We start from the raw sequence: 72,089 nt of genomic DNA on the forward strand, positions 1-72,089 counted from the left end.
GTGGCCTGGTTACATCCGTGCTTCGTTTCCGATCCACAGGTGGTGAGTTGGAATGCTCGTAATTTCATGTATGTTGATTTTTGTTTTCTTTCTTGTTGTGATAAGTGGGAATGGTTTATGTTAGTGTTATATGTAATAAGTGCTTCCGCCCGGACAATACCGCTCTAAGTTGCACTGGAAATCGCGCTTCGTTTGCATTTTTTCTTGAAAAGGCTGCTCCCGGTGACTAACCGTTTCACCCCTTTCCTAGAGGACCAACAGTTGCACCCTTTGTAGTTGATCCCGAAAAGGACTAATGGTTGTGGCAAAATCAGTTCGTCACCAAAGTGACAAACTTCTCGCCCCCATTAAGTCCTTTTTGGCTTAGAGTGTACCGCAGGTGTATTCGTTTTCCACTTCCAATGTAGCACTGCCTTTCGCTGATTGCTGTTTCTATCTCAGACTGCTGAATATTGCATTGTTTTCTTTTATATTATGTTTCAGGCCTCGTTCTTCTTACCTTCACTAGACCCTCAACAGTGTTCTGCAAGTCGTCCCTTGAGTTGCTGAGTGTGGCACTGTCACCCTCCAAAAGAAGATTACTAAGGTGCCATACTTAAACTTTTCCGCCCAACTCTTCCCAAACCTATACCCCGAATGCCTTCTGTGAAAACGCGGTGAAAAGTAGTGACGAGATGGTACCTCTTTGCTGATACCCTTCTTGATTGGGATTTTTCAACTTTGCCGATGAAGGACTATTGCCAACATGAAGCCCCTATAGTAATTTTCCACCACCAACATACACAACTATTCTTCCCTCTGGATGCACACTGCCTGCTTGAGTGCGGTTGTTTCGGGTGAATTAAGTACTTCATCGCAATCTTTACATGAACGTTCGCTCTGTTTTGCACATTTCTGTATACTTGATTGATGGTTTGAATATGATCTATTCTCGAGTATTCGAATGAAACCCTGGTCTCTTTCTTGACTGACGTCTAAGGTTGCCTGATTCTATAAAAAAAGTAAGTAAATAACTTTTAAGGAATGGAGTGCCAGTTGACCCGTCCGAAATTTTGCAAGCGCATGATGGTCCTGTTCTTATGTGTCAATAGTTTTGCGCTGTTCTGAACTTCTAGTCCGCTCGAGGCCTGAAGGCAATGCGCGTAAGGGCGGAAAGCCTTTCCTTCGCACTCTCCCCACCGCGCTTGAGCAGATCGGCCGTTACATTATCCACACCTTCCGCTCTTCCATTTTGCATTGCTTCCAATGCTTTCTTTACTTATCGAAAGAATATTCAAATGCTGAACGCCATTTTCTTTGTAATAGTACCGTTATGTTTACGGATGCTGTACAAATCTTTGCACAATTCTTCGGCCACCTTACCCATCTTAGCCTCCGTACAGGTAACGACACCTTGAGCTCTATGTTAACTAGCGTGCGCAGCTCATTTTTGACCATGCCTATTCTTTTTAAGGCCTTTTACGTGAACTTCCGTGGCACTAGATAACCTAGTGATTATACAACCTACCTTTTACCATCAGTACATAATTATAACGGTTTTTACTCTCTACTCACTGACTAGTAAAGGAGATAGTAAGACTGCGAAAGGTATATCAATGTAAAAATCGTGCAAATGAAGCCGTCCCCATTCGAAAAAGACAACATAAAATTTCTGATGGTCTCTCGTCTTGTCGTAAATTTGACATGTAGTCTGACATTCTATATTCTGACATTAGGTATTCTAACGTTTTGTATTTTGACGTTCTGTAGTCCGTGTTTCTGTAGCCTGTTGTTCTGTAGTCTGTTGTTCTGTAATCTGACGGTCTGCCTTGTGCTGGTCTGCACTCTGACGTTCCGTATTCATATGTTCTGTTGTTGAATCTCCTATGATGCATTCGCAAGCTATTTTCACTCTGTTCTCCCCTAATATCAAAATATTTAGACGCGTGGATTGTTACTAGAGGCAACTATGACGAAATATTTCTAATGGCGGGTTGGACATCACAGTTATTTGAAGGCATACGGAGCTGCCAGCTCAGCACAGCAAATTGAGTGAGCATGCAAAGCACATGCAGAACAACAACACCTGTAGGTAGCCGCCGTTTATTTAGGTCCATGCCTCGACACTGGGGACGAGGTGCATGAACAGGAACACCTGCACGGAGAAAAAAGAATATGCAAATGTGAATGAAACATAAATGGAAAAGTTTTTGTACCATAAACGTGTCTTCATTGCGTCTAAAATGAAAAAAAATCGAAATAACACTAAGAAAGACACACTAAATTTAAAAATAGAACTAAATGAAACTTCTTTGACTTATGGGGTCAAATATAACAATGCGATACGCTGGCTTTGAGGGACGACGTAATGGGGAGATCCAGAATCATTTAGGCGACGTGATGTTCTGTAACAGCCAAGTGTTTAGGAGAATCCTCCGAGGTGGAGTAGATTGTAATAAGGATGTAATTACATAGCTTTTCTGAGTAGCCTAACGGCTGCGCTTGGGTGGATGCCAATAAGTAATTACTCTCTTTTGATGTTCTGTAATGTGCGCTGACAGCGCACAGCACTTGGGTGATTTTCAATTTCGCCTTCATCGAAATCAGCGCCACCACAGACGGGATGGGGTCCTCGATTTTTTTCATTAGAAGCTGAACGCCGAAGCCCTCAGGCACCGCAGCTTGTACTAAATGGAAATGTTTTCACAAAAGCCGCACTACAAAAAAAACGACGGAAAACTCATAAATTGTCGTTAATTAGCCTCTTGGAGAAGTCGAAGTACAAAAAACGGAAAACTCATAAATTGTCGTTAATTAGCCTGTTCGAGAAACTAACCATTCATGTACACCGATTTTTAGTCTATCAGTCACGTAAAAGCAGCATTTAGGTAATTCCTAAAAAATTTATAGATGCTTCGAATTCTGGCACTCCTGGGGCGTCCTGGGCACTTATGCTTCGCCGCATGCATGGTCATGTCCAGGTTGGCTTCACGACATTTTATGCCGACATATTTTAATGATATGTGATTTTGCAGCACAATATGAGATGCATATATTTACGATACACACTCAGGACCCATCCAACTAACGGCGTAAAGGTTAAAGAATGTGGCCCACGTCTGTCTGCTTCTGCTGAAAAGGATTTCAAAAATTGTGTCAGTAGTTCTTTTCTTTCCGCTTCAGCCTATTCCACGGGCAGCTGAGAGAGATCTAGCATATACTGTCTAGTTATGCATGAAAATAAAAATTTTACATAACAACAAACAGTGGCGCACACAATTACTACAATGCACTCAACACGGAAGTTGCTGAAAAATTAACTTTAGCCTTGAAGGTCCAGTACTCCTACGCTGTGTATAACTCGGAATCAGCTTGTGGCGCTTCAACATATCTGCTTCTCTGCAGCTCCGCTTCTGCAGAAGATTCGAGAAAAAGTCCATACAAATATAATCATTCGTGTTTTACCAGAAGATTCTTTATACGAGGTTACATGCCTCATTGGAAAACTGCGAAAACGATTTTTATGGTACCAGACTTAAAATTTTCCCCAGGAAAACCACCACCAGGCAGGATTGCGACACTGTAAGCACTGACCACATTATTGCATGCGGCAGTACCCTTGAATAGAATTGGGCGAAAATGTTTAGCCGTCTGCCGTGTACACCTGTTTCCACTTGGGGAACACGTTTTTCTTGTCTAGCTGTTCGTTGAATATTTGCAGAAGGCTATGAAAATACTAACAATGCTTTCTTATCTAGGATATTAACCCTGTTCTAATATGCTAAGGGTAATAAACACCAAAACTGTTAATGCCCACCAGCCGACATGCGGAGTCTGCTAGTCAGCCACCAATGTTGACGGAGTGGTTCTGCACGCTCTCTCCGCTCTTCCGCTGCGCTTTCTGCACAGCCCAATTTCCTTAAATATACACAAGCTATAAATTACAAGATCATATAAGCTGTACAGCGTAGAGAGAGGAAGCATGTTGAAGCAGTTCGGCCAAGTATACCACAAAAACCTGCCTAGGACCACCTCCAAGCTAAAGTAGCCAAGTTATTCGCCGGTTATATTTTATTTGATGTTAACAAAGCGTTTTAACTCATCTTTTAAAGGAAGCTTCAGAGCGGTATGGTCTGTATTTCCAATTACAGAGCTGGCTCCACAAACTGTGAAAAGAGAATATAATAATGGTATCTTTGCTAGATTACTCAATAAAACCCGTTAACACATTCACACAATGTTTCGCAAATCATATACGAATAGCATTCTCACATTTCAACCACGAAGAAAGCGTATCTCACAGTGTTAGTGGCTGAAAAAGTAGCCAGAATAAAGGTATGAATATAAAAAGTGCAACTAATTACGAACGAAGGTCAAGGTACCAGAATACAGAGCATTATACAATCACCACAATTATCTTTATCTTGCAACATCACTCCAAAGCTAAGGAGCCAGAATAACCCACTTCATTTAGCTTCAATGAACAGCAACCTTTCAATAGCGCCTAGGTTGGCCATTTCATTTCAGGAATTCCCGTAAGCTCACTGGGTAGCCAAGCTTCAAAGTCATTGCACTTGTTTCACGAGCTTCCTCATGAACTCTCCTAAGATGAAATGACATTTTTTATGAGATACAACTTTTACCTACTGAGCTTTGCCAATGGGTAAATTGCACATGTACTGCTCATATATGAGTGGTGTTACGGCATTATCTTAGAAATCTTCTATCCAGGCAATGAGTACAACAATAACAATGGACTTTGCTGCAAATTGTATTGATCCAAGGTACGTACGCCCAGGTGCATTGCCATCTGGACCGAATATGTCTAGGCTGCGTGGAGTTTCATGATGAAACTTTTCCAGGAACTGTCAGGAGCACTGACTGAAGATTAAACTGCAGACCAACCACATTTTTTTAGCGAAATGTTCGGGGCGTTTCAGTGAAGTGTTACAAAATTCCTAAATAAAGGGGAATCGTTTTTACTTAATTTTGCACGCTATCAAGTACAGGTGGTTGACCACGGTGTCATAATAACAGGGTGACGCTCTAGTAATAACCCTCTCAAAAATAAAAAAATAGAAGTGAAAGACAATCTAGGCTAGCACTGAATGCCGCGCTTAAAGTGGATTAGAAGTAAATTCATTCAGAAGCTAAAACAAGAATTAACCAAGAAGGGAATTTAGAAATACACCACCCTTAGGTACAGAGCAAAACTATCCTCTGCACGCTTGTAAAAGAAAAAAAAAATAAGCTGGAAGAAGTAGAGGTGCAGATATCGTCGCGAACATTCAGACAAAAAGAGAATGAATAGCATGATGAAGAAGAGCTGACGTGAGAAACAGAAAGAGAAAAAGTAAAGGCGATGGCGAGAACAAAACGCAAAGGAGACATGAACGATTATAAAGCAATGAATATTGAGAAAATATAAAGAGAACATGAAACGAGAATATTGAGCTAAAATTATGCCTGTGTGCTGACATGTTCGCAGAATGAGCAATAAAAAATGCAAGGGACAGAAAAAGACTGCACCATCCGAAAAAATAAAGGATAACAGGATAACACAGAAAGAACAGGAAGGAAATAGGAAAGAAAAAAGTTGAATAAAACAAGAAAAAAATAATGAGAAAGCACAGATAGGGGAACAAGAGAAATAAAATTGAGGACAGCAGAAATAAGGCCGTATTTAGTTTTTACGTCCATAGCAAAGGATGAAACTTCTGAATAAAAATAATAAATCAGATATGGCGTCAACACACAGTTATACAGCTTTGTCGCATAAAATAATATCAAAAAGCCCATTGAAGAGAAAGCCTAGACAGGGGCGAAAGTAAAATGTGGAGACACAGCACAGAAAAAAAAAGCAAAAAAGGGGGCTAAAATAATGTCAGACAGAAAAAGGACGAAGGAAATAAGAATGCTAACGATTACCGATCTCCCTTGCCAGACATTTGTCGCTTCTTTCTGCACGGCGCAATATGGATTCTATACCGCAGGTGGGGCGCTAATGTGTGCGTGCACGCCTAAGAGGCATGTACGCACACATTAGCGACGCGTCGCCCCCCTCAGGTCAAAGTCGTCTACCAAATCCTACTAGTGGATTTAACGCTCTTCAAGGCACATTATGCTGCTTTACATGCGAAAGATACGACACAACATTGATGCGATACGCTACAGGGGCATTCATGTAAACGCGGCTTCTGTTGCGGTGGCTTAGTGGTTTAGCGTTCGGCTGCTGATGTCATAGCTGCGGGATCGAATCCCGAAATAGACGGCCGCATTTCGATGGAGGGGAAATTTCAGACGCCTGTGAGCTGTGCCATGTCAGCGCATAACGTACCGCAGGTCGATTAATTAAATTAGAAGCCTGCCACTTCGACATCCCCAGCGCACCGCTCATTTGTATAGCTGCGGAACGTTATAGCCCACATATTGGAAGCACTTCTTGTGGGACACATTACGCGCGTTAAAATTTAGTTTCTTTTGCTCGGTAGACCGTCACTCTAACGCTGCAGACAAGTGTGTTCATGACTCAATGCACAGACATGAGCACGCTTGACTACAGCGCTGGAGCGATCTTCGACGGAACAAACAAAGGGAAATACTATACCGCATCTGCTTTGTTTTGAACTTAGCGCTTCTGCCTTCGCCGTTCACACAGCTATGTGGCGGCGCCGGAGTGAAACCATTGCAAGTGCAAACGACTACTCGTTTTAAAGCACCGCACCTTTAGCCGCAGACAACACAGATCGAACGCTCGAGCGTCCTGTCACCTCTCGTGGTAGGAAGCAAAACTCTACCTTTCAAGGGTGTCGCGAGGCTAATATTATTTATTTAAAACCTACGCACTTAAGCCCAAATAGCTGCTACAGGCAGGAAACAGGAACACACACTCGACGCACCTTCTTCCATCCATCGGGCTCGCTTTCGCTTTGGCTCTCCCCATCCTGTGCTCCTTCCTCCAGACAGCCACTTCATTGTTTTTCTGCGCTTAAAAGCGAGCGTTACAAATCATCTGTCCCTTCTCATTCCACATGAATGCGCTTAGCAGCAACGGCAACTTACCGGTCAAATGGATGATGCGGGCATTGCAGATAACCGTGGTGCTTGTTGTCGCCGTCCCAGAACACTTCATTGCTCTGTCCAGATCTTCGATGTCCATTGGGTAGTTCAGCGCAGCGTCTTCGCGGACGATGTATACAGCCTGCGCTCACTTGCGTACTGAATAAGCGGAAACATGTCCGTGCCACAGCACTAAAGCCTGGGATACATGCGACGTTTTTTTTTCGGCGATGTTCGCGCGGCAGAAAACGTCGTGGCGGCGCGACGCCCGGCCTGGGATACATGGAGCGAATTAGCGGCAGCCCGCCGCCGCGTATCTCTCAGCGCGAAAGCATTGTGATCATCAAGAGGCAAATACCATTGAGCAAGGGGCTCTTTGAGAGCAGCGACGCTGACTCCTCTGTTAGAATAACGAAATTGTTCATTTACACACCACTGCACAGATTGCAGCACGCGTGCATAGATATCTACAAGGTTTTGCGGTCTCGAATTCATGCGGTCGCGTACCTTTCGATGCCCGCTGAGCCGTGGCTACCATCGGCTGCTGTTTTCTGCGTGCCGTTGGCTTCAGGGATGAAAGGCAGGCATATCGATCCAAGATTCGGTCGTGTTCTCCAAAACAAAAAATTGAGATTTCATGTCTGATGAAGCGTTTATTTTCACGGTAACAACATTTCCGTGCAATAAACACTACTTTGCTCGTCGGCCATGGCGGCCATGGCGGCCATGTTGGCGGTGGCGGCTGCGGCGGAGGCAGCCAAACCGTAAGAGCGGGATTTCTGCGCTGCTATTGGCTTGCTTCGGCTGCCGGTTCCGGCCTCGCCGGACGCCGCGCATCAATACCTGGCGGGGCCAGATCGGCTGCGGCGGGCGTTTTCTCGCGACACCGGGCATCTAGGGCGCTCCGTCGAGCTAAAATCGCCAAATTGCTTGCGTAAAAACGCTCCTTGTATCCCGGCCTTAACACACCACTATACCGACAAGCAAAACAAAGGTGCGCTACCGTTGACCCCGAGTCCAGCAGCTCGTCCGCCCGGCTGTCTCGGCATCCATCTTGCCAAACGGCTTTTCCGCGCAGAGAGAGAGAAAGAGGAATAGTGAAGAGGGCAAAAGCAGGCTTGGTGTAAGTACAGAAGAGCCCATAGTAGTTACGAGCGGCACCTACATACACGGCCATCGCTGGTGAGCAGAGACACACTGAAGAGCGGTGACCATAATGCGACAGTACCCGATTTGCGCACCGCGATGTGTGGGATGTAACGCAGAGACACTTTTGTTCCTTCTTTTTAGCAGTAGCTTTCGAGACCGGCTGAATTTTCGGAGGCCATTTTTACTTCTTAGGTAAGCTCCTGTCTGCCCTCTTCCCTCTCCGGTCCCCTCCCCCTTCACGTCCACCGGAACCCCTCTAAAAAAAATATTAAAAAAGTATCCCTGCCAATCCCAGCAACTTCCCTTTCCCTTGTCCTCCCGAGGCTTTCAGGCCCCATTTCCCGCTCCCGCATCGATTGTCACCCTTTACTTTACCTTACCTCTCAAGCGGCCGCCGGCGGGAAAATACTTTTAACGTCATCTTTCTTGTATGTGAAGTCCTCCATTCGGACACCCTGGTAGCCTCTTCCAAGCTCTGTCTCTGCATCGCGTCTGCTGAAGGAATGAATCCTTTGTGCACGTGCCGCCATGGCTGCTGCTTTTGAGCCAGCCAACAGTTGTCGCGGGTTGTGTCGGCTGGTTTGTTATTACATTTACCCCCGTGTCATCTCGTTGAAGCGTTTCGCGCGTGTGGCCTCTTTCAGTGTTTTCCTCTCTTTTTTTCTTTGCCATCTCGGCCAGCTTGTGTGCTTACATTTCGCGATTAGCGGAATAAGCATTTAGGATTTAGTCAGCACCCTGGGAGTGTCGTCTGAGTACTGTCGTGTTTAAGTGCGCTGCCCTTTGTCAGTTAGGTGCACCGCCAACTACGTTCCCTCGTTTGCTTTAGAGTGCCCCGAAAATGATTGTTCCCATTGCGCTTGTATTTATTTTTGTGTGCGGCAAGCCCCCCCCCCCCCGCCTCCCCCCCCCCCCCCCTTCTATCTCTCAACATCTACGTGCGCTGCGCACGGAGAAAATCGCCCGTTTTCCCTTTGAGGCGCCTTTATAAGTAGAAATCGTGACCGCAGAGCGGGATGTCGGGATGAGCGTTGACAGTGCTTCCACATTGCACTCTCCATACGCTTGTGTTGGTCTGAACTAGGGATATGAACCCTCTGAACAGTACTGCCGCATGACTTCTGTATACAGAAGCTTCATGCGCGCTTTGTAGAATGTTTCGCTCAGACTGCACTGCAGAGGTTGGAAAAACCTTTGAGCAGTGGGCATCTTTGAGTGTTTAGGATGATTCGAAGACAATTTAAACAAGTTTAAGATGCCCCCATCCCCCCTTGCCTGGCTGAGTGTTTACTTTTCAAGCTGTTAAGTAAGGGTGGCGCGGAATGTCTGGATGGGTTTGCACTTACCGGAAACTGCATGTGGTCTGGGGTCTTCTGCTTCGTAGGAGGTTTTCCATGGTTCCTAATATGCTACATATTATTTGTGTAAATGCGCACAAGCCCATAATCTAAAAGCTACTCCCAAATATTGAAGCCTGTAAGGAGTTGCGAACAAATAATTGTAAATTAAATAGTGCACTCACTTCGGTCAAAAAATTTAAAACATAAAGAAAAGCGTTTCTTCGCATTAGGATGAAATGAACGTTGTTAAAAGATAAGTAACGTATTGGAGAATATTTTTTCTTTTTCTCCTCTAATAAATAGTCAACGAATTTTTATATTTTTAAATACGGCTTAAATTCGAACCAGCCGTTTATAACTAGCCGCACAACCCTTGGCGCGAAAAAATGCACTGCCAATCCTGCGCATTCATACGCATGCAGCGCACTGTAACCGGTATTCTGAATTTTCGCGGGCTTTCATCGCGAAATAAAAAGGCGCACGCTAAAATGACCTTATCTGAAGCCTCTAAGCCCGACTATCTCTGTAGCGTCAACCTTTTTCTTTTAATATCTGATCACTTAAATGCATGTTTAAAAAGCCATTTGTTCATGACTAAATGTTGAGGGAGCAAAAAAAGCACTAGCCTTCACTTTACATAGGTACACAATTTTCGGGGTGGTGGATCACTTTCGTATAGCTTAAAGACATGTTTACAATGTTAATTAACTCCAAATAATTATAAAGAGGTAGGAGGTACGAAGAAAATTGCCGCTACTGTACACATTACCTAAGAATTCATCACTTCATTTCAGTTCAGAAGAAAGCTTTTGTACTGTAAATTTTGATTCGCTTTAGCTGGGACAACTTACAACTATACGCGATGAAGTTCTCATGGTCACATTTTTTGCGCTCATGCTTTGTTTTGGCGCAGCAGAAGTTCGGCGTTTCTGTCACGCGACCAAAACATCTTTTGTCGCTACAGAACAGTCTGTAGTGTGTGTTCTGTCTTCTGTCGCCGCTAGAGTGCTTCCGTTGTCGCTACAGAACGCTCTGTGTCGTGCCTTCTGTCTTCTGTAGTCACAAGAAAACGTTCTGTTACCGCAACAGAACGTTCTGTCGTCGTAATAGATTACTCTGTCGCAACAACATATCGTTCCGTCTTCGCAACAGAATGTTCTGTTGCGACAACAAAAATGTCTGTAACGCGACAGAAATTTCTCTCCCGCAACAAAAATTTCTGTTGCGCAACAGCAATTTCGTATTTATTTAGACTGGGAATTAGCACATCCTGTAAGCTTGCAGACCATAATATTTTAATGCGCATGACTATTGATTTTAATTTTGGAGTACATGAACTTTTTAATCCGGAAGTATTACTAGTCTCATTAGCAGAAAAGCTGGCGGCGTGTGTGTGCGTGCGCGTGTGTCTGTGTGTACGCGTGTGCGCGTGCGCGCGCGCGGGCGTGCGTGTGTTGGATATTGTACACAAAATCCTTGGGATTTTATAAACAAGTTGACATCATCAAGCGGCCACAGACGCACATAGCAAGACGAGCACTGCCATTTCGGACAGCCCTGTACACATCGCTTGTTTATACTGATCATTTCCCGATTTCCATGTGGCGCCAGTTTTCCCGGCATTCAGACCAAAATTGTGACGCAACCGTTTGTCGAGCAGCGATCCGGATGTTATTATACGATTTATCGTTGCATATAGCTTACATGTGTTTTACAATATGGAGGATAGCTTGTAAGAGGGATTCGAACCAATGACATCTGCACCTTCTATTGTATGCCTTCCTAGACTTTCGTATCAAAACTGTAATGCGACCGTTCGTCGCACAGCGTTCCGGGTGGTGCCATACGCGCATGTGTGTGGAACACAGGCAAGGCAATATTATTTATTTTAAAAGCATTTTCAGTACAAGAGGAAGTGCTAGGCTAAATCCACGAATAATTTATTTCTGCAGGAATTAATTTATTTCCGAAATGTTTATCACTCTACGCCTACTCCACTAAAGCATCGTTCTTGATTGGGGCACATCCTCTTTCCACAAAAGTGCCGTAGTCGCTAGGTGGTCTTGTCGCCCATCCTGAGGCGTCTGCAAGAGAAACGTGTCGCGAAAACAGCTTGTGTTTTTTTTTTCCTCACAACTGCGTTTGAATTGAACCAATGTATGCACTGTTCAATTCAGCTTCGTTAACCACAGCACGCATAAGTAGCAACAAGCAAAAAAATGGCATCTTTCAAGAAATCCAAGGTTCAAGAGATAAAAGCAAGGCAATTCATTGTTGGCTTACTGTTTTCAAATGTCCAGACCTGCATAGCTGAATGTGATTTAAAGGGGACCATGTTATGTCTAGAGTATAATGCCAACAAAAACAAAACGAAGCAAGGAACAACATGTCTACTGAGTAATAGCACTAACCCTTTTTTGGCGCTAATTTTGTGTGCAACTTTGTTGTAATTGGTTCTTTCTCCTGGACAGTGATGATCTGAATGGGAAATCCCAGATATACTAGTTTTGCTGTGGAAAATGAAGAGCAGTAAAGTATTTCTGGGGAAAGTTTCTAAACAGTCCTAAATTCGGCGACGATGATAACTGCGGTGCTGTTTAGGTACGCGATGGGAATATGAACACATAGAAAAAATACTAAACAACATATCATAAGTAGTTTAAATTGAGTAAACAAAGTATACATGTTCGGGTCACACATGCGTCCGAAGCGTGACTTTTATTCCGTGGGAACATGAAGTTCTACGCACGTGTTCTACTTGACTGCTGGCAACAACACCTAGCTTCCTCCAAAGAGTGACGAACGAACTGTTGAGATGGCAGGCGCTCGCTGTGGGTTTCTTATGCTCACCTGCAAGGCGAAATTAACCAAGTTTCCAAGTTAGTAAATGTGCGGCTACTAGCAAGAACTTTGTGAAGTTAATTGCCAATACCAGCCAGAAACTATGCTATTGCTACTCTTTTCAGTTGTAGGCTGAGTTGTACCCTACATCGAGGTAAAAGAAGTATTTTCTCAGTGGACTTAATTCACCGGAGAGAACGTAAATTATAGTTGCTGTGTTACCTTACCACCTAATTTTAACGAACGCTTCATAGTACCCATCGAAATGTTTTAGAACGGGCGCCTTCACAGCTGGAATGTTGATGTTAATATACAGGTAGTTTCGCCTAAAGCTTTGCATAAGTTTTAAAAATAGCTTTTTTAGATAGAAGATCGCTTTTTCCGCCATCGCATTGTCAGTGGTGTGGTGCATAAGAAAAAGGATTACACGGGCCGAATAGGGGGCTGGCAAACTCATATTGAGTATTTAACTTTTAACTATTAACGTTAGGCTCCTTACAATTCAGAGGCGAGTAACCGACCGTGAGCCATATCCATATAAGTTCCTTTCCCCCGTGTAGGGTAGCATACTGGGCGTCGCCTAATTAACCTCCCTGCCTTTCTGTTCATCTTTCTCTCTCTCTCTCTCTCTCTCGATAATGGGTTGATAACGCTGATACCCTCGACCCTGTGGGCCAAAATGTTGGCTATTTCGTCCAGTTACGCGTACTGGAGGGGTTGCTTGGCATCTATGCTTCGGAAAGGACATGTATTTTGGCGCGATGTAGCCAAAATTTGTTCGGCCACAAAGCCAAGGGTATTCGCGTTTTCAAAATTCTAAAAACTTATATGTATAATAATTACGGTAATTAACATGGTTCCAAATAATTAAGGAGGCTAACAGTATTAGCTAAAAGATAGAATTCAATATTAGTTAACCAGCCTGCTAGTTAGCGCGTCTTAGCTGTGTTGTGATGTATTACGCCGCTGACAATGGTATGCCGAAAATGCGCTCTTCCAACTTAAAATACCTATTTTCAAAAATTGCGTAAAATCTTTAGCGAAACACCTTGTATAATCCATCGACAGTTGCAACATTACTACTGTTCAAACTCTTATGCATGCTGTATGGAACTGGACTGTGAAGAGATTTTTTGGAAGGCTCACAGCGAATTATACGTGTGCGGTCAGTGCCGTTTTCGAGGACTGCAGTGCCAAAGGTGTAGGCGTCTATTCGGTGCAATGTCGCACAGGGATTGAGTGCGTGGTCTTGTTCCAATACTTGCAGACCAAGGATACGCTTCACGTTCGTCAAACACAGAGATGAGCGACGAACCGGCTTCAATACAAATTTTTTTTTAATCTAGTAGACGCGTGTTAAGCTGCCTGGGAATCTTACTACAGAGAACATTGCAAAACAGTTTTGTCACAAATCAAAGCATCTGCGGTGTGTTTCAACCCAGGACGAAATGAGAGGATTTGGCTTCGTTTCCAACCACGGAAAAAAATGAACAGCTTTCGCCAACTTCGTGACCATTGTTATTGACGGCAAAGGAAAAAAAATGTGCATCCATAGATTGAGTAGCACGCGCGATCAAACCGGGCGCCATAAGCAGTGCGATAGATCAGCAGTGAATGTTGCGTTTGCACTGGACCTCATGAAGATCAAATGCGCTCTGTTTCGGTTTTGTCCAGCAGAAAGCAGCCGATTTCCCTGGCACTACTAAGGAAATCAGCGGCGCTCTTTTTTCTTCGACCAAAATCTCATACACCATCGTCTTATCCGCGCTCGCGATTGCGCCAGACTACTTATCACGATTGTTCGTAAATAAAAGTTAATTAGCAAATTTCAATTTATTGGTAATCAGAAATATATTAGGCGATCCTCAGTAGATGGTTTCAATGCGTTAGCAGCCAAGCGTTCGTTATATACGAGGTCCACCGACTAAGTTGATTACATCCAAGGTCCCGACATGAAAGTGCTTTATATACGAGGAGCATACTTAGCTTTGTTATATACGGGGTTAACACACTAAAGTTCGTTATAGCAGAGTTGGCATAGTAAGGTTCGTTGAATGCGAAGTGTACACACGAAATACCATTATGTCCTAGGCGGCATGCTAAGGTTCGATATATCCGAGGTAGTTTACGGAGTTCGTGTACCTAGTATAATAAGTTCGTCCATAGCCCGGTAGGCGGGTGGGCCACCTGCCACTGGCTACTGACAGATAGTGGTCGCTATTTTCGCTTCTACCAACGCCTATAATTTTAACGCAATACTAGCAACAAAAACTGAAACCAGTGACGAGTGCCACGGGTCAGATTTTGTTTTCGAAAACAGTCGTTATTTATGAACCACTCAATTTTTCGGATACTTGTAAGCGTTCGCTGAAAGAGCGCTATAAACACCCGTTATAGCACCCTTTGTGCATTATACAGACTACGCTAATTTTATCTTCTTCTCTCTCCGTATCACTTCTTTCATCTACAACGCAATCTTGTCCTTCTTATACCATGCCTCGACCCTCGAGTAAGAAGCACATGAGCAGAGGTCGCCAACAAGTGGAAATGATCGGAGGCTCTGGAAGGCCTGAACCTCTCTGCAAGAATTGATGCTCCCGTTAAACTGCCCTTAATGGGTATGAAAATTAGATGGTATAAATGCCACAAACAGACAAATTAAGGAAGTGTAAGGTTTTTAATGTAGTTTCCTACGAATGTCAATTCAGAATCAATTCCCACTCATCAACGTTAAAGTCATTTTTAAATCGTTTATTGGAGTTTAACGTCCCAAAGTGACTCAGGCTATGAGTGACGCCGTAGTGAAGGGCCCCGGAAATTTCGACCACCTGGGGCTCTTTAACGTGCACTGACATCGCACAGTACGCGGGCCTCTAGAACTTCACCTCCATCTAAATGCCGTCCGGGATCGAACCCGCGTCTTTCGGGCCAGCAGCCGAGCGTCTTAACCCCTGAGCCACCGCCGCGGCGGCCCATTTTGAAATGATATAGGACAAGCGGCTAAGGCTTAATAGGCATCACCTCCACGCTATTTTCATAGCGCCACACGAGCAAAGTTTGGTCGCTTTGATCTTTGCCTTTGCCGTGTACGATATTAGCGCATGAATTTTTTGCCATTTTCACGAATCGGATTTCTTTTCTTCAGCATTAGCGAAAAGAGTTTTTTTCCCGCCCTTGCCAATTATGGTGACTTTCTAGGAGTAATCAAACACTAGTGCTAAGTTCTGTAATAAAATTCTAATTTTCGCCTGTTCTTTCTTTAGGGTCCTTCACTTCAAATGGAAACAGTTCCATCTCTATGAAACATTTTATGACACCATGTACCATGATAGCGTAACCTATTTGGTGGCGTGACTTTCATTTAGCTGGAGAGTACGGCGAACCAACCTAACGGTAAATGTTTCTGTTTATGTAGAAAGTGTCCGCACCACTGCAAAGGCTCGATGAAAATAGCAGTTATATGCCTGCCCACTAAAATATAGTTACGCTCAACTTCATCCTTTAAAGCACGTTTCTAAATGACACAGTACGCAACGTATGTAAGGTATGCGGATGATATTTGTCTAGGTGGGACTCCAGTGAGGTATAGTCTTTGTCAAAAATATACAGCCCCAATGGGTTTGTTTCCTAACCGCGTAGAGGGGTTCTTAAGCACATTTGAGAGTCAAACTTAGAAGGGTGGAGGACTTGAGTTCCTCCCGCCGTCGTGAGATTAGGGTTCCTGAGTACGCAAGAGGAGCCGCGCTGCAGGGGTCAGAAGCAGACACCTTGGGCTGCATTCTTTTGGCAAAGACTGTACGTTTACAGCGCCTGTACTCACTTCGCTACTGTGTAGCGTTTGATCAACAAGGCTTAGTGCAGATAATGAGATATCCAGGTACAATTACATTAATTGCTGCTGTGATATCTGACCAAGTACCACATGATTATCTGATCTTGTGACTATTGCCAATAGATTGTGACGCAACTGTTCTCGTTATCAATTTCGCAGCACACATTGCATTGTTATTTAAATCTGGTATCGTTAATGAGGAAAAATATAATAATTAGTGTGTTCATCTGAGAGGCAATCCTGTCCTGCTGAGTCATGTTCTATTGCAGCAAATGAGTACGGGGCGTGTGTACGCACAAGATTTTTTATGTCAGCGTAGTCACTTAAGCCAGTAGTCTGTATATCTGAGGGTGTGAGGGAAGTTGTATTCTTCCGGTGGTGACAGTACCAAGCCACTAGGTCATGTTGCAACGCCGCAATAAATTCTTGTCAGTGAATCCGTGTGGCGTAGACTTTTGCGACCTATAGTATTTGCAAACATTTTAGCGAATGCCTTCAATCCTTCTAAAAAGTAAAAAAACTGAATGGCATTGCAGGACACATAAACCTTATACACAGGTAAGTGGACGCGTGATGCACGTGCCGGTGCACGCGGCTCGCAGTAGTTCTAGTCGTCATGCTGCATAGCGACACATAATTCTCTTCACGAAAAAAAAAATAACCCTCGCAACAATGCAAGTCAGTGGTGAAGATAGCAGATATAGCACCTCCTGCACAGCACGCGTTTAGGCAGGTTTAACAACAGTTATACCCAAAGGTCAAGAAACATAATTTTGGCAATGGCCCGTGGGCTCAATTTAGAGGTCGCTGTCGTGTCGTGCACGTTAAATTGTGGCTGGACATCAATTTTCGTTCAAATCGGCCAACGGCAAATTTCGGGTATGGGCCGGGTCAAATTTTCGCAATAGCCCTGGCCAAGTTTGGAGGTCGCAGTATTGTGGGGCACGGTCAATTATGGTTGGATACAAATTTTGGTGTAAATCAACCAAGGACAATCTGTCAATCTGACAGAGTTAATCTGTTGCTGTCTTGTGCTTCAAAAGGTTAAGCCAAGGTCAAATAAGGCCCGGAATGGTGAGCGATTTTTCCGTTCAGTAATGCAACCACTCTAAAACTTGTACAGTGGGCGTTCACTTCGTTTGATTTACCTGGACAATTCTGTAAGCTTTTTGTATAAAAATGGCGACACTGCATAGGGCGAGAAAAGTTGCGAAGGGAAGACAAAATACAGTTTCGGCACTCACCTGTAGCGAAGCTGATGATTATTCCAAGGATAACCGTACCACAAGTACTAAACATGGAATTCCAGAAAGATGATAATAGCAGAAACGCTGGTCGTTCCTGGACTCTGAAGGAAGAAAATAAAGGGACAGGCGATATAACAAGGCGATACGGCATTCATGGTCCAGAATTATGATTTTAATTTGTCTTCTCATGTTCGCTTTTAAAATTCCCGTTTTAATACCGTCTTTAATAATAATAATAATAATTTGTTTTTGGGGAAAGGAAATGGCACAGTATCTGTCTCATATATCGTTGGACACCTGAACCGCGCCGTAAGGGAAGGGATTAAGGAGGGCGTGAAAGAAGAAAGGAAGAGAGAGGTGCCGTAGTGGAGGGCTCCGGAAGAATTTAGACCACCTGGGGATCTTTAACGTGCACTGACATCGCACAGCACACGGGCGTCTTTCCGATTTCGAATCCTGCAAGTGGTCCTATTGCTATGCGCCGGCCCCGTTCCCTTTCCCAATGGCTGTTCTCTCTTCTCTCAGACTAGATTGCTAGTTTCTCTCTCTCCCTCAGGGGCCCTATTTCAGAACGCTTCCTGCTTTCCCTTTCAGATCTGTATCTCGCCTTTCCCTCTCCCATTCCTCGCTATGCACTCCGCCCACATAAATCTCCGGCCATGACACCCGCGAGAAAAGCGTTTGCGGAAACGTGAGCGACACTTCTAACGCAGTGAAACAAGACATAGGATATTTATACGTATTGCCACTACGCACAATGAACGTGCGCATTCCCCGAGCATTGGCGTTCAGTCTTTTCGTGCGCGCTGCAAACTTGGTTTACAGTCAAACTTTCCCCTTTATCCCTTTTTAGTAAAAAATTCCATACAGTCACACAACAGCGAACCTCAACCAGTTGTCGAATTTGTTTAGAGCCAACTTCACAACTCCCTCGCACTTCTGCAAGTGAGACGACTGCAAATTCCAAACGTACAGTAAGGCTGGAATGAAACACGAACACGCGCATGTCAGTTCTCTACTTTGATGTGGGGTACATGTTTGGAAGTGGTTTATGAATATGTACTTCGTTGAACCTCTTACGAAGAGACATAAATCAAGATAGTTGTATACAGAAGCATAAAGAAGACAGGTAAAAAATGGCGGGCGATTAACGAAGGTTTAGCGTAATTAGGCCAGTTGCGAATTAGGTGCGCTAGCAGTTCTGTTTTCATTTCGGTTTCGGTTTGAGGCTGGATTTGCAAGGTCAAGCAGGCTTCAGAGAGGCGGGCAACATAGGCCTTAACTTAACAATTTGGGACGAAAGAGCTAATGGGTAAATGCACGTAGTGGTGACTGTAACGGCAATGGGGAAGGCACTTTTCTTCTTTCTTTTTTCCGCCCTTTCTGATCTATTAAGCCCGGCAGTCCCGAAGACAGTAAAGAGGACTTCCGAAAGAAGCTGTTTATTGGGCTGACTAGTGCCGACAAAGAACTGAATGACTCGGGGCGGCCTAGCAACAAGCCTGCTTGGCGGTCGTCCAAATGAATACCTGCCTCTGTGGCCGTGCTCTATTTAAAGCTGGGCAGTATAGGTGCTGGGTGGTGGGCGGAGGGAACCTTTCGTGCAGCTCCTGAGGAGCGCGTTGATGCGGTCCCGTTCCTTCTGCTTTAGGGGGGGTAGGGGAATGAGTACGCCGTGCGGCTTGTGATGCATGCTTGGGTGAGGCGGAAAGTGTTCCGCTCTCGCAGACCCGTGCGCCGGTTCGCCACGCGCCGAATGAGACGGGTGTCTTGTTGGGCTTGGGTCTGGCGAGCATGGATGGCGTTGTCGTGCGCGCCGTGGGAGTGAGGGACGAGGCCCAGGATGCGAATCTTGGAGACCAGGGGAATGGTGGTTCCCTGGAGTTAGTGAGATGGGAGGGTTGGCGGTGTAGTGCGGCCTTGGGCGGTAGAGGAAGAGTTCTTTTTTGGAAGGGGAGCAGATCAGGCCGCGCGCGTGAGCGTATGGGTCGATGATGTTGACGGCCGACTTTAGGTTGTGTTCCATGTCGGCATCACTGCCTCGATTTAGCCAGACAGTGATGTCATTAGCATAGAGGCGGAACTGTATGTCTGAGCAACTGGCAGAATCCACCCTAAAAACACAACTGACTTGCCTGTCGGGTAAGTGGCAGGCCGCACTCTACTCTCTCAGCTAGGCATCGCCCCGATCACCCATCCTATCGCGGGGGTCCTCCTACCTCCAGACCTACGCTCCCTCCCATCTTATCATCCTTCCACTCACTGAGCACATGCACCCCGAGCACGGCGGAGAACGCAGGGCAGCCCGCGCCAAAGCCCTACACACGCTCTACGGCAACAGCTTCGAGGTAGCCTACGTGGACGCGGCAGCGTACTCGTCGGGCTCCCGCGTGCTCCTTGCCGTCGCTAACAATCAGGCCAGATTAATCGCATCGGGATACGCCACCACAGACTCATCGGATATTTCAGAAGAAGCGGCCATTGCACTCGCTCTCATCTCCACCTCTGCCACCAAAATTCTCTCCGACTCAAACTCCGCCCTATCCAATTTCGCCAAAGGCCTGATGTCCCGCACCGCGGCTCGGCTTCTACCCTTCTGGCACCCCACCCACCCCGTAACCCTTACCTGGACCCCAGCAAGCGCATGCCTCCCGGGAAACAAGAATGTCCACTCCCTCGCCCGAGGTCTCACTTTCCAGGCCAGAGTTGGACCCCCTCCGCCATCCCAGGAGCGTCTACTTACCTTCAGAGATATTCTTACCTACTACCGAGATACCAGGCGCGTTGTTTACGCACGGCCGGCTCCCTCCCTAACCTTAACCGAGGCCTCTCACTGGCGCCGACTCCAGACCCGTACTGCACTACTGCGGAGTCATACTGGAGACTCCCCTGGCCAGCTCCGCTGCTGCTGAGCAGCGCCGGATAATTACCGACGCCCTGAAGCAGACAGTCGTCAAGGGCTGTCGTTTGCCCTAAAGGGCAGCCCCCTAAGGGTTGCCTCGAGCCATGTTAGGGGGTTTGCCCCCCTCTGTATTCCTTGGCAATAAATGTTTTCACCACCCACCAATTTAAAGCTGTCAATGAACCATCGAGAGGAGGCGCCAAAGTAAGTACAGCTATCTGGACCAATGGGGACGCAGACATTCGTGGCTGCGGTCATTGGAGGCAAAGCCTGTTTCACATGCAGGCGGAAATGACAGCGAATCATGTCGCCGTGACATAAAAACCTGTTTCGACCCGCCGCGGCGGCTCGGCCGGCCAGAGCGAAGGGATTCCAACAAGTTGGAAATTTTCGCAGCTACAGCGCGATACCTCCGCCCTCTGACCAATGACTGCACGGCTGAAAAGCCACGTGACATGAAGAGGATTTGCGCGGGAAAGACAATCTTTTTTTACTATACATGCTTCCCACACGCACGCACGAATTTAATAAAACTATGATTGGCATCAAAATAAGAAGTAGTTGATATTTAACAAACACTAGTTCTTTATTTCTTGAAAACATTTGAGCAATCTTGGAAAAATAATCCATGAACATTGTCCATGTTGATGGTGGCAAACCACCGGAACCAAACGCGAGCTCGAATTCTTTTCCAGCAACACTGGGATTCGCAACGGCAGTAAAGGCTCTGGCGCGACGCATGTGAAACGGAGCCTTGCGAAAAGCATCGCTGCGACCAGCCGCTGATTACTCAGTTCACTCAATCGCTTGCATGTGAACCGCCCTTAAATCTGGTTTTGATATCGCTTCACAAACAAAATGATAAAGCAGAGTTCCGGAGGCCCTGAGGGTGAAGGAATAAACGCTTGATTCGTGGTGATATGTATAATTGGTCATTCTGTACTTTGTAGTCACAGATCTAGGCAGTTCTCACACCACTACTAGGCGCAGTGGTGCAGGCGTTTAGCGATGCACCACTGCGCTGCGATGGCAGGTGCTTCCATCGATGGGGCTTATGAGGCCCAGGTTGCTTTCCCCAAGCAAAGACATGGCGACAGGGTTCAACAAACAAGCGAAATCTGAGATTGAGGCTTTTAGGCCTAGCGCACTACCTATTTTAATGCGATATCATAAGGAAGCACTTGTCGCAGAAAATCCGGCGTGGACGTAGTCAGCGGCGTCGACAGCGTATTTGACTATGAGCGAAAAATCCACCCGAAAAATCGCCAGAGGAGAAAGCTGTGAGATAGGTGGGTCGAATAGGTCACGTCTTTTTGTGGCGTCATCACAACCTACCCATCGGATTATGAGCAAACTGCCCCTCGAGGTAGATGGTAGATTTCTGCCGCAAGGCTAGGCCTATTTTATGCAGAAATAAAGACGTATAAAAAAATGATTGGTCGCGAGATGTTGCTCGGGAAGAGCAGCTTGGATCGCACAAGCTCCACCGGTGGTAGCACTTGCCGTCGCAGGGCAGTGAAGCATCGCTTAACCGCTGCACCACTGCGCCACGTGTGGTACGGTGACTCCCAGAGATCTAAGAATATTAAGTAGAGAATGCCGAATGCTGCATATATCAGCATTAGCGTGTTAACTATCGCGCCATACTCTTAAGGCGGACGTTAAGGGCCCCCACCAATTTTTTGTTTTATCGAAATGCGCTCTTCGCGTTTCATTCCAGTTTGACTGTAGATTTTCAAGCGGCTTTTTCCAATGAAGATCTGATACCTTACAGTGAAATAATTAAGCCGCCGCTTTGGCGTCTGAAGGGCTGCGGCTTGCGACTAGAAAACACCATTTCGTGGGAACGCGCCCCTATAGAAGGGAAGGACACAATACACCAATGTATTAAGACCAAGGCTCAAGTTAATAGATTTCAGTAGCGTAAAAGGAAATCCCATCGCTCCACTTCACCCTGAGTCATAGGACGCGCTGTTTGTTTGATAAGAAGGCAAATTTAAAGCGCCATTTGTTCCTATAAAACAAATTTAAGTCATCGAAATTAATGGGAATCGGTACTTTGCCCCCCTGTGTATAGTCGTCATTAACAGAAAGCCCAATTTCAATATAAATAAACAGATAATTATAGATTGGAGGTGCCAATGAAGCAACAGATAAAATCGGTAGCGACAAGCGCTGCGGTACCCGTTGTTAGATGATGTCACCGACATATTGTTCGGTGTGCTCCGCCAATAAGTGCTGTTTTCTTGGCAGTAGTCCAATGTCACTGGCATGAGCGGTGGTTTGATGCCGCTTTGAATCCTCAGCCACATGAAAACCAGCTGGACGGCGAACATGATTAAAGTCGAGATACCTGCTCCCTGAAAAATAGCAAAACATAAAACACATGCAACCAAGTCGTCTCTGGCATTCATCTTTTATTCGCGAGGATTTGGTACTTCAGTAAATTAGGAAAAGTTTGTCATGCGCTCAGTGCGTTTTTAAAAGTAATTTTGTAGTTCACTGTTTGTGCTGTGAGTCTCGCGCAAAATGCCTTACCATTCTTTTGTAAAGAATCTAGTTTTATTCCAGCTTATTACACTTCCATAAACCCACCGGTATTTCTGTAATTAGTACGCAACCAAAAACACCGTTGCACGCTGCTCGCTAAAATTTACTAATCCTTCGAGTGCACGAAAGTGGTCTCAATTACAGATGAAGACAACAGCACGGTGATGTGTGCCAACCCGCCTCCGCACCTTGGAGTGGACGAAGGGGAAGGCGACCGCCAGTATCAGAAGTCCTATGCTTGGACCGGTCGCAGCTGAAGTCACCATGATTATTGTCTGCAAAGAAAAAAAAAACAATGCGACTTAGTGCAAGGAGATCAGTCCTGTTGACAGTACACATTTAAGTTGGCACAACCAAGCATTCTTGAGGGCTAGAGACATGTTGATATGAAAATTACATTCGAGAAATCAGAATTTGAGCCGCTTCTACTGGTTGCGCTGAGCAATGCGCGAGCAGCACACGCGACTTAGTTGAATCCGTAGTAAATGCGCCATCCCCGGTAGACACAACCAAAATGCAAGCAACAGCTATTTTTATCACTTTTGTTCGCTTTATACCTCCAGCTTATAGAGAAGGTAGCGTGTGGTTTGGGATTTATTTTACTCGTTACTGCTACTAGGCATACAGAAATTAAACATATATATATATATTTGGTTTTGAAATATAGAGGAAACTGTAGATCAGTCACAAGGTTCACAAGCTGTCATAAAATTCGCTCGCGTAAGGCTAATGTATAAGCGAAGCGTCCACTCACCCTAGTAACTGATCCTAGGTATACGCAAACACAGCTGTAGAGGGTCACAACGACGCCAAGGAAAAAGGCTTGGAGTGATGGGAACAAAAGTGAGAGGATTAATCAGATTGCAGAAGTGCCAAATAAACGGAATATTATGGTTGTTTCTTGTAATTTCAGAGAAAAATACATGCAATGAATAAATCTTGCGCATTTTTAATTAAAAGCCGTCGGTTTTTGCCGCCAAAATTGGGAATCAGGCTTTGAACTATCAATCGATATTCCCTAAACTGAAATATCGCGGTACAGTTAGTGCACCTGCTCCTCCTTCAAAACGGTCGCAGTGCATCCGCAGCTTTCGATGTGCTGGAACAGCTGCTTCGGGAAGCTCGTATCAGAAACTACAAAATATCATTATTAATCTTTTAAAATAAATTTACCATTTGCCATGCATTGTCAACCTGAAGTGTTACGGAAAGTCTGAAAAAAAAAAACAATCCACTCGTTCACGTATACAGGACGCATCTTCAGTACGATATCTACTTGAAGTTTGGCATGGATGAATACCGTAGCCGCCCAGAAGACAAAATGTATTGACGGGGTGGATCGATGCGCACTGCGGAGTAATTGTTAACGGCGCCCAAACAGAGGACTACAAGTATATGGGAATTCTGCAGCTGCACGTAAAGCTGCGAAACGCAAAAAGGTAATTTGGTTACGGTGGAGTTATTTTTAGGGGCAAGAAAAATACCTCCCAAAGGGAGTTGTATTTGGCGAAGTGTTAAGTGGAACAACTTATTACATGGTCATGTGGAAATTTCTTGTGCTGAACAACTACTGAAAATAACGCTCTGGTAAAATCTGAAGCCACTCAGGAGAGAAGCCTTAATCTCTGAAGATCCTGAATATCTGGGATTGTTGGACCCGGTATATATTTTTTTTCAAGTGGAGTAGCTGACTACGCAGTTTCTATGGAAGATCTTTTGCCAGATCAGAAGCTCTATTCTTTTATGCGAAAGAAATACTGCATTGGCAATCCCGAAAAACCCGATGGGTCTCTGCAGCCTCGACCTTTTACCTTTGCGAAGAAATGACTTAGATACGGTCTGGCTCGGGGAACGTGACTCGATACGAAAATTTCAAACAAACTTTTAAGGAGGACAATGTAATGCAATTTCTACGCAAGAGTCAAGTGAATTCGGAGGACAAGTTAAGGAAACGTTCAGGCAATAGTGAAGCTAATTCGAAACCAAATGCTTTCGCACGTCATATTGAGTTTACGGCGGTAAAACTAATACTTTGAAGAAACTGCTCACTGCAAGCACTTGTGGTTCACGCTGTATCTTGGCTGAGCTACGCACTACTAGTAAGAGCAGATCGATTCTGGATTGTTTTGTAGTTTCCTTTAGTATATTTGCTCTTGCCTGCGGTCTTAAATTGGTTGATGAACTCAGAGAGCGCATAAAGAATAATATAAGATATTCTGTTTACATATTGATTCCTACTCTCTTAAAGACAGCAAAGTCGGGAAATATCGGAGTTGATCTGAGCACTACACTAAGCGAAAATAAAGCGATTAGCAAAATTCCCGCGCGTTCCAAAGAGACAATAAAAGTCGTAAGCGAAATAAAGACTGGATTAAAAGAATTAAAAAAAAACAAATTTTTATGCGAACATTAGGTTTCGCCACTTTCAATAAATCCTCACCGCCAGCTATAAATCAAGCAGTCACACAAGGAATAGAACTAGCGTAAAATTATAAATACTTACATCTGCATTCTCAGGGACAAGCTACTGTTGCGGTGATTGCTGTGGGCCTTAATATGTCTCGCTCCCGGTTGGAGATATTTTAGCGACTCAGGAACGACTTCTTTAAGACTATAATTACGTTCCCGATGGGATCAAAATCCAGTTAGCAGAAGCAATACGCCGAGAGTGTATCATTTTACTTATATGAAATCTTTGCGAAGTCTTTGTAGACTTATTAGCTGCCAGTAATAATGCCGGTTATACGAAACGCAAAAATATTGCTTACAAATAATACCAATCGACCTTTTTCTCTGGCAGGTGCTCGGTGTAATCTTTAAGGGCATGTCATAGATAAGTGTAGTCTCATTCCCCTAAAGACAAATAATTTTTTTGCTACCTCCGGCATGATTCAGAAGAGGCCTATCTGCCGTAATGCAGCTCATACAACCAACTCTTGTTTTGTTCAACTATAGATGACCAAAACCAAGTCGGTGTCGTTTGCATGGATTTCGATAAAGGCTATGACAAATGCTAACGCGGTAAATTATTTTCAACAGCCTCAAGGCAAGTATTACAGACGCTATATGAAATGTATTGAAGACTGTTCGTAAAAGCACGGGCATTTGCCTGCATATGGTTCATTGCTTGTCCTGTTCCTCAGAAGTTGTGCGCGAAAACGGTCTGTTCCAGCTCATTTATTAGTTCGTATAGTCTATACTAATGACACTGTCGACGCTATCAAGTTTTGTGCGAAAATGAGGATATTTCCTCACAATTCTTTCATTTATTATCGGTTTAGACATGCCGACGAAGAAATCCGAATAAACCAGGTGCTTCATTCGTCGCATTTTTCGTGTAATAAAAAGGACGTGAGAATTATTCACACTAAATGGACTTCCACGCATGTTACAAACAAGAAGTGTGTGCTGCTATTTTCTTACAACGCTGGAAGTAAACAACGCAATATGAAAATGTGAGGTTTCGAAGAGTCAGAATATTACTGTTTACCCCGGCATATACACATTCACAATGGGCGCTTGACTGCTTCTCAAAATCTGTCTATTTTGAGCAAAATGTAGAAACACGTAACTCCCTATTAGGCACTCACACGTCCAACTTTAAAGTACGCTTTTATTGTCTAGAGCCTGCACCAAAAAGTTTTAAAAGACGAATTACACAGAATTCGAAGAATAGCTTCCATTGTTTTCTTTCTTGAATGTAGCGAAAGACGGAAGCGGCACCGGCGATCTTTTGTTCATGTCAGCTTCAGATGTGTGAAATGCGAAGTGGAAAATCTAAGCTCAATCTATTTTTTCCCAAAAGTTTAGGGGAAATTGCAGGTAATAATGATGAATATATTGAATTCACTGAAAAATGGCGCCCAAGAGTGATTCACTGCGTTGCGATCAAGCCTTATCCTGCACTTGTTGATGCTTTTTTATATTCCTTCTTTCCTGACCTCTTTGAACTCTGATATGACGTACTTCAAACAGATGGTCAAAATTTGTTATGCTTGATTGAGAGTATATATAGGGTGCGTCAAACTTGGTGCTACGAGCTATCAATTTTACTCGCGTTTATTGCGTTCATTTCTTGTGATGGCCATCAGAGGAGGAGTAACTGTGACAGTGAAAAATAAGAATTGCGGGAACACTGACAGGGCCACTAACGCGAGGGCCACATTGGTTATATAGTATACAGCTTAAATAGTGAAGTGCACGCGCGTCCAGCTAAATTACCGCGGCAAAAAAACGATAAATTACTTTTGGTGCAGATAGTGCCCGCGTAGCAATATTGATTAACCTTATCGGTCTTGAATGTCGCTTGCACCAGTAATGTAGCAAGTGAAGTAATTTGTAGAAATGAAAGTACACGTAAGAAACAATATATTGAAGGCAGACAACACCCTCATAGTGCCACATCCGAATATTGTGGGCAGTTTTTGCCGTATTATGCTAATAAAACAGGGCGACGATTCTTTGCCCGCGTCCTTTCTTATTTCTCATCTTTCTTGACAGAAAACCAGAAACGATGCTGCAGCTGATGCTTATACAACGAGCTTCACCCATTATTCACAAACTTCCATGTACATAAAAAAGCATCGTAGAAATTCACGTACTTGATTATGAAAGTAACCGCGCTAGGTGCTTTATCCAGGTGTGTGGAGGGGACTGTTAGCGAGATTTCTCTACTGCCATTTGAGACTTACTTAGTGGTCATAAAGCTTATGTGTAAGGCTACGAAGAGCTTCCCGTGCTATCTAGAGTGTCAGCTCCGTGGCCGCTTGCAGATTGGGGGGCAGAGCTTTTCGGTCGGGCGAAATTGGCTCGCCGCCTTCGAGATAACAGTCGGCTATGGAATCGCACGCATTATCTTTACAAAACATAGGCAAGAAACTGAACAGCTTAGTTGAATTTTTCTTTGGGCTTAACTCCAAAAACCACCGTGAATGGTTACTGCATTCGAATAAGTGACAAAGCAAAGATTTGTGCTACGTAGAAGACGACGACGAGCGGACAGTGCCGCTGGATGGAGCGCTGGCGCTATGCCAGCTGCGGGCACGCAAGAAACTTTTTACTCGCGTCAGAACCCTCATAGTAGTGCCGCGTAGAAGACGACCAAGAGCTGGCAGTGCCGCGAGTCTGAGAGCTTGCGCTAGGCCAGCTGCGAAAAGACAAGGCAACCGACAACGGACGATTCTGCTAGTGGTTTGTGACCATCGAATTAGCTCCTACGCACTAATAAACTAACATTCTTTCGTAGACCAGATGAACCGAACTTTTTCCATGTGAAGCGGCTTCTCCAACGCACAAAAGGAAATTGCTGCCCTGCGATTCTTGTAGTGTGTAGTTCTGTCCCTGTACCAAGTTTTGGGGGACGTTTCATGACCGGCAAAGGCTAGAACACCTTTGTTTAAGGACAGCGTTGAACCAGTCCAATCACAGGGGTCCATTTCTTGGGTTCAATTGTCCATGGTATCTCTTGAACTCTTTTGCCTCTGTACGCAGTTTGTTGAGCCACCTAGCGTCAAATATGGAATGGATATCTGCAGTTATCCTAGTAGCAATTTCTTATACCTCGCTCATTAGGAACCCCGGCAACCCTTTGTCGTACAAGGACATCATGCAAGAACTGTTCATACTTTAGCTGTTGATGCCATAGTAGCAACTTTAAATGCGAACAGTCTGCAACAATTTTCAGAATGAATGAGCGACAGCATTTTGTAAAGCCGTTTGCAGCGGAGCGTGGCAAGAACAGCTGCATTTCATGGCCAGCGTAGCACTTTTTGCTGATTTCATAGTATCTGCGAATGATCTCTCGGGTAGGCTGACTGTAATATAGTGATGTAGCATTCGTATAGTATTTGCTTGTGAAACATCGTTTCTTGGCAGTATTTATTGCCAAAGCGGGAAGCTAAGGTAGTCGGCAGTTCATCGCATAAAACGAACTGCGCTTCAAGCGAGCACTGAGGAAGAATAGAAAATAATAAAGAGAAATTTCTTTCGTCTAATTTCTCTTTCTTGCTCCTCGTCTGAAGCTCTAGTCTTTTCGCACCTGCGTTTCACCTGTACATTAGCAAGCATAAACGCTTCATATTTTTCGCCAGAGAGCTACGCCAGCGAACAGTTCATAAGTTTCGTGTAGTAAAATATCTCCTTTTAAAGTATTTCCGACCCTCCCACTGTACACCTGACGCTGTGCTATTGATGTTGTGGCATGCTACTACAAGCTATAAGGCTATTCAGTCGCGGAGCCGAACAGTGTGGCTGATATTTCAACAATGAAGGAAACATTTACTACATATTCCTATCTTCATAACCTTTATCTCAACCCCTCTTAATCCCAAAGCGCCCTCTGGAGAAGCATTTGAACCATGCACAGCCGACTGATTGAATAGTCCACCCGCTTTGGCCTGGCCTATGGCAACTGAGCACACCAAGAGGTGCGGACTGCAGACGCCATTTCAGAGATATCCCTAAGCAGCGTCGTTTCTCTTTAGTAAGGAAAACTGCCGGATTGTACTATCTTCAGAATGCTGACGAAGTGCATGTAAATGACATGCTTAGGGGTTTAGGGTTGTAAACGAGTTTTATCTAAGTTGATTTTCTGCTTATTAAGATTAGGTTCCTATATTTAAATCTTCTGCGTGGCCGTTGACAGCTCTATATGGCACTATGGTGCAAATCAGCTCGACGCGGTTAACTAAGATTGCAATACCACAGCTGCCATCGCGCGAGATTGAGTCTCATCATACGCAGGAAGATTCTTGAAAATGCTTTCAAATCGCTGTCATTGCTCGTGCGGCGAATTGATATGCGGACAATGATTTCTTTTCCTTCATCATTTATCAGCGAGGGGCATCGTCAATTCTTTGGCTTCGGCAGGCCGATTTGGCCTGCTGACGTTTTTACAATTCTGGTACTAATTTGAGCACAATGCGGGTGTCTGAAATCTTGCGCGAAACAGATGATGTGGTCTAGAAATACTGACTACCACCACGAGAATGCGGAACCGTTAGTTCGTTTGATGCTTACTCAAATTTTTTTGTACTAAAACCAGGTTGGACAAAGGAACCTCTGAAGCCTTTTTGGCACTCTGGACGCTTTTTTATTCGCATAATTTTGCGACATTAGTGAGGCTACATTACAACAGGGAACAGCGTAGTCACCAAAACCGCTGTCTTAATACGGTACTTTGGTGCAGAAAACACACATGATTGCGAAGCTTACCTACCAAGGCCTCGTGTAAACCAGCCAGATGAGAAATTGAGCTTCTTGATGCATGGTGGCAGGATGTCCACGAAGACGATCGCAGCCTGAGTGTTTATGACCGAAGATATTGTGCTGTGGAGGGCATCAAAATACTCAGATAGAGAAGCGCTCACGACCTACTCGCTCAAAAACAATGCATTGAATGATGCTTGGGGTTCAAAGCGCCGCAGCAGCACATGGCCAGCGAGTTCCGCCTTAGTGGAGTGCTCCGGGATAAACTGCCCGATATCGTTTCTTAATGTGCATTCATATCACGCGGTACACGTCCCAATTTGAATTTTACACCCACAAAACTGTTGCCACTATAGCTGGGATTTGATCCACCGACATTTGTTAGAGAAATCCGAAGTGATAGCCTCTAAGCTTTCACGCTGAGTTCTCAAGAAACACATACCTTCTCCAGTTTTTGAAGCGCAAAAGCTTCACTACGTTCGCTTCAAAAGGGCGACCAGGGAAGAAAGGGCGAAATTTGCAGGGCCCAGACGAAGGCAAAGCACTGTTTTCCAGTTACAGAGTAATTGGATTCAGCCTTCATGAGTGCTCGGCTTTCATAGGCAATGATGTATTGATCGAAGAGTGATTGGCGCTGGAAGAGTACGGCTTCGAGGCCAACACCCTGGCATCAGTATAGGCCTCGGTAGAGGCGGTCGGACCGAAATGACGCAGTATGGGCGGTTGTCGTGAGGACACGGGGTAAACTGTATGCGTCATCCGACGCCGCACGAAGAAAAGAAGAACTACTTGAAAGAAGCTGCGTCAAATGTCCAACGAGAAAGCAAAATTGGCAGCCAACCAGAAAAAGTAAGAGCACAGCACGTGCCTAGGGAGCAGCGCCGATCTTTCATGGAGGAAGGCTTGGAAAAGGCAACCACAGCGCGAAATTTAGTGTGATCAGTACAGACAGCCTTTTTGGGGACAACATAGCCTAAAATGGTCAGTTTACGTGCGGAAAAGCGACACTTACTCAGTTGAGCTGCATATCGGCATTATATAGGCAGGTCAAGACATGTTTAAGGTGGGAGAGGTCAATGATAGAGCTTGAATGAAATAGGTCTATGTCGTCAGGGAAGCACAAGTCCCGCTTTCTCGGCCCGAAATTATGAAAATTTGAAAATTGTAAGACACTGTAATGGAAATATTGAAGGTAATGGTTCATTATTCTCATATATAGCAAAATCTGTCTTTTAAAGCGTTTCGATCAATCGCATCGAAAAGTTAACACTGCTATAAAAACCAATCGGGAATGCTTTTGACAATAGCAAAAACGTGAATAGAAAAAAAGAAAGGCTTCCGTCGGGTTATTTACGGATATTCATTTTTTTATTTATTTATTACTGATATCTCAAGGGCCGTTGTGTGAGGGCTGTACATGACAATATATTGATTGTTATAGTGAAATCTCCCATTTTATGAAAAAATTGCGTTCATATATGGCTTCCCAGTCAAGAATGCTTTTGTCCAGGATGGCTAGGTATGGGGGCATTTCTTCCACTCCAGTGCAAGCAAAATGGAATCCGCTATGTGCTCTAAGGTCGCAGGGGCATTTAAAAAACTTGAGCGACACATAAGCCCCACCTTTAGTGTTTAATGCGATAGCGTATTAACTTAATGCCCATTTATGCGGAATTAGGATTTCTATATTTTACATTCGTAGATCTCTAGAAGTCCTCATACCACTCCTGGAACAGTGGTGCAGTGGTTTAGCGACGCGCCACTGCCCCGGCAGGTGGCTGTTTGAATCACAGCCATCGGTGGGGCTTGTGAGACCCCGGTTAACCTTCCCGACAACCTCTCGCAACCAATCATTAACTTTAACCTGCCATCGTGGGCAGTTTGTGAAGACGTCGCAAATTCATGAGACCTAGGTGAAAGGTGGGCCATCTGCATTTCTCGACACACAGACGATAACGCGGTTGCCGCTGGAAGAGACCGATAATACTATCACGCTAAGATACCACCAGGAGAATGCTAGTTTCCGTAACCGCTTAGATGTGAAGGATGAGAGTTTAACAGCTACACATTTTTACCACACAAGGCATTCGTGTAGATCCACCCAGCGACGGCATACCGAACTTTTACACTGTGAAAAGAAAGCAAAGTGAATTTTAAGGACGATTACCTTGTTGCTGCGCTTACAACAGCAGCGAGAAAAAGTCCAGTAAATCCAGGGAATGTAACAAGATATGTTTTTATATAAAACGGCAAGATCTGTGCAAAGAATCAGAAAATAGCATTTTGAGTCGAAATGAGATATCAAAATATTAATAGCACATTACGTATAGAGAAACGTTCTTTCCAAAGCTATAGATAAAGATGAGGTGACACGTCACAAAGAAATAGAGAACACACGAAGATACCAGAGTCATGTACGGCTCTTAATCACAAATACTCGCATGCAATAAAATTGATTCCAGAAGGTAATAGAACAGTCGCACCACTCTTGCAAAATTTGGTCTCACTAAACGCCAAGCCATGCTCTTGGCATATGCACATGGTGAACGCACTCTTACGAACACAACGTCAAAGCTTTAGCCGACAGAAAGTAGTGCAAGAATTCGCATGAAAAGAAAACAAATCCTGTCTCTTTTTTGTTCATGAAGTTGAATAGAATTCTTATACACATTTCGTGCATTTCGGTGTCTGTTTCGGCGTGACGTTCGCTGCAATTTTCACTTGGTGTTCGAGTGAGACAACTGAGAATATGAGCTCACAAGATCTCCGCTTCGTGTCTTGTCGCCAGCTTTTACCCTTTCTTAATTTGTGACCCTCTCGTCCAGCGGAAACGACGAACGATGCTAACTTGCGAAGAATCTTTTTCGATGCGAGGCCGCATTTTTTTAAAAAAATACTTCATTCCATCCTCGATTACGCCTCAATCCGTAAGTAACTGTGCGCTCACCTGATCATAGGTTGTGATATCCCCAGACAGCTGAGGGTCGCAGCCTCTGAACCACAATACCAAGGCCACTGCCATAGCCACTTTAACGACATTGACAAAAACAAGAAGAACGGCCCCAAGGTATACGGTTCTGCGAGTTTAACATCAAAAAGACAAACAAATACTTGGTGAATGACTTGGTGCTGAACCCATGTACTATTCGATACAAATGTCTCCAGGAAGCGTGGATGATGATCTTAGTGTACAGCTGGAAAGTGTGCCGAGAATCACTTTATTTTATTAGCAGACCTTAGAGAACCCAAATCCAACCTTCACTACCAGTAGTTTAGTGTGAAGATTCGCGCGGTTAAAAAGACTGTGCGCTCTGGCCGGCACTCGAGCGTCTTGGGGACTTCTGTCCCGGGTAATGCACTGAGCCAGATCGCGTAAGGAAATTGCGCCGTTTAAGAAAAAGATATTGGCAGAGTAGCCGTGCACAAATACACTTTCGCCCCTATTCAGGACATCATCGGGTATTTTCCGTTCAGTGTGGCAAAATGTTAATGTGACAATGCATGTGTTTTAGAACACAGAGGGGCGCGCCCGCTTATTGCAGTGTACCGCCGGGTATCCAGAAACTGATTATGCAATGGCAGCCGCGAGGTTGGAGTCTGTCCTTCAATCACTGATACAATCGCCTATTTAACCAAAGAAGTATTTCCCGAATGACTGAGGGTTTTGTTATGCCCAAAACTCCTACATTTCAGATAGATCGCGTGATGCTTATATGTTTTTTAGCGATAACTGTTTATTGGACACCAGTCGGTACTGACGATGTGTAGCCCCGTGATGCGCAGGAGAGGCAAAGCGGGTAACAGCGAAGTTGGAAGCTGGGAGAGGAGGTTTATAGCAGCCGCGGCAGACTCACTGTCACCTCTCGCACGCTGAAAGCAGGGTGAGGATAAAAGCCTGGAGAGGGACTTGTAGCGCAAGCGCGCTCGTCTATCCTAGCAGGTATGAATTGAGGAAAGGCATGGATTAAGTTGGAAGGCAAGGAGAACTCGCAGTTCCAGCAGGCTGAACTCTGTTAGCACAGTGTGGGTGGCGGAAACAAGGATGTCAGATAAGAGAGAGGTGATACTGTGTAGCCTTGACTATTAATGGTTGCACTCATAGATGTTACGCGATGCTGCAAAGATATATATCAACCATATGCAGCTTAGCTCTCACTTTGGTTAGTGCATTGTGCGAGTCTGAGCAAACTTTATCCATTTCTTTCTTCCATCGCCTCAATTGATGTTTAGGAAATTTTTCTTCGCTCTCCTGATGTAGTCGATACAACACATGGACATTGTTCTTGTTTAGTGTCCCCTTTAACCTCTTAAGTCTCTTGATAGACGACTGTGCACATTGCAAACTCGCATCTCTTCCTTAGAGTGCGCTCTACATAGCAGTATTTCTCTTCCTATTTCAAGAACAGCTAGCATCCTCCACTGGGCAAATAGAGCCCTTTTTGTGTCAAAAAGCGAGAACAAAAACATTATCTGAAAACAGCAAGTTGGGCGTAAATCCTTCGTTTTTTTTTGTAATGACAAATTTTGCAACCAGTACATTTTTTTTTAGTTTCTAGAGTAATCTGCACCTTCGAAAAATGAATGTTCCAAGATATCGCGGTTTTTTTCCATTTAACCGAGTATTATATATTTGTAGCTTGAATACTTTTTGGCCGTTTGCAAGCAATTTTGTGCATTCATGTAAGACTTGATCATAAGAGTGTTAGGTTGAAAACATATCAGTTGGCCTCCTTGAAGAGAGGTCATAAAATTAACCCTGGAAAATACTATTGTTCTTCGTGTTAAAATGATAAATGGCATCTGAAAGAATTAAGGTAGTGAGATCACTGGCGAAAGAAATGAAGTGCCACACATCTAGTTTTCTCAATGACATCTTACTCTCCAGAAAGTTCTAAGTCAAGTGGGCCGAAATTTTCTTTGACAAACGTGCCTTAGGCAGGCAGCTTGCATTAGCATACTTACTTGAGCAAGAGCTTTGTTAGGTCCTACGAAGCCGTGTCATGGCGATGTCTATATTTCCAAATTTTGACCGGGTTGAACTTAAACTTGCCAAGTTTTTTTAGCTTATGACACGTAGAAAGTGAGTGAGTTGATTCACAATATGACGCGCATCCAAAACCTGAAGTTACCTCCTGAGAAACAAGCACTTCCCGAGAACACTAAACAAGCGGGCACAATTAAGACGAAAAATTAATTTGAACAACTTGTCAGATTTTTATCTTTAAAGCCTAAGAACAATTAACAGTGGCAAGATAGGAGTTTACACGTATGAATTCATATCTGGCGTCATATTCAAGGCAGATATGTGCGTCTCTCCAACTGGCTTAAAAATAATTCACTAAAAATTGGCACCATGCGTGAGTCTATACAAACGCCCATTACCACGTAATTACGCTTAGCTGTAACAATTACCAACTATCCCAGCTTCTGCCTTAAATTCAAAGCTTCTCAAATTCCCACTCATCATATGGTGCATTTTATCCCTGAGGGATAATAGTAATAAGAAATACAAATTACTTTTTTGTAGCGCTCAGAACATCAGCCACCCTCAAGAACATCGCTTTGTCGAATACCGCTCTTTCTGAAAGCACCAGCAGACGCAACAGCAAACTTTTGCAAGAGAAGAGCAGTTGTTTAAAATTTTTACAGCGTTAGACTGGGGCTACGAACCACAAAAAAAAATTGCAAGCGCTTAGTGTTCTGTCAAATCACATCGCGATCTGCTATATCCTAACGATCTGCAGCAATGGAGCGCTGGAAAACATCGTCCAAAAGAAACTTCGTTATAAGCAATTTTAAAACAAAAATTCTCAGTGATCAAATAGTACTAACTTCTTTGCGCTAGCGAGCGTCCTGGAAGCCATGCACCTTTGAACGACGACTTGGTCCATGCCAACCCGGTACAATGCTGATGTAACTGCGGCGACAGCTACCCAGACGTTCTCGTCGTGTGTGGGGTTGAAATTCACGCTTTCGACAGAAAGTATACAGAAAGGAATGTTAAAACTCACCTGTAGACGCAATAAAGATAACAATTAATTTTATTCGCTTCGTTTGTACTGTGCGTCCTCGGATTCATTTCTTTCCACCGGTGAGGTTTCGCTCTCAGGCTGTTTACCGTTTGTTGCGGTCGTAATTTTCAAATAAGATTAACATGAATACGACCTTCGCTGCTGCCTATTCAACTGTTAGCTGTTTTATTTTTTACTGCGACAGCAGGCCGCGAAGACCTAGGCTATCAATGCGCATGTAAGAAGGGCATTTTCTTTAATATTTACGAATGCAGTGCTGACCTCATCACCCGCCTGAACGTTCATCTTAGCTAGAAATGACAGCATCATGTTTTGTCATAACTTCCTATGTTTATACTTTTTGAAAACTATGGCTTCAGTGGAACGCAGATTTGAACGCACAGCTGTCCTTTTTGACTTTTTATTTTGAATAAACCTCGAACTTCTACTGCTGCCTGTGTTGGAAATGACAGAAGATATCTATGTACGCAAGTCTACTCTCAAAACACTGTGTTATAAAGATGTGTAAGATATCTATACGAGAGTTCTATCTTAGCTTTATCTTGATGAGCTTTATCAGGGTATTTTTCTGTAGTAATGAGCACTGCCGTCGCGCCAGTCTCTAACCTAGAGCTCGACAGTTTACCTGCTGATAGTTAGGAGTACTACCCAGACGGCTCGATGCACGTCAAACACATGTATAGAGGCGCTCGAGATAGGGGAAAGGAGAGCCAAGGGAAGTAACAAGAGTTTATCCAGAGCGCACAATTTGCGGTAAAGTGTAAGTGAGAATGTGTACTTATGGGAACTGGGAGAGGCTGGATGCCAAACTTTGGCACTAGTACTTCTTCACTCCGAACAACTACAGAAAGTTTGCGGTTTCTTTGCATTTTTTTAGACGAGTTCCTGTCACAGCAATTAAAACACCATAAAAAGAAGCCAAAATGTCTTGCGTGGACGCCTTGGCTCAAAACGCCGCTCCCGTCCACGAAAATTCCCTCCCCACTGCTGTGGTAGCAGAGAACCAAATTATTGGTCTGGAAACGCTGCGCATTTATGAACACGGAACAACTACAGCGTGAGCAAAAGTTGAACTCAAACACTAATCCTTTTCGTTTGTGTTCCTTCTGTTGTTCACGTTTCTCTTGCGCTAGTTTGTTGCTGTTTTCTTCGGACACGGACGGCACGGTTGCGGTGGCGATCACACCGCTTTGAACGCCCGCACTATCGGGCGCATTCTGCGTTTCGCACCTCCAACATCCCAGCTTTCCCCTCCAACCTAAGCACCAGCCTTGTTTTTTGGAGTACACCTATATATTTTCCGCTAAACTGCCAGAACAACTCCTCACGCGGCTACAGTGCACATTCGCTGTGCACTGTAGATATAGATAGATAGATAGATAGATAGATAGATAGATAGATAGATAGATAGATAGATAGATAGATAGATAGATAGATAGATAGATAGATAGATAGATAGATAGATAGATAGATAGATAGATAGATAGATAGATAGATAGATAGATAGACAGACAGATAGATAGATAGATAGACAGATAGATAGATAGATAGATAGATAGATAGATAGATAGATAGATAGATAGATAGATAGATAGATAGATAGATAGATAGATAGATAGATAGATAGATAGATAGATAGATAGATAGATAGATAGATAGATAGATAGATAGATAGATAGATAGATAGATAGATAGATAGATAGATAGATAGATAGATAGACAGATAGACAGATAGATAGATAGACAGATAGATAGATAGATAGACAGATAGATAGATAGATAGACAGATAGATAGATAGATAGATAGATAGATAGATAGATAGATAGATAGATAGATAGATAGATAGATAGATAGATAGATAGATAGATAGATAGATAGATAGATAGATAGATAGACAGACAGATAGATAGATAGATAGATAGATAGATAGATAGATAGATAGATAGATAGATAGATAGATAGATAGATAGATAGATAGATAGATAGATAGATAGACAGACAGATAGATAGATAGATAGATAGATAGATAGACAGATAGATAGATAGATAGACAGACAGACAGACAGATAGATAGATAGATAGATAGATAGACAGACAGACAGATAGATAGATAGACAGACAGATAGATAGATAGACAGATAGATAGATAGATAGACAGATAGATAGATAGACAGATAGACAGATAGATAGATAGACAGATAGATAGATAGATAGACAGATAGATAGATAGATAGACAGATAGATAGATAGATAGATAGATAGATAGATAGATAGATAGATAGATAGATAGATAGATAGATAGATAGATAGATAGATAGATAGATAGATAGATAGATAGATAGATAGATAGATAGATAGATAGATAGATAGATAGATAGATAGATAGATAGATAGATAGATAGATAGATAGATAGATAGATAGATAGATAGATAGATAGATAGATAGATAGATAGATAGATAGATAGATAGATAGATAGATAGATAGATAGATAGATAGATAGATAGATAGATAGATAGATAGATAGATAGATAGATAGATAGATAGATAGATAGATAGATAGATAGATAGATAGATAAGAGGAGGGAAAGACGGATGTTAACCAGAAAGGGGTTCCGGTTGGCTACCCTGCACTGGGGAAGAGGGATTAGGGGGCTCAAAAGGAGGAAGAGAGAAGGGGAAAAAGGCATAACACATACACACACGCACAACGCTGTCACAATTTGTCATTCAATCCAGTCGCTCTCAAGTAGGCAAAGACTCCCTTGTATGTCTTGAGGGCAGTCGACTGCGGGGGCAATGGACAGAGGATCTTTTCACTCTACTTTCTTACAATACAGTGGGCATTTTGTCTAGCCCTGAATACGGCTTTTTATTTTATTGTTGCAAGCTAAGAGGCTAAAGCTTTTTGCTTTTGCAGTCTTGTGTTTGTCTAATATATGTTTCCCACCGCCAAGCCCGCGTTGCCCTTAATGCGGTGAGAGCCCATAGAAGAAGCATTCGCTGAGAATGAGGCACAATTGGGTAGCCCTACCTCGAAATTCTAAGCGTGTTATCTGGCTACTGGACTCGTATAAGGTGGCGTGTGCCCTTGCGTCGGCGGCTGGTCACGGTGCGCGCGCTAAACGGGAACAAGAAATAAAGACAATCGTGCCAGCTCATCATACGCGAATAAGCCATATCAGAATGTTTAACACAACCAAAAGGACGCGTCCAAGTTCTTTAGCGTTTTTGAAAAAAGATGCACTGTCTTTTATATTCCTCTATTATACATGATACTTAAAAAAAAGCTTTTACGTGTGTACTAAACATTTCAGTGATGTTTTTTTTTTAGCTCACTGCATATTAACACCTCGTTTTGTTATCAAGTGGTACTTAGTCTCTTTTCAAACCGTATAAGTTTTGTTTCGAATGGGCGAAAGCCCAAAATAGATCACGGAAACTATTTCGGCAATTATCTCCGCCTGTTTTTGTGACGTCTCAATTGCAACGGAATAAAAAAGTTCTAAAGTGTACAAACAATGCACAGGTTGGGTACCGTTTATTGTTCTCAGCCTAATATGCTCTTGTACTTTAGTTTTTGAGCATCATAAAAAGAATGGGCGTAGAGATAACTTACTTGGCAATGTATGAACGCAGATCGAAGTCTGACATTGGCTGCGGCGAATATTCACTGGTGTTCCAGTCGATGATAATTTTTGCGACGACGGTTGTGGGTCCGATTAAAATGAAGAGCAGTTGCATGCAATCTGTCCAAACGACGCCTCTTAGTCCGCCCTTGTTTGTTTCCGCAAAGAAATTGGGTTTAGTTTGATTAATCACGGCAATAAAAAACAATATATACACAGTATGACCTGCACGGTAAGGGGAAGCGAAGAGTTTGCTTCATATTGCGATAAAACTTTGAATATCTCTATTCTTACCGCGCATCTTGCAGTCACCAGAAGTTTGCAAGCATTTCTAGTTCTAACACAACAGTGAATATTAATTTCTGCATTTTGGGCGTTACGACCACCAGTAGTGGTCATCACTACCTGTTGTACAATCCGCATGTGACGTCAACTGCAGAAGTGCTCCAAGAAAGGCGTTCTTAACAATAAGACATCCATAGCCATGCTAATCGCAACGGAGATTTCAGCTGTTCAAGATGTCTGCAGAATCGACCTGACCTCACTAAAAAGAAGTCTCGGGCTTCTGGACGGACACAGCCAATCTTTAAAAACCCAAGGAAAGTAAATATATTTTGGTCAAATCAACTTAGCCCTATTCTTCCTCCAACCGTTGCCACTAAGTGGGAGAATAGGAGTCGCTAATTGCTGTCTGGGAGCTGGTCACCCGCACTCCTTTTTGTTTATACTCCTTGCTACCAGTGGCGAACAAAATTTTGATCAGAAAACGCCTGCTACTCAACAGATGTGGATATCAACATTTCTAGAAAGTATCATGCTGAAGATAGTACATAGTTTGCAATGTCTACGACACGAATTTATGGGATTGGCCATTGAAATGTTAATACAGGGGCCTGTACCGCAGCGGTGGCATGGGTGTTTGAGCGTACGCCTCGCATGCGACAGGTGCGGGGTTCAATCCCCCGTGCCGCCGGGCAGCTACCGGTGAGGAAATGAGTACAACCTTTCCCCTTTCCTCCAGGTCTGGTGCTAGGCTTTTTTTGCTCTCAAATGCTTGCGAAATGGGTCCTGGACCCCACCTTGTGTAACGTAAATACCTTGCGCCATGGCGCTTATTTCCTGAAGCTCTCCTTGCGCCATTATTGTCCATCACCATCCATACAGAGATCTACGCTGCGTTCTAAGTTTAGTACACTGCTCCATATATCCAATGCTTAAAGTATCAACATATTGCCTTACAGGGAAGTAACCACGAAAAAGTGCCTCCGAGGCATTTTATGCACACGTCCCCTTGACCCCTACACGCTTGAAGCTAAATCAATTAAGGTACTTGCGTTTTCATTGCACCTACCACAGTCTACTAACATCAAATACGGCGACAAAAACTATAACCGCTCGCCTAGTCTATCTTTGAATGCGGCTTTTTTGTGACAGTTGCTCCAGCACTGTCATTAAGATGGTGCCTGCCCGCTACGGGATCCACACAGACGACCGTTCGTATGTCACCAGCTTCCAAACTTCACGCGTCTAACTTTGCCAGAGCTCCTAGCGGCTGCTAGCGGCTGCTAGCGGCAACCAACCGCTTTCATGGAAAACTCTTACCAATGCCGTGTACACAGTTCCGCACAATCCGATTCCGATGTTGCACCATATAAGAGGCGCTCCGAAGACTGCAAAAAAATAAAACAGCCATTAAGTGAAAAGCAAGCTTCTCTGCGGAGCAAGTCAGACAATAACGACTATTGGAAAACCTCTTGCATCCTAACGCAACAGCGAACTGGGAGATCAGGAATTGTGGCGCAGAACTCCACACTGGCAAGCATATCACAGCGCCTGCCCCAAAGGCTCTGTGCTCTTCGCTTCGGCACACACTGACGGAGCTTTCAGAGAAAGACACAAAAATCCGGAAATTTTAACTAATCCTAAATAACGCGTCGAGTACCTGCTGCGAAAGCGGGCACGAACAATACTAAGGAGCACAAAGCACACCTCTAGGCCTTCCAGAGCAAAGGACACAGCACAAGGCCTGAACAGCTTGAAAATGTCGGCGAGGAGCCGTTCGCAGGTTTTGCAGCGCTACCCGGAAGACGATCACAGTCAGAGGGGAATCAAGTACTGCTCCCATGCCTCGGTAGTGTTAGCCACTACGCAGTCATGCCGCACCGAAGCCATAGCCATCCGTCATTGTGCGCTGCCATCTACTATTGGCTTCAGTGGACATAAGTCTAGGGCCGGCACGACAGCAAGGTCGGCCGCAACAGCCTCTAGGCAGATGTAGTTCTGCGCCCATAGTCTATCAGCACCTTGTGGGAACTGGAGAATGATGTGCAATTGCGACCAGTATCTTGCGAGTGTAAGAGGATGATAACAGTAAAGACAAAGCGCCATCTTATCTCGAGCCAGCGCCGACGCGCACGGACGGAAGCCCAATGGAGTCCACGATAGGCAAAGACAAGACTGTCGATCACTTTTCTCTCGTTATTCTGCGATAACAATTCTTTTGCTAAGGTCACAAAGCAATCAGTTTCAATTCTAAGCAAAGCTCTATGTTTGGTTGGTTACCGACAGATTAGAATATTGCTTGAGCGTGGGAACTGCCTCGGGCTTGTTGTAGAGTGCAACTCGAAACCGCGCAAAAAGACAAGGGACGAGGAAGAAACAACAGGACAGAGCGTGGATTTTTCACTGTAACCTGACAAACGATCACCAGGTAACACTGGTGCGCAGGCGTGTAAGGGACTTCATGCTATCCAGATATGAAACTCTCTATCAGACAAGTTTAGTGAGGTTTTGCTGACACACGAGCCGGATCGCTTAGTCCCTTGTCTTTTTGCGAGGTTTCAAGATGCATTCTACTACTAGTCACGAACTAGCCCGCCTCTCTTTGTTATTCTCCTACTGGTCCTTCCGAAACATGGCACTTCAGTGGATGCTATTAGGGCCCCACTACAAGGCACACAAGAAAATCTCTTAAGGTCGTCACTTTTGGAAGACTATACACTATATTATACACGTGAGAAACATGCTACTTTTTTACGAAAAAACCATGGTCTGCCTCTCTGTATGAAGTTCCGCTGTCGCTTAAAAAAGGGAGTAATCAGCACGCTTCGTTGTCAAGCACAGGTAAGATCTCATGTTTAGAAACATATAGAATAAATAGACCTGTTTATATCCTTCTGATCACGCCAGAGGGCTCAAGAAGGTAAAAAAGGGTCCGAAGAATTATAACACCTATAGAGAGTGCTGCCAGTTAAGTTTTTTTATTTATTTATTTGAAAATACTGCAGCCCCATTCCAGGGGCTATAGCAGGAGTGGTTACATATATCATGCGGTACAGTTGCGCGCATAAAGGGGTACATGGCAAAATGTGAAACAAACGCTGCATACAACATCATATAATGCTACGTCTCAATTTTGGACGCAAAGTCAGACACAGAAAAGGCACGTATATTTCGATTTAAAGAGTTCCAACTCTCCACGGTACGCGGAAAAAAACTGTATTTGAAAGCGTTAGTACGGGCAAAAAAGGGTTGGATATTAAGATCGTGATGGCTCCTGGTTAGAGATGGTTTTGAAAACGTGATATGCTTACTCTCTGAGAGGCAATTAGCAGAATGCACTATTGAGTGAAGAAGTTTTAAGGACTCAGTTTTCCGGCGGGATGCGAGCGGACTTAAGTTTAAGGAAGATATCGCAGATGAGGGTGAAAAATGAAAGTCGTAGCGGCGAAAAATAAATCTTACAGCTTTTCGTTGTACAGAGTCTATTTGATCAATTTCACATTGCTTATATGGATTCCAAACATTGGAAGCGTATTCAAGAATAGGGCGAATTAGAGTTTTATACATGACCAGTTTCGTCTCTTTAGGAGCATCCCGTACTGTGCGCCTCAAGTAACCTACCTTTTTAAGAGCTTTAGCTGTGATATGATCGATGTGTTTTGACCATGACATATTGTGTGAAAAAACAACGCCAAGATATTTATATTCATGTACCCTTTGCAGGGATGAATAATCGTAATTAGAAGGGCATGAATAATTGTAATTAGAAGGGCATAGGCGGTTGGTGAAAGACATGACAACTGTTTTGCTGAAGTTGATTTTCATCTGCCACGTATTGCACCAATCACAGAATATACCAAAAGACTCATTCAGAAGGAAGTGATCACTGACAGAGTTAATAGTGTGGTACAATACACAATCATCGGCGTATAGACGGATCTTTGAGGTTATACTGTCAGGCAAATCATTAATATAAAGTAAAAACAACAAAGGGCCAAGGACAGATCCTTGGGGAACACCTGAGGTTACGTCAGCTTTCGAAGAATCGACAGAATTGAAGCGAACAGACTGGGAGCGGTGCGAGAGGAAATCGGCAATCCAGTCAACGAGTTGAGAGTTATTGAGAATGACTTTTAGTTTGCATAACAGTTTAGAGTGAAGAACCGTATCAAAAGCTTTTGAGAAATCGATGAATATGGCATCGATTTGGTTACCGGCATCTATGCTGAGAAAAATGTCATGCGCAAATTCTGTTAACTGAGTCACTGTACTAAATCCCTTGCGAAACCCGTGTTGAGCCCTTGACAGAAGTTTAGTTGCTTCAAGAAATTCCATGATGTGTTTATTAAGTATTAAGTGTGATAATTCCTTTTGAACATACCCGTCGTGATTGTCAGGCTTGCTGCGTGGATAGAGAGGGCGCCAATCGTTTGCTGAAAGTTCAAAATTGCAATTAATGCTGTATGAATTAGCGATGAATTAAAATGCATAAGTCTATATATTCTAAGCCCTTTCCCCTGGATTTATCAGACAATGTGTTCCGGCTCAATGTAGAGGGCCTTGCCCGTACGGCTTCGATCCAAGAACCAAGGTCTTTAAGGACGGCCGATTAAAAGAATTGTATAAACTATCATAAACGTCTGAGAGCAACACAAAAGAAAAAACTGTGAAAAGAACAACTTCAACACCGTCCTGCCAAAGCTATCTTAATGCTAGCGCATAAGAAATAGCAGGTGATGCCGCGTCTCTTTGCAACCTTTGCGCCAGGGGCCCCGAGCGGATCTTGCTGTTTGCTGGTCACTAGCAGCCCACTCTGCGCGTTGTCTGTGAAGTGCGGAAACGCGACTGAAAAATTTTGTAGCGAGAGCTACACTACGCTAGCACTTCGAGCCTTCTGCGTGGTACCCCTTGAGCTCTGTGGCGGCGCCGTGGCCGGTCACCTGGTTGGTCACGTGGTGCGGAGCAGCTGTTGCTGCCGGTGGCGTTGCGTGCCGGCAAAGCCGAGAGGGGAGGGGAGTGTAGAGGGGGAGAGAGTGAATCCACGTCCAGGGATTAGGATGAAGAAAGTATGCCCAGCGAAACGGAGCGGCGAAAGGCTAACTTCGCAATTCGACTGAGCGAGTTCCACTCGGCCAGATGTAGCTCTCGCACACTCCAGGTTTCACGAGAGCTAAACCACAGCCAATTCTCTGAGGCCTCACTACGCAGCCCCTTCAGAAAAGTGTAAAGTGAAATCATCAGTCAAGCATCAGCTGCCTTGACCATCGGGATTCTGGCCGACGAATAGGTACGCGGCAGAGGAAGACTTCTGCAGTGTGGTTTTGACTGGTGGCAATAAATGTTATTTCTCTCTCGCTCAGTTTGTTTTGATCTTAAACAGCCTGCAGCACAGTTCTGAAAATAAATTAACATACGTTCTTACGGCAGCCGTTCAACTTCGTCAGCTGTGAAATTTAAAAAATATTGCAGTCGACAAATTAGTAAGTAATTAAATTCGAGATCCTATATGAACTCCTGGATTCATTTATTTATGAGAAGAAATGACTGTTTCTCCAGCACCAAGTGCAATTAAAACATTCATTTTAGAAAGGCTCGTGACTATAGAGTACAAAATGAGAACATGAGGAAAGGTGTGGTTTTGTTTTCTTACCGTGAGTAAGATATAGATGAGGCATATAGTGATGGAGATGACGGAATCGAAGCGTAGCCGAATGTACTAGAGGAAGGACAAAGTTCAGAGTTAATGGAAATATTTTTATTCATTTAAGAAAGGGCATTATTAGAGCGACCCTCAGACATGCACTGCACTCGGTACTTTACTGAGAAAGTGTTGAAAATAGTGATGCTTAAAACATATCTGTGTCAGCTTCACTGCCTCATCTGCCTGCCTACTAAATTTCCTTTAAATTCGCAGATGGTTTTTATCAGAATTTATGAAAGCTTCTCTAATACTTGCTAGTGGGAGAGTTGGTTCATTTCGCTATTGGACTGCATGAAGCGCGACAGAAAAGACGAATGACAACAGATGAATGGGACAAGCGCCCGTTCATCTCCTGTCCCTCTTTTTTAACTCTACCCAGTCAAAAGTTTTTTAGTGAACCTGGGAGGCCGATAGTGAGCATGCGCAAAACCAGAGAGGAGCAGCAGGTGCGTGACGCATGACGTCCGAGTGCGCCGCCGCCGCAGCGCGAAGAGCAGCGCCGGCCCGACTAGGCCCGCCGGCGCCGCGCGCGAATGCGCATCCGCGGTATGTGGAGGACAGCAGGTGCGCGGCGAAAGACGTCAGGGCTCAGCTGCCGTTGCAGCCGCGTGTCGGGTCGTGTGGATAAACTGCTTATGTGCGGCTGTGTGTATAAAATGTAGAGTGATACGACTCGGTGTATCACAATCGCTTCGTATGGATCTGGCGAGCCTCGCATTCAGTCTGCACAGTGGGGAACTACCATTGATCTTGTGTATCTGAGAGAAACCAACCAGTCTAAATACTGTGTAGGCAACGTTGAGACAACTGCGTGTTACTTTACAGATCATCGGGCAGTGTTTATCTCTGTCAAAACAATTGAATACATAAACAATGTGTTTCACTGAGTACTTCTTCAATGCTTAACATTTTAGCCACAACAACAAACTCGACAACATGCGTAACCAGGGGGGAACTACAGCTCTCGCTACGTATATCCCTGCATAGCTGAGCCATGCCACTGCCAATTTTTTTGTCACGTTATATGCACCCTCAATACCATTAAGAAACTTACATGAATATCCTAATATTCTGTGTACGTCCTTAACTATAGAAACACAAATAATGCCTCACTAATTTCACTGCAGACAAATGTGAAGATAAAAATCAGGCAAGATCAAGTAGTCTCAAATCTGCGGTCATTTATTTCAAACTAGGAATGTTTCTTTCCTTACGTCGCCCTGCCTACAGCTCAAACGTTTTGAGCTTGATGTTCAACGGTTCGGCAGCCGCCACGAAAGCGTTGCAAAGGCTTATGCATAGACGAGAGGACATTAATTTGAATGACGCTGATTTATTCTCAAAAGGCAACCAGAATCTGGTTTTCCTATATTTGATAATCCCATTATTGTCGAAAAATGCGGCGCCCGATGTGTAGCCTTGTATTTCAGCCTGCATTACCTGTGAGTTTAAAAAAATGGGCTAGCCTTGATAATTTTTTCCATAGAGCTGTACAGCGGCTGTCTCAGGAAGGAAGAAGTATTGTCACATTCGTGCTAGTGCTATTGATAAATAATTTGCGTTAATTAACACAAATACAAGCAGTGTTGTTAGAGCTACTTGGTCTTGAAGAATCCACCATACATTCAGCAAAGAACGCCTCAAATTAGCGCAAACAAATTCTTGAAGTAGCACGTGATTAGTCATGTGATGAGATTAGAGAATAATTGTAGAGCTTCGTGCGTTCTAAGATACACGAATTCTGCTTCGAATCTTTAAAAAAATGCGTGCAGGAAAACAGTACCATCCATTTTTATCAGGACAGAAGGTAAGGAGGCACAGTATACTTGTCAGCGGTGCACTTATCTTGGAGCCTTCCGCTTTCTTTATACCTTTTCCGATGTTTGGTCACAACGCACCACCAACGAGCTTGTCTTGCAACCTTGACATGCTTATTATCTGCACCGTCCAGGACGTAACACTTATGATCTGTACATATACTATGGAGACTAAATTTAATATAGCATCTCTGTCTTGAGCAGTTCGGTAATGTACAAGTTCTTAATGGTAATAAAAGAAAGGACAGACTCACCTCGAACACTGAGGTAACACGGAGTGTGTACAGAACAGGCAAGAACAGCCAGGTCGCTATTGGTGACACAGCTAATGTGGTGAGTGAGGTCCACATGAAGTGGAAGCCGTACGCGTAGAAGTGCCCCGTCAAGCCTATCAGTCCGGTTGAAGAGATCAGGCTGGCCACCACAGATGCGGCCAAAGGTAATGGGCGCATTGCCCGGCTTCCTAGAAACGCTTCGGACGTTGTGTTCTGAGAACGCTCCTTGCGTGGAACCGAGAAGTAGATGCCTAGCCCAAGATTGAGGGCCATCAAGGTTCCAAACACTACGTACTCGGCGCCTAGGACCATGGTTGCTCAATTTTCAACTCCTTCTGGTACCAGGGAATATTTTCAGAAGTGCATCATGGTGAGCCTGCAGACGGCATGAAGAGAGTGGTTAAAGGAAAGTAAGACATGGGTATGAATGAGGGCGTCTAGCCCTAAAGACAGAAGAGAATCGGCAGAGCAATCGAAAAAAAAAATAAACGCAAGAAGGGGGGGGGGGGTAGCCGACATAAGGAAGTTTAATATGAATAGAACCGAGCATGCTGCAAAGAACGCAGGTAGCCTAAAAGTGGTGAAGAGGAAACTAGGCATAGGTAAAAATCGGATGTATGCATTAAGAGACAAGGAGGGCAATGCCATGAAAAATATAGATCAGATAGTTTAAGTAGCCGAAGACTTCTACACAAATCAATACAGTAGCCATTGTTATTTACTGACGTAATCGCTAATAGAGTCAGGGCAACCTTAGAATTTATTCAACCGAATGATCACGCAGGCTTTTGTAAAGGATATTCCAAAATAGATCGTATTCAGGTGAGACAGAAATGCGCAAAATATAACCAACCCCTATAGCCTATATAGCCTTGTATGGTTTCGAGTAAGCATTACACTAAGTGGAAGCCACAGCAGTCGTACAGGCATTGCTGAATCAGAGTGTAGAAGAGCCGTACGTCAAAATACTGGAAGATATATATTATATAGCAAGTGCATGCATAGACCTTCCATATAGTCTTACCTCCATGAAGTCAGCAATAAAAATTAAATAAGGAAGGGCGTCAGGCAAAGAGACACAATCTCGCCTGTTTACAGCAAGTATTCGGCCTGAATTGGGAACAGTTGGGGCTAAGTGTTAATGAAGAATACCTAAATAATCTGTGATCGGCTGATAACATTGCCTTGCTGAGCAACTCAGGAGGTGAACTGCAGATCGTGATCAATGAGTTAAACGGGCAGAGCAGAATGATGGGTCTAACAATTAACATGCAGAAAACCAAAGTAATGTTCAACAGTCAAGCAAAAAAAAACAGCAGTTCACAAATGGCAGCGAGGTGCTGGAAGTGGTAAAGGCATACGTCTACTAGGGCAGGAAGTGACATCTGATCCGGATGATGAGAGGGAAGTAACTGGAAATATTAGGAGTGGAGCGCGATTGTCAGGTACTCTCAGATCATGAATGGCAGGTAACCAATATCGCTCAAGAGAAAAGTATACAACAGCTGTATCTTACCGGTACTCACCTACGGGGCAGAAAGGTGGAGGCTAACGAAAAGGGTTCAGCTTAACTTAAGGACAACGCAGCAAGCCATGGAAAGAAAAATGATCGGTGTAACGTGAAGAGACCGGAAGCGGCCGGAGTGAGTAAAGGAACAAACGCGTGTTAATGACATCGCAGTCGAAATGAAGAGGCGGAAATGTCCTTGAGCAGGGCATGTCATGCGAAGGCAAGATAACTGCTTGTCCTTTAGGGTAACGGAGTGAATTCCAAGAGAAGGCAAGCGTAGCAGGGGGCGGCAAGAAGTTAGGCAGGCGGATGAGATTAAGAAGTGTGCCGGGATATTGTGGGCGCAGCTGGCAAAGGACAGGGTTAATTGGAGATACATGGGAGAGCCCTTTGTCCTGTAGTGGGTGTAGTCAGGCTAATGATGATGGTGATGATCGTGACGGTTGAGCGTGTCTTTACATGCAGAAATAAAGAAAGCAGGTTTATAATAAAGAAAGTTGCGGACACAGAAATACCTGCAAGTTAAGCAGGCTTTTTGTAACAGCAACTAGCATATCTACTAACTGCACTTCGTGCCATATGTGGTCGTCATTGAAAAATGAATATCGTTTACGCGTGATGCATGCTCTAGCTAGGAGCTAGCAACCGCGTTTCTTGATCAGTAGTGAACCGCACATGTGTGAGCTTGCACCTATGCCAGCTAGCTGCTTTGAAGGCATGGCTGAAAAGGGAGAAGGTCAAAACCACACAGAAGTTTTAGTGCGCTAGCACTACGGCCCTTGTCACCGAGTTTTAGTTACGTATTTTATTTAATTGTGCAATACCGCAATCCAAAAAGGTTCAAGCGGGAGTGCAGAATCACACAGTGGACCATCATTACACAAAGCCGAATGTAGGAATCGGTAAATGGGACGAAAAAGCTCTGGAAGGAGGAAATGCAGAAAACAAAATTGTAACAAATCACCAACAACGGGTAACAGTCAAAAGCTCGTTCATGGGCAGAGAGCATATTTTAGGATGGAAAAAGATGAGATGGTAGACTATTCGTGTCAGATGCAGTCTGAGGAGAAAAAGAATTCTTAATGCTCATTGTGCGGGCGAATAACGAATCAATTTATGAGCATGTGAATGCCTTCCCCACTGAAAAATGTATATAGGTTTGAACGGGTCAGCAAATAGGATTATGGCACATTTGGTTTGGTTTTATAGGATGGACGTCCCTAAGCGGCTCAGTCTATGAGGGAGGCCGTAGTGGAGGGCTGCGGATAATTTCGACCACCTGGGGTTCTTAACGCGCACTTACAATGCACAGTACACGGAATTTTCACATTTTTCCTCCATCGAAGTGCTACCGTAGTGGGCGGGTCCGAACCCGCGACTTGCATGCACTGTGTGATGTAAGTGCACTGTAATTAACTACGGGTAATGGTAGTTACACGGAGCCCTCATCAAAGGCTGAATCGCTTTTGAAGCTTCATTTCATAATGTTACACGAAATGTGCCATAATCCTATTTGTCTCCTATTCAAACCTGTACACATTTTTCAATAGGGTTTTGACTCTAGATCCCATCGCTTTAGAATGACTTACACATAATACAACCGTGTTGTTCCGACTGGCTTATGCAGCTGAACGTCTCAAAGTGGCAATTCATGCAAGTATCTCGAAAACGTTCTAATTTCCGATCCACATATTCCCTCCTGTCCAACAAGGTAACCCAAGTACAGTCATATCGGTACCTTGGAACCAATATCTCAACCAAATTAACCTGGTGGGAACACATCTTACATTTAGCATCTAGGGCATCAAAATCACTCGTCCTCATCTGAAGGTCCCTGTAGCTAGCCCCTCCTTTTGTTCGAAAATTAGCATATCAAACACTCACCTGTAGCAGACTTGATTATGCAGCGGCTTGCGTATATGAAACCCTCACCAAGCACTCTTAATTAACACTTTAAAATTCATTCAAGACCGGGCAACCTGTTTTATATCCGCAAATTAGACACAACAGCATCACCAGGATTAAAGCTACACTTAATATTCAGCCACTAGAGCACCGACGGAAAGTCCCACGACTCTGCGTCTCTCATAACTTATATTACAATTTTTCTGATCTTCGTGAGGCATTATTACTAGCTCCCATCCAAATATCGCCCAGCCTGTTTAACCCCCTAAGCAGTGAACGTTACAGGGATCGACATTAGCATTTAATAATTTTTTTCTGCCAACTGCATTAGGAAACTGGAACCTGCTACCCGACTACGTTGTAAACTAGCGCGACCCTATTAAATTTTGACAGGCATTAATTAATCACTGTACTGAATAAAAGTTATTGCTCATTGGTCATAAACTTCTTCATCTAGTTACACTTACTCTTTTTCTTGTTGTTTCTACTACCTAATTCAGCCTTTTGCCATTCAGGATTGACCAACGTCGTATTGTGATGCATCGTTTTTCATTTTTTGTATTGCATTACGTTTTACTGTATTAGCGTTTTGTTCTCAATTGTATTTGCTTTGTCCCCCCCCCCCCCTTCACTTATGTAATGCCTCAATACCTCAGTAGAAGCCTTTAAAGGCAAAATAGATTATGATGATGATGATGTATATAGCGCTCAAAGTTTGGCGATCTGTATGGGGAATTGTACGTTTAAGCGGGCGGACAAGCTATAGACAGTCATTTGAATAACTCAGTGGTCACTGAACAGCTTTTTGTCTGTGACCTGTCAGGTAAGATATCGCGGCCTCCGACCAACTGTGATGTCTGACGTGGTCGACTTTTGATGCCTGTGACCCTCTCGAGTAATAGAGTTGCGGGTATTTTAAACATACATTTGAGCTGCGCTTATTGCATTGTTGAGTATGCGGCCACGTCAGAAGGTGCGTGGGTAATCCCAAATAACGTGAGGAACATAAAGTCCCCAGTTATCAGGATGTCGAAGTGACGTTGCAACCGCCGAAGTTCTTGCAGGTTGCACGTGAGATATTGAACTTTCCTATCAAACGGTATCGTATCCTATCAAACGGTATAAAAACGGTACGGTATCATGAGCTTATAATGCACAAATATGATAAAGGCTTTAAATCAAAGGGCAAATTCATATTAAAGTCATGTCACTTGATTAAGTACTTCAGATTGCTTGTTACGATTGAGCGAACTGAAATTAAACTGTCACTTCAGTCACATGGGCATCAAAAAATTGCTTTCCGAACAAAGGTAAGCTGTACTTTTGACAGATCAGGGGCAGAACATCACTTTGCAAAGTCACTCACGGAATAGCCATGTCAATGTCGCCTCGAGCGTCGCAGCTGTCAAATTCCTCACGGCGTAAAACAATATTTAACGCATGAAATGAACTACACACTGCATTGACGCAACATACTGTGAAGCATAGAGCCTCGAGGTTTTGGATGAAAAACAATGCCATAATTGGTGAGTTGTGAACGCTGTCACCAGGAATAAGTGCGTGCCTGTGTGCTAGTTATTTTACGAAGAAGTTACGAAGAAAACTTGGAACACGAGTGTCCCATTAAATATATCGAAACCTTTTTCAACTGCCAGTGCCGCACAACACGTTTAGCGCCCGCCTACGCCACCCTAATGGTATGACGCGATAGCCTAATTTGATAATTTTCGTATAGGCAGAAAGTTATTCGATACTTTACGCTCATAGATCCCTGAGAGTCCTCTTAGCCGTCCTGGCGCAGTGGTACAGCGGTTCAGCGAGGCGCCACTGCCCAGCGCTGGCACGTAATCGCAGCGGTGGCCCTTGTGCGACACAGGTTGCTGTTCCCGAGCGACCAGTGATTAATTTGGCTGCCACCTCTCGCGGTGGACAGCTTGCTCACTACCCGGTGGGCAGGTTTTGATGACGCAGCAAGCTAGGTCACGTGACCTAGGTGGCCCACCGGCCTCGTGGGTTGCTCTCTGGGCACCACCTACCGGATTCATGCTCATGATTTTTCGCTCACAAAGCAAACGCCGACAAAGTCGACACCGGATTTTTTTCGTGCACGGGGCATTAACTCTGCTGTGTTAAAATAAAGATGGCTCGAGTAGTTCAGTTCCAAATTACTGCCACGCTAGTTCTCTTTTCCTGCGGATCCACTGCTACCATCTGATTGCCGACAACGAATACGTCTCGAACCGATTCTTACGCGGAGTTTGGTGACAGGCACAAACAAAAAATAAGCGAAATTCTCTAAAGAGATTTCCTTTGCTAGGAATCCTGGTCACACCTGGGAAATCAACACAGAAGCACAGTTGCGCCAACAGAAACTTTCAGAAGGCGTTTACTAATTTCAACGACACCACTGTTCCACAAAGCTTTCAAGAAAGTCCAATCAGTGCTGCACTTCTGCAACCACTGAGCATATTTCCTTATTGTATTGCTGGAAGCTTTGGTTCCGAGAATAAACACTTTTCCTTTGATACGATATCGCAGTCATGCCTTCAGAACCTAACCTGCCTTCGCAAGCCCATAATATACTGGCGGAATGCCAGGCTTTTTGAACCTTGCAACTAGAAAGGTAGCGCTAGTTGCTTCACGCAGATCGCAAAGGAATACTAGCCGCTGCCTAAAAAGGGAAGCGTGCATTGAACCACTGAGTCGCCAGAATTTCAATTTTTTTGTTTTGTTGTATTCCTGGAGCACTCATAATGACTTTTCGGACCTTTGGGCAAAAAGGAAGGGGTTCTATTATTTTGGTCTGATCAAAAAGCGTAAAAAAGCAAAAAAACAACGTTTTATCTATTTATGGCAGGATTGCTGAAGAATGCAATAACAACGGAAAAATTGTTAGGCTTACCTGGCGATGTTTTAAAGCGCCGTACTCAAAGAGAGGCTCTACGAATACAAGCATCTGGTTTTTCCAAAACGCGATACGCCAGTGTCGTCCTTCCACGTCAGTCACTTTCCTACAGATGTCTGCCTCCGATTTCGTACTTCCGCTGCATTTGTTTTCCTGCCGCAAATGTAGCGGGGAGATGGAAACAGCTGCGTCATTGCTCAGCACACATGTTGAATGTTGCCGCTGTAGTTAGCGCAAACATTTTTTATCACAAAGGTTGAAAAACGTCCCGTGATTCCTCTGGCGCAAGAGAAAACAGCCAAATGCAGGTGTACAAAAATTAGGGCCGCTGTGGGCAGAGCGGAGAGAGAGAGTGGAGGAACTTGAAATGATCTGCTTTTCTTTTAACAGTCAGGCTGTGTCAAACAAAACAACCCAGCATTGATTGCCAGCTGTCATGCCGAAGCTTTTCAACAAGCGCAACAATTCCATTCCTCCTTTCTATTTTTCTGAAAATAACGCCCCACCTTTGTACCCCAGCCACGTCTAATGAGAAAAACGCAAGAGATCATAAATATGCTTCATGGCGAGTCAGCGTTGGTCGTGTCTCCCTTTTGTTCTTTGTGTTCTCCCAAAATGTGCGCTTTTTGTCGTCATAAATATGGGCTCTAATGTAGGCGTATATCGATCCATCAGTCAATAACCTCTATTGTTTAAATTTATATAAATGCATTGGTCTGTGGCGGCGATATAATGAAGCCGTACATTCCCTTGGGGTCTACGACGTCAGCGTGGCCTTGTAATTAATACATGCCGAGGCCAAAAACCTGCGCTCACCACTGACCAATAAATTATCGCTCATGTATTCGCCTGACATGTAGGGACTATATGTTGCAGTTAGTAAGCGCATGCAGAAGGTCCCATCTGTGCCGCGTTATCTAGGCTTGCATGCCTCGTAAGGACACTGTTTGTGGAAACTGTGCCAAACTCTACAACACCAGCTGTGGCGGCAATACCTTTCAAATGCTGCCGCTGTACTGAAACGCTCCCTACGAGTAACGTATGCGAATGGAGAAGTCTGGCTGGACGCCTCGATGGGTGACAACGTGGCTCAGGAACGGGAGCTTTTCGTAACCAAAGTGGCGTTTTTCAGGTTACAGCGCGAGTCCAGGAGTGCATATTGCCTGTAGCACGGTAGAAAGGCGCTTGAGGTGTTCCTAAAATTTTTGCGAAAAAATCAACGACGTCGTACAGATAGATTAGACGAGTTTGCCAATGGAGGCCCGATAAGACTACGTCTATCATTCGCTGAAATGTCGCTGGATAGGAGCACAATAATAAAGGTACGACATTGAGTTCACAAAGTCCACCGCGCACAGCAAACGCTGCCTTCTCGCGGTTCCGTTCGTGAACTTCAATTTTCCGATCGCCGCTTTTCAGATCGAGCGAAAAGTAGCACGCCTAACTTCCACAAAATTCGGCGCATAATCGAAAAAAAAAGGCGCAGCGTGGAAGCAATGACGGCTGCTAGCACCATAAATGAAACAAAAACAGCGGAGAAGGAACCGCGGAGAGCTCGTGACTTTGCGTGTGCTGCTGCCCTTTCCACACTGCTCGCCGGCGCAGCGCCAAAGGAAACAAGGCCGCGTGCGCCGACGATTTCTCTGAATGTCTCAGTAATTTGTACCCAATGTCGACGGAGAGGGTGTAGCCTCGACCGTGCTAAGTGATGCCGTCTCCCCTTCGCATTCGCGCTGGCGGCTTCGCATCGCGAGAAGTACCCAGAATCCGGTCTCTGAGCTCGACCAATGGGGTCGCGCGCCCGGCCCGAAAAGGAGAAGGACATTGTTCAGTGGATACTTGCGTGTATGTGCGCGCCTGCCTTGGCACGAAGAACGAAGAGATGCGGACCGTGCCTATAAAAGAGGGGCGTTTACCGCTGTCTGTCAGCCCGAGCAGCTGTTTAAGCTTAAGAGAAGCGCTCCCGCTCGACTCCCAGGATAACACCACTCGCCCAGCCACAGATTAGCGAGGCAACATGAGCCACTCTGCGGGACTGCTCCATAGTGCTCCTCAGGTCATCGGACTGTCACAGTGCCAGGTAAAAAAATTGTTTTGTAGCCGCCGCGTTGGCTTAGTGGTTATGGCGCTCGGCTGGTGGCCCGAAAGACGCTGGTTCGATCCCGGCCGCGCCTGTAGAATTTCTATGGAGGCGAAATTCTGGAGACTCGTGTGCTGTGCGATGTCCGTGCACGGTGGTCGAAATTTCCGGAGCCCTTCACTACGGCGTCTTTCATAGCCTGAGTCGCTTTGGGACGTTAAACCCCGATAAACCAAACCGAAACCAAATTATGTTTTGTTTGTTTTTCTGCCTCTGCGTTAGTGCCCTTTAGGTGCAAAGATTTTGATGTATTGTAATCTCTCTCAAGTATTACTTTGCAATCGTTGCATTCTATTTGTAAATCTATTTGTGCTCGTACGAGTGATTGAGAAATCATCTGTGTCGTCTCTTCGCTTTATAAACTTTGTTTTGTTTGTGAGTCTTTGGCTCCGACAAATTCTCTCTCTTGCGACCGGCGAAAGCTGGGCACCAAACGACCAGCCCCCTTGTCACTTCATGGCTGGTCTCCGGCTGAGCTTGAAATGCTGAGTCGAGGGAATCTCCATTGTGACCGAAACTGCTACCCTCAATCGCTCTAAGGATGTCTGGGAGTGCATGCTAAAGTGCACGAAAAGGTGACAGTGACGCAGCCGTTCCAAAGAGGCATCTATGCGCGGTAACGTATAGACGTCGTTTTTTGTGACCTGGTTAAGCTTGCGGCAGTCTACACAAAATTGTAGACTGCCGTCTTTCTTTACCAGAAAAACCGGTGAAGCCCATGGGCTCCTCCATGGCTGTATGACACCGCCATTTAACATTGCGTTCACCTCCTCAGCGACGACTTCGCGTTCCAGGGGTGATACTCGGTGTGGGTTCGTTCGGACAGGGCGGATACGCTCGTAGGTTATAATGCGGTGCTTTGTGAAAGGCGTCTGCTTGACCGCGGAGGTGGACGAGATATGTTTTTGAAACCGTGACCACAGCGCGACGAGTGAACCTTTCTCGGCCGTTGATAAGGCGGAGTTCACACCTAGGGCGAATTGAGGCGTCCGTCAGGTAGATGTTTCTCCCTGGAGTGCGCGGCAGTCATGAATTTCGGCAAAGTCTTCAAAGTATGCCACCATGGCGCCCTTAGCGATGTGTTGCCGTTTGTTCCCGAAGTTTTTAAGAAGCTCGTCCGCTAGGCCATTGGTCAGATTGACGACACTGCGTGCAACGCAGACACCAATATGTAACACAAGGTCAGTGTTCTGTACGGCGACCCAGGTAGCTCTAGTCTGGTCGTCGCACTGGACGGTAACGAGGGCACATGAACCCGGTGGCATGGTTACATCCACGTCGGTGATGCGCTACGGTGCGTGGTGTTGTTCGGAGTGTGCTGTAGTTGTTGCGGGCGCTGAAAACTGGACAAAATGGCGAAGAACGTTAATGACAGCATCAAGCTCTTGTAAAACGTCTATGCCAAGTATAAGGTCCTTGCAGCAGTGAGGCAGGACAACAAAAGCGGCAACAAACGCTGAGTTTGCAATCGTGACGCATGCAGTGCAGCGTCCGACCGGTGTCATAAGGGGACCGCCAGTGGTGCCGATTTGCGGTCCCGACCATTCAGTTTTAATCTTGCTAAGGTGATCCACAAAATGTTTGCTCATTGTTGAAAAGTCTGCGCCAGTATCAACCAGGGCAGTCACGCGGTGCCCGTCAGCGGGCATGTTAAGATTGGCGCGAATTCAGAGTCACGCGATCACGCTGTGACGGCATCAATGTCTTAGAATCGTGCTGAATCGTCACGGAGAGGTCTTCGGGACAGCGTTTCCGTTTATCAGCAACCTGCTGCCCTGAGGTCGGCGCCTTCAGTTTCCCCGGCGGAGGCTTGGCGACCGCCCGGTCCTTGTGGCATCGGGAAAATGACGGCGGCTAAGCGACAGGTAGCGCACAGGTGAAGACGAGTATGGGCGCACTGCCGGAAAAGTTGAGCGACCAGCAAGGTATTCCTCGATTTCACGAAGGCGCTCACCGAACCGAGGACGCGGGGCATTTCATGGTAGGGGCAGCGGCGATGCAGGTGGCCGGCTCCCCCGCAGTGGTAGCCATACGGCCGCTTACGAGGAGTGCGCCAGATGTCGGCCTTCATGGCCGGTGATGGCACGGCGAGGTCCTGCTGCGACGGTCGCTGGTAGGAAGGTGGCGGCAAAGTGGGTGGCAGCTTCGGGTGCAATGGGAGATGCTGCGCAGAAGGGGCCGCGGGCGGGCAGACAGCTGCCGCATAACTGAAGTGACGTGACTCAGGTAGCAACTGAGGCGGTCAACACACTGGACAAATCTTCGCGCGCACAATTTCGGTGATAGCGGCTGCAGAAAGATCAGGCGGGACGAAGTGACGTTTCAGGAGCACCTCGCGAACAACCTCACGGATCAGTTCACGCATGATGAACTGTCACTGGAGCTGCACAGTGCGGCCGCGCTGCTTAATGGCTGACAGATCACGGACTCGCTGCGTGAGAACGTTGCTGCCGAGCGTGCTCAGTGTGGGTGGCTTCGCAGATGAAGTTTGCGACGGTTTGGGGGGACTCCGAACCAAACCAACGAAAAGATGTTCCGTCACTCCTTGCATCGAATGGCGCAACGTCGTAGCTTCCGACATAGCGAGGTAGGCCAGCCGACACAGGCAGGTCACATCTTCGGCGAACATGACGACGCTCTCATTGGGTTGCTGGATGCGAGCTTCCAGGAGGCGGCGGGCACGACCGCGTCGGTCTGTGCTGGCCAAAGTATACCGCACCTGCTTGTAGAAGTTATCCTAGCTTTGAAGACCAGCCTCCCTGTTCTCGTACTCCTCGCGAAGCAAAAAAGGAGAAATTGCAAAAAAGAAATGCCTATCATAAATCCAGCCAGATGCATACATCATGGAAAATTTGACTGCACAGAACCGAATTTTGCTGAAGCCTGTAAAGGAACTGGCACGTGTCAAACATTTCAGCTTTGCATGGTACCCGAGTGGCAAAATATTTGTGACGAAAGAAGAGGGTCAAAACGTGTACCTAACCAAATGTGTGGCTTACCTTGATAAAAAAAAAAAACAGCCTTCTTTTTCACTATGCCGCCGCGGTGGCTAAGTGGTTATGACGCTCGGCTGCTGGCCCGAGAGACGGGGGTTTGATCCCGGATGCGGCGATGGAATTTCGATGGAGGCGAAGTTGTAGAGGCCAGTGTTACGTGCAATTTCAGTGTACGTTAATGAACATTTAAAAGGCAAAGGTTGGGCTAGTTGGTGGTAAACAGGGGATTGCATATTGCAACCGCGCAAAACGACGAGGGACGAAGAGTGCATTCTTCTCATGCATTCTTGTGCATTCTCCTCTTCGTCCCTCGCTTATGGGGCTGCCGACTTCGTATGAGGCACAAATGTTCCTGTTTTCTCAGTGCATAAACCCATGAACATCCTTAGTACAATTTGTTTTCAATACGGTTTAAGAATGGTTTAAGAATGATGAACGCTACACCGTACTCAATTCGAATGCATTATGACCTTTATCCACTTGTGTACCCCATAGACTCCATTTGAGTCACACGGAAGACATGTGAAATCAATACTAAATTGCGTAAGAGCCATACACATAACATCGGGAACGATGAGAGTCGTGATACGGAACGTTGTCATGAGTTTTCGGTGCCAGTTATTAGCCTTGAGGAGGGCGAAAGGTGAGAAAGGAACTTTTTAAATTATTTATTTTGTTTTCGTCGTAACTAGAAACGCCGTTTGATTAAGATATTACTGGAGTCTTGGGTAGGAATTTCAAACAATTACTTGCTCTATGCTGATCTTTAAATATTGACGCTTAAATTCCTGGTGACGTGGGTTATGAGCCCTAGGTGGTCCATCCTTGTGTTTTTCAATTGTAGCGTTCACTTTCAATGTTTCTGCTATTCATTAGAGGGTGAAGAATAATGATTTAGGTTTTAAAGGGTTAAAACGATAAGTTATGGTGCCAGAAATGTACTTTCACGGATGTGGGACTATTGGCGCACGGCGCTTTTGCGGTGGGAGTCCCGACAGCATTTATCCCAAGATCCGCCTAGCGCACACGTCTTCCCTTCCCTTCGGCATACAATGTCGTGTTAAGAGCATGACACCCTAGATCTGCTACATCCATGGGCCTCCAGCAACGCGCCTGAAGCTGACGCTGGTGACTTTGTCACAACTGCTGCGGCTGCTACTGCTGAAGCGCTCAGAATGCCATGCCATGAACTCCTTTGAGTATGTCACCCAGAGTGGCACTGTGAGGCGTCTGGCGGCGTTTTGTTGTAATCGGGAGCTAAGCCTAATAATGAAGAAATTTGTCTGAGCCGTGAGGCGCTCCACAAATAAATCTTACTTCAATAGGTGACACACGCTTTTGTTGCACCACTATCAGGACCTTGCTTAAGACTGCATATTTATGGTAAACATATGCCATTCTCAGAAAGCGACAGGGTGCGGTTTCTTGACGATCCTAGAGCAAATCCTCCGCATCACCCGACCACACTTACGAATTACAAGAGACTTCAACACGGCTCACATGATGTATGGTAGCCTTATGGCTCACCTAAGGACACATCTGAGCGCAATGCGGTCATGCAGCACAACATCACCATAATTAACCACCCCAGGCATGTCTGTAAAAATCGAGAATGGCACCGCACGCAACACTGACCCGCGCCTAATTGTAATAAATGCGTGCACCCCTACTCCATGGGACGCCGCGGTGCCTCAGCGGTTATATTGCCCGGCTGCTGACGCGATAGACGCGGGTTCAATGGCGGCCACAGTGGTCTCGTTTAGATGGAGGCAAAATGCTACAGGCCAGTATCCGTGTACTGTACAATCATCAGTGTGTTTTAAAGAACCCTGGGTGGTCGAAATTACCGGCACCTTTCACTACGGCGTTCCTCATAGCCTGAGTTGCTTTGGGACGTTAAACTCCAGAAACCAAACCAAACCCATTTTCTTGCAGGTTTTGTTCAAAATATTAGAAAGCGGCCATTTGTCTCTTTATTGAGGTTTACATGCGCGCTTTGTACTTCAGAAATAGATGAAAAGTAAGCGCAAGGGTAGTGAATTCAGTTAAGCTTAGTCAATTACGCTTATAGAATTGGGATAATATCCGCAGTTTCTAGGATTCAAAGGAAGAAAGAAGAAAGACGACAGCGTTGATACACAGTTAACGCCAAATCGAAAATTCATTGCATACACGCGGAAAAAACACAGCGAGCGTTCCTGAACCACTGCCTTGAGGTGTTTTCTATAGTGTTGCAGCGTTAGCTGTTCCTAAGAACGAAAGGTTCTTAGCAACCTTTGGCGGAAAATTCAGGCAAACAGATTCCCAAAAGCACCTCATATTCGAAACAGAACCATAGACCACACTTGAAGTCGAAACTCAGGCAAAACCTTCGCGAAACATTCAGAAATTTTCTGAACGAGTGGTAACCGCCTGAAAAACAAAACCTTTCCCATACAATATCCATGAGAAAGAGAATAAAACCCCTCCTGAGGGAGACCATCCAAGGGACATTTCAGCAGTAAGTTGTTATTATTGGCCTTTGCTGGACTGGCACATATCCACGGTGAGGGAAAATTGTTATGCACGTTTGCTTGTGCCAAAATCGGTGTTGTCGTTATGTTTCATTCGTTGGTTCTGCATATCCAAATGCTAGAGGGCAGCTTTGCGGCAGCCGTCGCCATGCAATGGAGCCCGATGGGCGAAGAGACAAAAATGTGCTCCTGCTAAATCGTGAATGCCAGCTTTAGGGAGCGGAACATTTGGCTGCGAAGGCGCAGAAGGCGGCCGAATGCGCCGCTCAAACTGGCTACGCACGGCATGTCAAGGATCGAGGGGCGCTGAGCCGGCTGCCCAGTCAGAAAAAAATGAGTACCAAAGGAGAGCGTAAGGATGAAAGCACTGCCCTGCTTGAACAGAATGGCTGATGGCTGAGGCTCCTCCAACCACGAAAGTAGGCAGGGTGGCAAGCATGACACCACAGACCGAAGAAAGGAGACGAGCGAAGAAGACGGCAAGTCTTGAAGCAAGTGGACTTACCTCATACCCGAGTGCAGTCAGCACATTCTATGACCAGTCGTAGGCCGTTCATGCAATGCATATCCTGTCTACGCATTCCCCTTGAAGGTAACAGAAATTGCATATTTTTTCTGTTCTGTTTTTTTTTCTTTTAATGCACGCGCTTTCAATTTCTCATGTGCAAAGTGCGGAACAAACCGGATGTCGTGCCATGATTGCCTCTATAGTGTCACTATTCAAAAATCAAACTTAAATTATGTATTTGCTTGTGTAAGTCCCATCTTGCAGGCACACCAAATGCCGATCTCGACGCGGAGATCCCGGAAGCCGAAATCAGAGCGGCCCTCCTGACCTCCGCTCTAACACCATCCCAGGAGTTGGCGGGATCTCCAATGGCAAGTTCAGTAATTTGGACGATCAGTCGACCGCCCAGCTCGCGAGGTATTTCAGCACATGCCGGCAGAAGGGCACCCTCCCCAAATCTTGGCGTCACATCAAAATCATATATATACCGACGCCCCATAAACCCCTTGCACGTGCAAATCTCTGCCCCGTCTCACTAACATCATGCCTTGGCAAGCTTTTTGAACACGTTATACTCGCCCGACGCACCCAACACATGGCGGAGCAAAACCTCTACCCGCACAGCATGGTGGGTTTCCGTCCACATCTGTCGGCACTGGATGCAATGCTCCACCTCACACAGGAACTTTTCGACCACCCATACCGGGCCGCACAAAAGCCGTCCTCTCCTTGTGTTTCTCCAAGGCCTCTGATTTCCTTGACTCTCAAGCGACCATGGCGGCCCTCTCGCCCTTGAACATAGGTGAACGTATGTACACCTATATTAAAGCATTCCTTACTAATTTCACGGCCGAAATTCACTTCGGTCCCCACACAACCACCCCACACACCCTTAGTAGGCTTGACACCCCACCCCCTCCCCGGTAGCTGTCTTCTCCCCTTTTCTCTTGAATTTCGCTCTCATTCCCCTTGCCCGCATACTACAACCCATCCCTCACCTTCGGCATACACTCTATGTCGATGATATCATGCTGTGCACAACTCATGGCAGTGATGGAAACATAAGGCACACTCTACAGTCGGCAGCTACCCTCACCCAAACACATGCGCGAAGTATCGGACACTCCTGCTCTCCGAAGAAATCGGAGCTCTATACTCCGCCCCATAACCCGAAACTGCCCCGATGCCATCATCACCGCGACACTGGAAAACGGGTACATCCCGGAGATACACACTCTCCGGTTATTGGGCCTCCACATCCAGAACAACGGGAAAACACTCTCACTATCCGGAAACTCAAGCAGACCGCAGTGTAGATATCGCACGTAATCCTCCGAGTTTCTGGGCTTCACCGAAGCACGAAGGAGCATGACCTGTGTCGTCTAATTCATGCCTTCGTTCTCAGCCGCTTTCTCTTAACGCTCGCCTACCTGAAACTCCACGCCAGAAAAATCTCCACCCTGGATGCCATGATCCGCACAGAATTTAAGACAGCACAACACATACCCCTAAATACCTAAACCAAAAAACTCCGCCAACCAGGCCTATATAACGTGACAGGGGAGCTTACCGAGACCCACCGACAGACAACACATACGTCTCACGAGAGCCACCACCGGCACACACATCCTACACACCCACGGTATCCGCACACCAACCACGGATCCCACATGGCTTCAGGTTCCCCGCCGCATTCACCGCGCACTAGCTATTAAACTTCTGCTTAAAAAGATGCTCCCAACCTACCACGAACCGCAGCAGAGCTCGAGCAGGGGTGCTCCACAAACTCTATGGCACGGAACCGTATGCCGTATGGGTGTATGCCGCATGCACAAGCAAGGAGACAGTTGTAGCCATCATGAACTCCTCCCTCCAACGGATTGCCACCCTTCACCTACCCCAACCGCTACATTGGAGGAGTTCGAAAAGGCCACCATTGCCCTAGCCATAACGCACACGGAGGCCCGGTATATAGTATCCGACTCTAAACCTGCCATACTAAATTTTGCTCGCTGGTTCACGTCCCTGAATTTCTCTTACTGAACTCCCTCGATGCACAGCTACCCGCCACATGGAGCTGATATGGGCGCCTGCCGACTCCGGGAATCCCGGAAACGACGCCGCCAACGCTATAGCCCGAGATTCTTTCAAGTGGGCAGCGGCAGCCTCCGATATAGAGTTCTCATGGGAGCACTTGCATTCATTTAGTGAACTGACGCAAGCCTGCAAAGCCGAGCGCTGGCTCTACCGTCCACCCCATCCCTCCTTCGACAATTATCATTAGACACTTTGGAGGCGGCTCCAGGAACGCACCTTACCCTTCCCCTTATATACGATCCTGCTATGACCAAGTTCACGCAAACACCTCCGCTACCCTATGCCACTACCCCAATGTCACTCTCGACCATATTATTTTCCTCTGCCCGGCGGATCCTCCTCCGCGACGACTGGAGCACCCTACCACTTGGGAGGCTTGGGAGTCCCTACCGTGGTAAGAGGAAATGGCCAAGCACGCCATCGCCGCTGGCCAATCTTCCAGTGTCGTGAGCCTCCGGGACATAAACGTTTTAGTGCATTGAGACCGTGCGGGGTCCAAACACCTGCGAGTCCTAACCTCCCCTGTTTCAAATAAAATTTTCACCACCACCACTCCACCCTTATGTAAGGCCCGTACTTCCACTTTGGAACAAAGAAGTCGGGGGGAAAAAAGAAAACCGAAACCCTAACGATCCAGTTCCTCTGTGCTGCTGGATGGCACCAGGTTCTTTTCGGTCGTCGTTTATCATCATTGTCACTGATCCCTGTAGGCACCACGAGCATGCTTCAAACGGCTCTGTTAAGTAAGCTCCGTTAAATAAGCTCTGTTCAGCGGCTCTGTTAGGTAAAAGTGTGGCTTAGTAAGCCGCAGTTTTTGTTTGAAGTCCTCAAAAATTTCAAAATTCGCTAACTAAAGCCACAGACGAAGGCACCCGATGTAGTTATAGAGAGCTTAAGCGAATGAAAGAAAAAGCTTACGTGCAGGAACAGGGCCAATATGTGGACACTTTATAGAGAGGCCAGTTGGTTATAAAGGAGTCGGTTGCCGAGAGTAGCCATAAAATGACGCTTACTGAGCGAGTATTGAGGAAATTTATTCTACGAGGCGCAAAGTAAATTACATGCGTGGTTTTCGTAGTTAGCCAACCTGTTCTCAAGAACTTCAAGGTGCATGCATTTCTAACGCTTCGAATGGCACTGAAGATCCCTGTCCCCAGGGGTGCGCTGCGGATGCAAGGTAATCGGCCACCAACAAGGGCGAAACCACAGAGGATTAGTGAATAAAAGTGTTTGTAACTTGTCACTAGGTGTTCCAATATTTTCAGGGAAAAATGAAACAATTCATTGTTCATACTATCCTGCACCTGTATAAATAATAGCAATAGCGCAGAAATTGTCGAACTCCGGGAATATTTCGACGCCATACAAACTAGTTTCAACAGTCTTAACTCGGTTTTATGGCGTAAGGCAGATGCAGACAAAAAAGCTGGCAAAAGTTCGCAGTCATTACAGGAAGTGGAAAGCTGTTCGCGCCAAAAGTAAGAAAGTAGGCTTTTATGAGGTATGGAATCAACTGAAGGAATCTGTCGTTGCTGTCAGCATAGCAATGAATAGCTTTCAAATGGTTTTCACATATCAGCAGAAAATAATAGTAATGGTGAATGCGTAAGTAGGAATAATCTAAGCTGGAATGGCCCCCGTGATTCATGAGCTACCGTCCCAATCAGCCGCACGAGCAGAGAGTTTGATACTATCAAATAGTAACGAATACCTGCTCTCAGCTTGAGCTTGTCCTGTATTCCCGACTTATTCTCGTCAAGGCAGTCTGCAACGGATAACACCAGTCACCCTGAATAGCACATTCGCTGTAATCACCTCTCCTGGAGGTTGCCCGAGAGTTAAATATTTAACAGGGGTGCTCGCTTTGCTAAAATGGAACTACGAATACAGCCATACCACTCACAATTCGTGCTTATTTCAAAACAGCGCGCTTGAGATAAGCTTAGAACATCAGCGGCGACCATCCCTCGCGACCTAATTATTGTGTCAAAGCAATGACTCTTTTTTCAACCTTTTTTGCTTCCCGGTTTGATAGATGGGCTATCGCCGCCACATGCTTGAACTGACCCAGTGGTTTATCGTCTCTCATTTTGCGCAATGCAAAACATTGCTTTCCCGCTCTTCCTAACTGGAGTAGGCACAAAGCAGAGACATACGTATTTTTTCTACACTCGTGGAGGGAAACTTCGTTTTGTAGCGGCCGATGCTCTATACAGTTCTTACTCCTGGTAAACGCGCTAGTGGTCGTGTGTCGTAACCAAAAAGCTATTTTTTATTTTTTTATTTATCTCGTGTTTAACAGTAGACGCTAATTATACCAGGCATATCAGGTATTGCTGAAGTAAACACTCCATGTGATCCAAAAGGCGCTGCATGGTTTCGCAGCTACAGAGGACGAAATGTGTGGAGCGTATTATCTTGTCCTCATGCTGGGAAAGTAGACTGTAGGTGGCGGTTGACATTGCGGAATAACGTAACACGACCAATATTCAACAGCGCGGTTACTGATGAACACTATGGACATACCGGAAGCCTGCAATACAGCCCCAGAGACAATGATATGTTATTGTCATGAAAGAAAAACTAAGTATAAAAAATAATAACAACATATTTTTTGGCCAGGCTATTCGCTCAGGACCTCCGACCCGGTATGCACACTTTGGCATACCGGAGCGAGAAGTACAAAGTCGATAAGTGCGAGTAATCATTTCAATAGCTCACTGTTTCCGGCGCTAGTTAGACCCGCCCTTCGTTTTTTTTTTGCTGCCAATTGGTGAGAATACGCACGGCGAAACATATTTTAATCCATTATCAGCTTCTCTGAGCCAAAAACGTGCCCTCAGTGCCTTTGGCATTACAGTGGGGAATGGTTACAGGCATAAAACGAAAAATACCAAAGCAAAAAATGGAATGACGCAATTGGTATTAAAACACTTTCAGATGTGTGTACACCTACAATGTTAGCCAAGGCGTTCTTGAAAACACGGTAATCCTTCATGGTTGCTTTTGGTGCAGGATGGTGATTCTCTGCTCCTGTACCATGCGCACGAGACCCGAGAAGAACAGCCGCCCTGCGACTGCTGCTGCAGACGCTGCATTACCCCCCTCTCTAAAAAAAAGAACCATCGGCCCGCTGCATGCACAAGAAAAGAAAAAAATAAGCAGTCATCATAAACATACGGTGATGGCACGTCGTCAGGCCAGTAGCTGAGCTCTCACGAGAAATAAGATTTAATCCGCACGAAATGGTCCGCTTCGGGCTTCTGCTGACGACGAGTAGTTGTGGAAGAGCCATCCGGAAGAACTTGGTATGCGACGTCGCTCAGTTGACGGAGCACTTTGTATCGGCCGAAGTACTGCTTGAGTAGTTTCTCGGGAAGCCCTTGACGTCGAATGGTTGCCCACGCCCACACCCAGTCATCCGCTTCGAACTTCACCAGACGGTGGCGGTGATCGTAACGACGGCCGTCGAGACCTTGCTGGTTCCGAATGCGCAGTCTTGCAAGCTCACGTGCTTTTCTGCGCGTCGGGGAAATTTCTCTGCACCAACTTCAATGTCATGGCCACCATGGGGCAACATGGCTTCCAGAATTGCGGACACCTCGCCGCCGTACAGTAGAGAGAAGGGCGTCATTTGCGTGGTTTCTTGTTGTACGCGAAGTTTACGTACGCCAGGATGTCATCCCAAAACCGATGTTTAACATCCACGTACATGGACATCATGTTGGCGAGAGTTTTGTTGAGAAGTTCGGTGAGGCCATTCGTTTGAAGATGGTAGGCGTTTGATTTGCGCTGGATTGTGCCACTCAGCTACATGATGGATTCCAGCAGCTTGGCAGTGAAAGCAGTGCCGCGGTCTGTTTTTATAAGTGCGGGGATACCGTACCGTAGGACGATACGCTCGAAGAAGGTTTTCGCTACCTCGGCCGGCGTGCCGCGCTGGAAAGCATTGGTTTCAGCGTAGAGCGTTAGATAATCAGTGTGTCACGGATCTCTCTGGAGAACGCTCGGAACGAAAGAATGGACTAGGCGACAGGTGTACCACACAGACGCACATTTAATACACTCTACGTGACACAAACACCCGCACACAAAACTAACTACCAAAACAAAGACAAAACACAAAAAATATCAATACACATGACCCGGCAACACTGCTACCAGCGTTTACTACTAAGCGTTCTACTGTTAGCGGTCGGCGTTCGTGCTCACGGTTGGTTCGGTGCCGATGCGGCGTTGCATGGGTCCAGTAGCCGGCGTCCAGGTTGCGTTTGATCTGCTCACGCTGGCGTCGCTAGCGGCGTCGTTGGCTGACTCGTACACGCCCCGGTCCAAGCGGCCGTGGAGGTGTTGCCGGTGCTGTTGGCGTTGGGGGCCCCACTCGGATGGGTGGCAACTACACTAGAGACACCCCTGGCCGTAGCAGGTGGTAGCGTCCTCCGTTGACTCCACGGAATGGGCTCAGGAACGGCAGGAAGTTGACGGTGCAAAGCTGTACAACTCATGCTTACCGGAGCAGTGGCCGGCATCGCACTCTTCCACCCGAAGCGTGTCTGACCCGCCGGAGCCTCCGCGTCTCTGTTCTACTCCCCGTGCCTCGCTCTCCTTTGCGCTTTTATAGCCTTGGCGTTAGTCCACGTTATCCCTGTCGTCGTCCTCTTCTTCTCCTCTCCACCAATCATCTCTTCTCACCTCATTGAATACTACTTCATCTTCTTTATTCTTTACTTAATCCACGTCATCGTTATCGCCATCCCCGTTGCCTTCTTCAAACATGTTTCGTTCATACTTTTATTTCAGACTTCCTATTATATGTGACAAGGGCCCCCTCACTCAAGAGTTTTTCCATAAAAAACTGCTCACATCATCCTCATCTTCAAGCCTTCCAGCCAACCGACTATCTTCTGTGGCGATTCTGGACCCAGCACACAATATACCGCAGATGTTCAGCACACACCAAAAGCACGCCACTAACACAGCGCACCAAACTGCATTTTTGGAATATTAACACACAACTGCCGATGTCGGTACAGTGTCCGTAATAATCATGTTAATGTCCAAAATTCATTGTCTTGTATTATCACATAACGACAACAACATCAAGAAGATACATCCCAGAGATAGCTGGAGCTGTTTAGTTGGCTGCTTCTGCATAGCGATCGAATTTGCAACACATAACCTCCGTTTTGCCGAGCACCTTCAAAAGCACATGCCCCTTGATTTTTACTAGAGCTGTGATCATCTGTATTCATTCAAATTGGGGTTGCCTTGTGCGTTATCCCATCCTACACTTTTCTTCCCACCGCACGTGGGCGACTCGGCAACGTCATCTGTCCCCTGTGCCACTACCGAGCATGCAAGATTGGGGGCATACCACCGGGACCTCTTTCTTCGTATTTGTTCAACATATTTACATGAAAAACCTTCTTAGTGTCATCTATCCATATATCATATTCGGTGCTATTTTTCTCCTGCCTCACAAGGTAAGGGCCCTTCCACTGCATCAATAACTTATTATGATCCGTGGGTGGCAGGAAGAGAACCCTGTCGCCCAGAATCAGATCTCTGTGAGTAGATTCCTTGTCATAGTACGCCTTATAGCGTTCGCGCGCCTTTTCCAGGCCTTGATGTGTAAGCCTGCATCTTTCCTGCAACTTGTCCCGCAACTCAAGAACGTATGTGTAGTTGTCTTGAGGTCTGATGAAATCTCTTTATTAGCCCACAGCTCCTAGAGTATTGCAAGTGGACCTCTAACGGTTCTCCCGTACAACATCCCGAAGGGCGAGAAACCAAGACTCATTTGCGGTACTTCACGGTAAGCGAGCAAACGAGCTGGCAGATATCCATCCCAATCCGTAGGTCTCTCCTGGCACATTTTCCTGATCTTAATTTTGAGGGTGCCGTTGAAACGCCCTACAAGCCCATTACACATGGGATGGTATGGCGCTGTTAGTAACTGCCTTACTGACAAAAGGCGGCTAACCTCCTTTATTAGTTTAAACGTGAAGCTCGAGTTCCGGTCACTCAAAAGTTCCCTCGGGAACCCACAACGCGAGAACATCTCCACAAGACCGTCCGCCACTTGGATACTGTCAACAGTCTTCAATGAAATAGCCTCACGATAACGAGTGGCCGCGTCAACCAGAGTAAGCACGTATCTATTGCCTCTGGCGGATACTGGAGCGATTGGCCCCACAATATCAATAGCCACTCTTTGAAACGGTAGGTCGATGGCTGGCATGTTGCCTAAATGTACGGGGCCAACTGTTCGCTTCGGAATTGCGCGCTTGCACACGTCACATGGGCGTACAAAGCGTTTAACGTCCCTCAGGACGCCAAGCCAGAAGAACTCCTCGGTGATCCTAGACACCGTTTTCCGAACACCCTGGTGTCCGGCCATAATGGTGTCATGTCCTAAGCGTAGCTCTGTCTCTTGCACATCTCTCAATAACACCAGCTGTTGGGCCCACCTTCCTGAGCTAAATATGCATTATCTGTACATAAATACATAAATATGGCCCCTTTAACACACAGGTGGCTAAAATGTGAAACCTCATGCAGACGGCACGCATTTGCGAATCTTATGAGGTCAGTAGATAAAATCGTACGATTATTAATCTGATAGCTGCAATGCACATTGTGTTAGTCTCCTGGGTAGAAGCACTTTTTTTAAACACTACTTTTAAAGAAAAAAAGGAATATTTGAAGCGGTTATATGAAGAAATGATGTATTACGGTGGGAGACTGTTGCTGTGGTGTTGTATAACTCGTTTATAAAATGAAAACGTGGGATGTACCAAGGTTGCACTTTCCATTTATTAGTAAAGAGGAATCTTAAGCGACATATTGTCCAGCAGTCAGGACGACAGTGAAATGTTTATGAATGAAGTTATGTGGGCTGACTTGCGCCCCAAAACTGAACAACGCGGCGGCGGCGATAGCAAAATACGTGCTAGGCGGTCGACGAAGGACAGAATTCCCGCCGATGTCAGCCGCGCTAAATTTTGAAGCTGACAGATAACTTTCAGAACAGGACCTCTAAAGCATCTGCGGCAATCTCTAACATCGACGGTCTCGCGTTACAAGCTGTCAAAGCCAGATGCCGGCGGCTTTCAGCATGAACAAATAAACAGCACAAAACTTCGTGGCACAATCCTCCTCTCAAACATCGGCCCACGCTTTAACAAAAAAGCGTGCAAAAATAAAGAACGACCATGTAAGAGAGACATTTAGAGTGGAAACATAAGGTGTTATTAAGCGCGGGTTTTAAGGCCATAGCCGTACAAAATGTACAGAATCTGGCCATGCGCGCCGCCGCTGGAATGCGGGGATTCTGTCGGGGATGACATTGTAGTCAAGTTTCCTGACGCGACGAAGGATCTTGTATGGGCCTATACTGGGCGAATAAGCTTTTCGCTCATTCTGCTGCGGCGAATGAGCGTCAAAGCGCATACACGTACACTGTCACACGGCTCGTGTTTGTGAAGTCAACATAGGCTGTAGCGTGTGGTGTCGATGCACGTTGGTCTTTGATACGCAACCAGTCGAGTCATTAGGCCTATCCTGCACGCTGCAGCTAGGCCGCCACATTGAAGCTTTCTGTGTCGGTAACGGTAGCAGTATTGCTTTGAACGTGGTTATGGATTCCCTGGCGTTGGCGAGCCTGAAAGGAGT

The 72,089-nt window shown here is 45.4% G+C and overlaps 1 protein-coding gene across 1 annotated transcript; it reads right to left on the bottom strand.

Moving 5' to 3' along the window:
* Window positions 1-11,394: 11,394 nt before the first annotated feature.
* On the bottom strand, window positions 11,395-54,248 carry LOC144099482 (sodium-coupled monocarboxylate transporter 2-like). Its single transcript, XM_077632814.1, has 16 exons — window positions 54,159-54,248; window positions 47,821-48,217; window positions 45,699-45,764; window positions 44,430-44,481; window positions 41,369-41,436; window positions 39,757-39,914; window positions 35,938-36,075; window positions 33,053-33,182; window positions 32,273-32,361; window positions 30,116-30,225; window positions 23,654-23,721; window positions 23,088-23,174; window positions 22,520-22,709; window positions 17,445-17,531; window positions 12,277-12,377; window positions 11,395-11,611 (listed from the first exon to the last, which is right to left on the bottom strand). Exons 2-16 carry the CDS (start codon window positions 48,151-48,153, stop codon window positions 11,525-11,527), a joined length of 1,764 nt encoding a protein of 587 aa, XP_077488940.1. The 5' UTR covers window positions 48,154-48,217; window positions 54,159-54,248; the 3' UTR covers window positions 11,395-11,524.
* Between the last annotated feature and the right edge of the window lie 17,841 nt (window positions 54,249-72,089).

Source organism: Amblyomma americanum, chromosome 7 (assembly GCF_052857255.1).
Source record: "Amblyomma americanum isolate KBUSLIRL-KWMA chromosome 7, ASM5285725v1, whole genome shotgun sequence".
NCBI classification, from domain to species: Eukaryota; Metazoa; Arthropoda; class Arachnida; order Ixodida; family Ixodidae; genus Amblyomma; species Amblyomma americanum.

What these genes read in the sequence shown, in the direction of transcription:
- LOC144099482 (XM_077632814.1), bottom strand. Translation starts at nt 48,153, where the DNA reads ATGGTCCTAGGCGCCGAGTACGTAGTGTTTGGAACCTTGATGGCCCTC. An exon ending in GTGTTACCTCAGTGTTCGAG is followed by an intron (nt 45,765 to 47,820) that starts GTGAGTCTGTCC and finishes TCCTTCCTCTAG; the next exon opens with TACATTCGGCTACGCTTCGA. An exon ending in TCATCTATATCTTACTCACG is followed by an intron (nt 44,482 to 45,698) that starts GTAAGAAAACAA and finishes TTGAACTTTCAG; the next exon opens with CAAACGATTGGCGCCCTCTC.